At 36.2% G+C, this 72089-nt stretch overlaps 1 protein-coding gene across 1 annotated transcript; it reads left to right on the top strand.

Moving 5' to 3' along the window:
- Nucleotides 1-42054: 42054 nt before the first annotated feature.
- Nucleotides 42055-42982, top strand: LOC131051902 (disease resistance response protein 206). The gene has a single exon (XM_057986499.2). The coding sequence runs from the start codon at nt 42076-42078 to the stop codon at nt 42649-42651; it is 576 nt and encodes a 191-aa protein (XP_057842482.2). The 5' UTR covers nt 42055-42075; the 3' UTR covers nt 42652-42982.
- The last annotated feature ends 29107 nt before the right edge of the window (nt 42983-72089 follow it).

Genomic DNA, 72089 nt, shown 5'->3' on the forward strand with positions numbered 1-72089 from the left:
CTCGTCATCACCTTCTTTCTTCTCTCGGTCCAGCTCCGCAATCATCAACCTTATTGTCTCTTGCTTATGAGACAATAATGACAAGATCTGGATGTACTTTTCCCTTGTAGGATTTACCTTATTTTCAACAAGGACATCTATTTTGAAGTCCTCTATTTTTCTCCAAAAGGTAGTACTTTTCTCAACTTCCTCAATCTCCTGTGATTATGAAGTTTTGAGTCCTTGCATCTGACTCTGGATTACTTTAAAACACACCAATAGTCCCACTATTGAACTTAGAAGATGAGAGCCTTCTGACCTTAGCCGTGAAATCCACTCATCCATCACTTGGCCTTTAGCTCCTACCTGTTCAATCTTCTTTAGAGCTTCAGTGTCCATTGAGGATCCTATGGGCTCAATTTCTTGAGAAGATTGTGTGACCTTCAGAAGAACATTGGTTAGTTGTTCACACTTCTACTTCAATTCATTTTTCTCATCCCTCTCCTAGTCAAATTTTATCAACAAAGAATCAAAGGCTGTCTGAGAATCCAATTTAACACTCTCATGTGTTTCCACCCCAAGCTCTACGATTTGCATGGTGTAATCCTCAGATCATATGTTGCCTTTGTCCTTATCAGATGATGGCACCATGACCTCAACATACTTTCTCTTAGAAGCCAGGTCTACTAACACCCGAGATACCATCTTTGGCTTCTTTGTTCCCTTAGGCTTTGGAGGAACCAACTGCTCAAAGTCAAACTCATCTAGAGAAATTACTTGTTTTTCCTCTTAGGGGCCACTACTTTCATTCGAGGGGGTAATTCTAGATTGGCCGATGGAGTAGTATCTCCTTGTTGATTTTCAGTTAAATTTTTAGGAGTAGGCTGACTGGAGTTCGAAGCAGTTATGAGTGTTATTGATGGCACCAATGTTGAAGTATCTAGTGGAACACTTGTCGATGTTGTGATATTTGCTGCTGTTGACACCTCTTCAGTTATTGATAGGAGGGTTGAAGGCGCCGTGGATGCAACTTCAACACTTACCAATGGTGGGATTTCTATTGTGATTGTAGTAATAGGTAAGTTCATTGTAGATTGTTCTTCAAATGCCCCTTCCAAGGCTTCATTAAAATCTAGCATCATAGATTTTGTTAGGTTTGACTTGGAAAGCTAATGTACTGAGAGGGGAGGGGTGAATTAGTACTTCAAAACTTTTCTTGAAAATTTTTTTTACCGATAAACACAAACTAAGTATTGTTGATCTCATAAATATATAATACTGAAACATAATCATAGAAATAACATACATCAAAATTTCACTCCATAACTCAAAGATTTTTGGTCACGCAGAAACTCTTGGTTAGAGAGAAAAACTGCGGTGGGGATGGCACCCACAACTTTACTACTGCAATAATCAAGATTTCTTGGTTAGAGCTACATGTTTAGCTGTTTCTGATAGCTTACCTTGTTAGGAGTATAAATATCTTTAGATCTACCTTGCTAAAGGATTTTACAAACACTTTTACAAAATGTTGTACCTGGTTAAAGGCTTTACAATTTATAGACTTTATTAGAGTCTTGTACCTTGTTAAAGGTTTCTAACACAACTTAAATAATTCAATCAAAATCTTTACAAAATATCTGCAACTTCACATCTGAAATGTTATAGCAAACTCTATGTGCTCAATATGAAATTACCTTGCTCATAGCATTCCTCGGTAATTGATAAATCAACTCGGTAACCACTTCTGTATACTCTGTCCCTTATACTGTTCTCTGAAACCTTCTCAATAACCTCTGAATATCTTTGTCAATCTTCTTTCTTAACTATATCATCACATCGTGTCTTCTCTCATGATTTTCCATTTCCATTTCATATCCTCTTTTTAGATACTCAAATCATTCTGTTTATATAGATCTCTGAGATGATGATCTGTTCATGCTTTGATCATACAAACATGTTTTATTGAATGAATAAACATAGAAATTATTTCATTGGATATTCTTCCTCAAAATCATACAAAATCTTTAAATGCAATTTCCTATGTAATAACAGTTTCATCTTCTCGAATCTTGTAACACGTTTCACATGTGTGTCCAGGTTCATTGAATCTGGTAACACGTTTCCACTTGGTTCATATTAACTCGGTATATCTTCTTTGTTGCTCGGTAGACATATTAACTCGGTTCATAGCTCGGTGTATATCATCTCGGTGACTTGTCTCTCTTTTGTAACCGACGCCGCTAGCCTTGGTATTTACCGACTGGACTTTTCGGTAGTATTAATCGACTAGAGTATATAGGATGACTTTGGGCATAAAACTAATGACAAATTAGTAAATAGCAACAATCTCCCCTTTTAACATTAGTTTGGTATGTTTGACAAAAGTCCTTTCAAAGTCATAACACAAAATCTATATGGATGGCAACATCTTTATTGATGGTAGCTTCAGGTATCATGTTTGTCAATAATGTTTTGACCTTCTGAAGTACTCAGTTCTTCTGCTGAATAGCTATCTGTCTTTCCTGCTTTGCTTTGGCTTTACAAATCTCACCAAATTCTATCAGTGCTTGCCCTTTCAATTTTATAAGGTCAACATTCGGCAACACCATAGGCTTTGATAGATCTATCTTAAAACTGTGTCTCTTTGCTTTCTTCTCCTTTGATGATGATGCCTTCACTGGTTGAATGGGCACAATGGCTTTTGAGACTTGTCCTTCCTCGATATGTTGCTCGATAGAGGCAACACTTTTGTCAGTTCCTGTAGCCTCTGTTGTATCCTTCAGTGTTTCCTTGCTCAGGGTTTCAATGGCTACTATATCGATGCTTTATGGTACTTGGAAAGTTTGCTCGCCGGTGGCCTGAGAGGTAGATTCATCTTGTTTAACCTTTTGATCCTCTATACCTTGATTTGTGTCCTGAAGTTTCTCGGCTGAAACTTGTTGGGTTATTGGAGGATAGGACTTAATTTGTTCCACAACTGATTCACTTGATATCAGTTTGGCATAGGAGCTCCCTTCTATCATTTCTCCTTCATGTGCTTCAGTGTCCTTTACATCCTCATCTAACTGGATAGTGGAAGTAGGATCTTGCTCGGTGATGTCAACTATTTCTACTTCACCTTTTTGGTTCTTCAGCTTGAATCCTGAATATTTCCTTCCATTTTTCTTTAGTTTCATTCTCAACTTCAAGATATAGGCCATTCATCATTTTCAAGCCCCTTTGCTTTACTTGAAAATTTGTCTGGTAGTTTTTCAAATGATCTCTTATATCATCTACCGACATATCTAGAAAGAGATGAACCAAAACTCTTTCTCCTATCTACTTCTTGGAGTCCATAGCATATTTCCATCTATTATCAATATGTGAGTACAATGCTTTTGGAAGAAAACCAACCACTTCCAATGGAACTACTCAGAACTTGAGAAGTGTACAAATTACAGTCTCTTCTATTTGCCTCTTCTCTTCATCTGTTCTTGAGTCATATTTTACATATCTAAATGACCCAAATCCACCATATTCCTTTAGTTTTGCATAAAAGTTGTCAACACTATGTATATCTTCCTTTGTGCTTTTCAGAACCTGAAACTTATTTACATCTTCTGACTCTGTGTCACTTTCCTCTTTATCCAAAATTAGTCTTTTGGTCTTCTTTCTATAAGTTTTTGTAACCTTAGGCATTTAAACATTTTTCTGCTTCTTACCGGGTGACACAACAAATGATCTAGTGTTCGATCGCTTTACTAGCGGGGTCGGTGACACCTTGATTGTATCTTGTTTCTTTCTTTTCAAAACTTTTCCCTTTGGCAACTCGGTGCTCAATGTAATTGCTGCTTCTTGAGCTTCAGATTCTTCCTTGATTGAAAGTTGATCACTCTTTGTTCTTGCTGGCTTAGTAGGTGTGGAGGTATAACTTTCTCCAAATTTTTCAGTTAAATCCTTGATCATTCTGGTGGCTTTTCTGGCAGCCTTCGATACTACAATGCTCATTTTTACTTTTTCTTTAACCTCTTCATAGGTGCCATATCTGATCTCGGTAGCATGCCTTGGAAGTGCTAAAAAGGCATCTATCTGCTGTTGAGAAATGTCAAAATATATCTCATAACCCATAGGCGGTAATGATTGAGTCCTGGGTCCTACTGCATTGACATAACAGTAGTCAATATCCACTTCAAAACATATAGTATCCTTGTACTTTTCCACTAGCTGAGGTGGAATCTTGTACCTGCTATGCATATTTTCTTGAAATCCGTTGAAGTAATCATCCATTATCATATTAAAATTATCACCTAACTGATTGATGAAATCATTTATTTGATGGGTGATAGGTCGGTGTAAATCCCAAACGATGTTACCAATTGATGGAAAGAATTTCTAAAAATAGAAGAACATACACACTAAGAGTGACCCAAACTTTAGTGTGTTAGTAGTATTATTCTTCTTCGGTTTCCTTATTGTATTGAGATTTTCAAAAAGATTCTTCAATAACACTTCACATAAATCAATTTGCATACCCTTTTTAACAATTTTATAAGCCAAATCTACAGCTGCACACGATACACTATTTTCTCTTGCAAACTGGAAGAAACAATAACCAATAACTCTAATAGCAAAATTGAGTTCTGCATCAGTCACATTGTTCAACTTAAGACCTCTGCAATTAGACTCAACTCCTGTCAATGTTATCAATTCCTTCTGTGAAATCATCTTCTGTGCTCGGGCATGGTCAAATATAGGGTATCTAGTTATTATGTGAATAATCTCCTTGGTGATCTTGAAAGGTTGATCCTCCAACCACATAAAATCGTCATGCACACAACTCAAGACAAATTTGACCCATTGGGGTTTGAAGACTCAAGGATAGGTTAGGGCTTTAGTCAATCCCTTAACTTTGATATGCTCAAACTTGCTATCTAGGTTTCCACTGGTGCACATTCTGTCATACATATCCTTAATCTCAATATGACCTAGCTCTTCAACTTGGCACTTGGTATAAAATCTAACATCTTCGATCAACAAAACCCTATCCGGAATAAGAGAGAATGCAGTTTTCTCATCGGGTTTGGATGCCACTTTGGGAGGTAAGGTGTATTTCAGTGTAGGCTTCTCAATGCTCTCTACTACAATGGGTTTCTGTACCTTGGGAGCCATTTCAAACTTGAAATTCTACTTACGAAATAGCTTAGGGTTTCAAATAACTAGAAAATGCTTCCAACTTAGTAAATACTATGCGAATATTCACAACTGATTTTGATCGGTTAACTGCTGAAAATGCGTTTTAGATTATGCTAAATACCTTGAATTCGCTCTTGGAAATATTTGATCACCTTTGATTTGCTTTGCTCTGCTCTTTGAAAACTGGTAAGTGAAAAATGACCGTGCAAAGTACTTTAAATACTTCCTTTTGACCTTATCAGGCTTCGTGTAGTTAGGTATAATAGGCATTAAATGCACTCGGTTCCCCTAAAACAACTATCTCCCTTATAAGCTTTTACCGACTAGATAGGTTTAAAACTTTTACCTACTTCTCTGGTAATTCAAAAGACTAGATAATATTTCAAACTTGCTATTGCATCGTAGCTATGCAGATTTTGGAATTATGTACATGATTATATAGGAACTGTTAAGATCTAACCTTGTGAGAATGCAATCCCTCCATAACTTTATTGATCAATTCGAAGTAGATGCACCTAACTCGGTAGGTAAGGTGCTTCCTTCATTAGTTGACACATTTTCCTTCTTTTTCCAAATTTTTTGTAATTTTCTTCTTATTTCCTTAGTATCTCCTTTGGGTTGATCTCTGTAGTCTTTAGCCAAGTGTCCAACTTTGTGACAATGAAAACATGCCATTCTGGGATTTCTCCATGATCTCCGGTTGTTCATTCCAAACCTTATCATAAAATTTGCACTTATATGACCGTATCTTCCACAACATTCACACCATATTCTTGTGTTGTAATCCCATGGTACTGAAGTATATTGTCGATTGAGATCTGTGTGAGTTCAGTAGCTTCTAGTGTTTGCTTAGTGTGGAGTCCACATATAGTTTTTCTGCTTAAACCAACATTTCTCGGTATTGTGTCCATATCTATTGCAATTTTTGCAAAACCCCTTGAATTTTGCCTTCTGATAATTGTTAATAGACTTTGTCCTACATTGCTTAGATGTGTGACCATACTTATTGCAATTGTAACAATAACCATCAAACCTAGTAACATTCGGTTGCTTACCTTTTCTGATCCGGTAAACGTTGGCAGTATGTCCTTGTTTCCCATAGTAGTTGCAAATAGGCTTCTTGTCCTTCATGTTATCTTTGTTTCCAGTTTTCTTTGATGATTATCCTTTCTTGGTGGTGTTGATCCCTTTTTTGGTAGAGTTGTTTCCTTTGTAACCGACTCCTGCAGCTTTGTTGGCTGTTCTCATATTTAGTTGCTCATCCAACATTCTTGACACTTCATAACTTTTCTTTAGTGTTTCTTTTGACTTCTTTTCTGCTTCTAGTTCATCGGTCAATCTTGATAATTCAAGTTTCAATGCTTGGATCTCATTTTCCTTTAGAGTAGCTTCATGATGTGCATAATCTAATTGATCAGACAGATTATGTTGAACTTCAGTTATCCTTGATATTTCATCATTCTTTTCAGACACCATTGCTTCTAGCTGTTGTTTTTCTTTTTCTATATTTCGCATATTATCTTCAACTGTTCTCAATGCATCAAGATTTTCAGTCAACTGTGTGCTAAAATACTCATGTTCCCTTCTCATTGCTTTTAGTTGTTCATTCAGTGCTTTGTTCTTTTCTTTCAGTTTTGCAATCATTTCTTCAGATTCTTCTGATACGCTGTTCTCAGATGATGTCTCAATTTGTTCCACCAACTCTTGTGAGTCCTGTAAATCATCAGACAACCTTCTTCTCACTTTCAGTGATCTTTGCATTTGCCTCTGCATATCTGCAATCATTTGATTAACATGATCCAATTCTTCTTGAAGATTCACAATCCTGCGTGATTGTTTATAGCCTTCCATTGATAGGATCTTTCTCTTTAGGCTGTTAGACCCTTTACCAAGAATTAAGCTCTGATACCAATTGATGCCCTCCTAAATGGCACAATGTTAGTTTTTGATCAAACAACACAAAACACACAAGATGTTAGAGTTAATCAATCAAAACTAAACATGAAGGCATTCCAAAAGAGACACTAAAAGAGACATGCTAAATATATCTAATAAATAGAACAAATGATCATGAGACATCTCCAACTGCCTCTTAGCATGGCCTTAGCTTCTTCTCCCTTGTTCCTCTCCTCTCCAAGTTCCAAAATAGTGTAGCTCTCAGCAGCTTTTTGCACTATGGATGCTTATGGAGGATTGAGATTTCTAGAATAGCTCCAAATATGAAATGAAAAGCTATTTTTAATGCTAAAATGATTGATTTTACCAAAAAGACAAGATTTAGTTATGCTATGCTAAATGCTCTCTAAAATGGCTATAGTCTAAATGCTTACAAGTTTTCAGGATCTGGATTATGAAGGAATGGGCTCTATTTATAGGAAAAATGGAGCAATGGATGGTTGAGATTGAAAGGTTTAATCAAGGGTCAAGCTTGAAAGTTGGGGATCCATGTGCACAATTGGCACCAATAAAATAGTGACAAGTGTCAACACAGGATTGGGTTGAGAGAAGAGGTTGGAGGCATTAAAGGCCTGAGAAGACCTCATGGTTATCTAAAGACTAAGGGTCAAGCCTAAATTAGGATTACCCACTGGATTAGGAGTTAATGCAAGGATAAACCTTTGTGCAAATGATTAAGAGATAATCATGGTCAAAGCATTAATGACCTGATGAGACCCTTGGGTTGGGTAGAGGTTGAGTCAAAACAAATGTTTTAACCATGTGGGAGGGTTGAATTAACCATTAATGGTTATTGGAGACTTTGGAGAATTAAGTGGTTGAAAGTTTGGAAGCCTTTAATGGTTTTCAAAGACTTTGGGGTTTTTGGTGGTTGAAGGTTGAAAACCTTCAATGGTTATCCAAGACTTTGGGCCATTTGAGAAGTGACTCCATTTTGCTTAGGAATGTGACAATATTTAGGAAATGGTTTAGGCTAATTAGGAAGGGTTTAGAAGAATCTAGAAGGGGATTAGATTTTGCAAGTGGATTTGGTGGGTGAGGGAAAATAGGATTTTATTGAAATAAAAATTCATTTATTTCAAATATGTGTGCAAGTTGCATTTGTAGGAAAATGCAAGTGGGGTGGGGATAATGATTTAAATAAATGTTAATTTATTTAAAAGAGGAAAAGGGGGATTTAATTAAATAAATTGATTTTATTTATTTAATTGATTTGAATTGGATTTAATGAATTAATTAAAATAAATTGAATAATTTATTTAATTAATAGAAGAATGTTTGGGGATGAATTAATTAAATATTAATTTAATTAACTGGTGGCTAGTGGATTTTTAATCAAATAAATACGAAATATTCATTTAATTAAAATGGACAGATTTATGTGACTACACCAATTGTTAGGTTCGACTTGGAAAACTAATGTACTGAGAGGGGAGGGGTGAATCAGTACTTCAAAACTTTTCTTGAAAAACAATTTTACTGATAAACACAAACTAAGTATTGCTGATCTCATAAATATATAATACTGAAACATAATCATAGAAATAACATACATCAAAATTTCACTCCATAACTCAAAGATTTTTGGTCACGCAGAAACTCTTGGTTAGAGAGAAAAACTGCGATGGGGATGGCACCCACAACTTCACTACTGTAGTAATCAAGATTGCTCGGTTAGAGCTACATGTTTAGCTATTTTTGATAGCTTACCTTGTTAGGAGTATAAAGATCTTTAGATCTACCTTGCTAAAGGATTTTACAAACACTTTTACAAATTGTTGTACCTGGTTGAAGGCTTTACAATTTATAGACGTTATTAGAGTCTTGTACCATGTTAAAGGTTTCTAACACAACTTAAATAATTCAATCAAAATCTTTACAAAATATCTGCAACTTCACATCTGAAATGTTATAGCAGACTCTATGTGCTCAATATGAAATTACCTTGCTCATAGCATTCCTCGGTAATTGATAAATCAACTCGGTAACCACTTTTGTATACTCTGTCCCTTATATTATTCTCTGAAACCTTCTCGGTAACCTCTAAATATCTCTATCAATCTTCTTTCTTAACTATATCATCACATCATGTCTTCTCTCATGATTTTCCATTTCCATCTCATATCCTCTTTTTAGATACTCAAATCATTCTGTTTATATAGATCTCTGAGATGATGATCTATTCATGCTTCGATCATACAAACATGTTTTATTGAATGAATAAACATAGAAATTATTTTATTAGATATTCTTCCTCAAAATCATACAAAATCTTTAAATGCAATTTCCTATGTAATAACGGTTTCATCTTCTCGAATCTTGTAACACATTTCACATGTGTGTCTAGGTTCATTGAATCTGGTAACATGTTTCCACTTGGTTTAGATTAACTCGGTATACCTTCTTTTCTTCTTGGTAGACATATTAACTCGGTTCATAGCTCGGTGTATATCATCTCGGTGACTTGTCTCTTTTCTGTAACCGACACCGGTAGCCTTGGTATTTACCGACTAGACTTTTCGGTAGTATTAACCGACTAGAGTATATAGGATGATTTTGGGCATAAAACTAATGACAACTTAGTAAATAGCAACAAGATTTAATGGTGGATGAAGTAAAATCATCCAAATTTGAGAAATTGGTTAGTGTGAAAAACTGTTGAGCAGCCTTTGACTCCTCCATGCCCATACTTAGATCCCCATCTTAAAAATCCTCATCCTCTTGATCAGAGTCAGAATCAATAGAGTGGATGATTACCTGTGATGTGATCGGGGCATCAACTCCAGCTGGGTGTGATTTTTCTTCAGCCTGTACTTCCTCTTGTTGAGGAATTTCACCTTCTTCAACCCCCTTCTCTTTTTCAACTTCACTGGCAGGTGGTTGTTCTGGTTCTTTTGCCATTGCTTCCTGTAGATGGAGGAAATGGGAAACTAAACCATGGATTTAGCTTCTTCCAACATCCAACAATGAAGTACCTACAAAACACACACATGCAAAGCCAAAATAAACAAAGAAACACACATGCATGCTACATAATCTAGTCCACTGCACTCCTTAAACCAAGATCTTATGTAGATAATATTGCTCTCAGAAGCACACACAAGAAGCTATGGTTTTTTGGAGATTCAAGATGATTAATGCAAAGGAAGCTAAAGAAAATGAAATGCAAAGATGATGAAGAATGCAAACTGACATAAGTTCGATGCATAAAGATGAGATGCCCAAATAAGAGAGGGGGCTTTGTTTAAATAGATTTTCTTCGGGCGAGTTCATGTTGTGGGATGAATATGGGATAATACAAGATGAGTGGTATAGGGAAGATGAGTGGTAAATGGTAATGGTAAGTGGGAAATGGTAAGTGGTAGGAGGGGATATTTAAGGGTTTTATTAAATAAATAGAGAAATGTGTATAACATGAATGCATGAAGGTGTATGCATGATATAATGTTTTATTTAATAAATTTAATGGATAAATGGTAATATATTAATAATAATATAATAAAATTTGGAAATTATGAATAATGAATTATGGAGAAATAATAGTGTAATAATAAGGACTCGCCCGATGTTCGGAGAAATTTGAAATTAAATGAGGACAAATTAATGAAATTTTTTATGTGTCTACATTTTGCCCCTCTTTGAGACAATGCAGCCTGTCGCGTTGTTTCAAAGAAAATGATCAACTAATATATGCCCCAGAGGTGTCTTGGTAAGGGTGATGATTGATTGGTTATGCCCCCTTGAGAGATTGATCAAACAGATTGATGGAGATTGGTCTCTCGATAGATCGTGGAGAGAAAGATTGGATGATTGATAGTGCGCAAGTAATTAGATTGAGATGTACATTTGATGGAAATGCACAATTGATGAGGCGTAACTGAACAATTGATGGAAATGAACAGTATAGCCAGGTTGATAAGCTGATTGAGTTGATTAAGCTGATAGCGATTGACGCTAGCGCAAGATAAGGTGATCCAATGATTGATTGATTGATTGACTCCAAGGGCATTGAGATTGCACGAAGCAAGTTGGTTGAAAAAGAGATTAAAGATTCAAAGACATGCATCGGTTGGATAAAGTGTTTGATCGATATCACTGCAATAAGAAGAATGAAGAAGATGATAAAAGAAATGATGAAAAAGATAGATGAAAAGGAGGATGAGAAGAGAAAAGTGATGATTATGATGAATGATGAGAAATAGGATATGAAAGGTGATGAGAATTCTTGTGCTTTTTAAGTGCCTGTATCATCATCAAGCTTATTATAGCAAAAGGCAAAAAATATTTGGATATTGATTAGATCCAAATGAATCAGTCACACCAATTGCGTGAAAAAAAACATATCAGACAGTAAAGGAATGCCTTAGTGTGTATCAGACCAATATGTCCTCAATGATCTTAGGTGATCATGTCCTAAGACGTGTCGTCATATTCCTAAGGAACATCCCGCAAGCAACAAACAAGTGAACATGCCCCATCCTCGCCTTTCTAGTTAAAGACATCCTGGAGATAAAATCTCTAGTTAGAGACATCCCGGAAAAGCTAAAAGACATGTCACCAAAAAGGAAAATAAAAAACAATAAAGAGAAAATAAGCAAACAATATGTTTCATGTTGAATGATTTTTTTGTTCACAGTTGATGGGTTCGGGTGTATAAGTTGATCAGATGTTGTTCTGTTTGCTCACTCAATTTAAGTCTCGTCCTGTCATGAGTCTGTTGATGTTCCAAAGTTGCATGCTTGTTCGAAGTGTTTGTGTCATTGCAATGTTTATTGCATGTGTTTTGGAGTTTTATGATTTTTAGGGTTTTATGAATGTTTTAGTTTTTAGGGTTTTTTCAGGAGATTTTAGAATTTTTTAAATTTTTTTCAGGACATTTTATGATTTTAAAGATTTTTTCAGGACATTTTATGATTTTAAAGATTTTTTTCAGGACTTTTTATGATTTTTAAGATTTGTTCAGGACTTTTTATGATTTTTTAAGATTTTTTCAAGACATTTTATGATTTTTAATTTTTTTTCAGGACATTTTATGATTTTTAAGATTTGTTCAAGACTTTTTATGATTTTAAAGATTTTTTTCAGGACATTTTATGATTTTTAAGATTTTTTTTAGGACATTTTATGATTTTTAAGAAATTTTCAGGACATTTTATGATTTTTAATGATTTTTTCAGAACATTTTATGATTTTTAATGATTTTTTCAGAACATTTTATGATTTTTAATGACATTTTATGATTTTTTAGGACATTTTAGGTTTTTTTAATGATTGTTTCACCGCATTTTATGTTTTTATGATTTTTTTAGGACTTTTTATGATTTTTATGATTTTTTCAAGACTTTTTTATGATTTTAAAGATTTTTTTAGGACATTTTATGATTTTTAAGATTTTTTCAAGACATTTTATGATTTTTAAGATTTTTTCAAGACATTTTATGATTTTAAAGATTTTTTCAGGACATTTTATGATTTTGAAGATTTTGTCATGTTTGCCCCTTGTGTCTAGCAAAGTAAAAGGGATTGTGAGCGAGTGAATGAACGAATGGATAAGCGAATGATGGAGAAAGCTTATGTGATTGTCAAGGACTATCTCAGAATAGGGTAGCATGTTAATCCAAGCTCAAGGACCAGATATAGCAATATAAAGCAAGGGTATGGTGTAACTAATGTCATATGGTCCAAAGAAATGACCATGTCAAGAGGTTTGTTACATTTTATGTCCATAGTTCGAATCAAGATCAAGGGATAGATTTGGCTAGGATGTAGATAGGATACACAATTCGAAGGGTGATAATGAAGGATAGGAGCTGAAGGGTGTGGATCAAGTACAATAAATATGACACACAAAGCCTGCAAAGGTCCTTAACCTTGTCAAGATCAAAGGTGGAAAAGGGATAATGGAGGATGGGGGATAATAGATGGATGCACACAGATGTAACTTGCCCCTAGTGAATAGTGCAAGAAGATAATGGATTACGCATGACACCTGTTTGCCAGGTTTTCATCATGGTACTTACCCAAGGTGCCTGTTTGCCAGGTTTTCACCTATGGATGAATTTTTTCTCTTTACTTTTTCTGATTTTTCACTTTTTTTCTTTTCTTTTTTTTTCTTCTTTTTCTCTTTTTTTCCATTTTTTTTTTTTTTTCATTTTGACTTCTTTCTTTCATGTTTTTTTTTTTTTTTTTTTTTTTTTCTCATTTTGACTTCTTTCTTTCATTTTTTTGACATTTTTAGAACTATTGGAAGATGATGGATACTTGATAGGAGATATGACTCAAGAATCAAGTTGTTCTCTGGATAATATCCCTGAAAGGTGTTCTATAATGATCCATGGCTATTGAAGGTATGCTCAAAGATGTCAATAGGATGATGGTAAAGGGAGATGAAATGGATGATAAGATGGAAAGGTTATACGGATTTATGCAAAGGATTGGATAAGAGGGATGGGAGGATATAACATAGGTGTTGGATAATGGATGGGATGTTGGAAGAATTGTGCATGGCTAGATGGAAATGATGGCAAGATCAACATTGGCACGCACCTTGAGGGGTGGTGGACTAGTGGAGGAATAGTGGATTTTGGAGTTTGTGATTTTGATGGAAAGGTTGAGGTGGATTTTAGGACACAAGGAGCCAAAATGGATGTAGGAGGTGAAATAGGTTTTAGGATAGTGGATGTGGGAGAAGCCGGGGTAGCAAACTTGAATGCCAATTTTGATTTTTCTTTAGTGTGCAAGTCTTGTACGAGTGACTTGGGAATCCACATGGTTCTTAAATTTTCATTCTTTTGTGATACTTTAGAATGCATTTTCACGATGTAAGACTTGGGAAGCCATACACATTTTGAATTTTCTTCTTTCTTTGTGGACCTTTGTGGCCTTTTGGAAATTTCTTTCTTTTGTAGTCCCTTGGAATGCATTGCTTCTACAAGCACCTTAGGGATCCATATGGTTTTTGAAATTTCTTTCTTTTGCTCAATGGGCCTTTGTGGCCTTTTGTATATCTCTTTTTCTTTTTGGATCACATTTTTCTTTGTTTTTACATGTCGATTAGATGGGACATGTTGATCCTTAAATGCATGTGGATTGTTTGACTCGTGACTTGTATTCTTGGCATTCAAATTGCTTGGAGAAGGAAAAGATTACGTAGATGGATAGGAATGATATGAAGGTATTTTGGATGGATGGAAGGTGCTAAAAAATGTGTGTCTTTGTTGATCTCGAATAAGGGCTGGAGGGATATAGGGACCTAAAATAGATGGAAGGGGTGAAGGGGAAGGTGTGTATTTGGATTTACCTAGAAAAATGTAGGATTTATGAGGGATACCAACATCTTGAGAGTGAGAAATGTAGCCAATACAATCAAGATTTTCTTTTATATTAGGGGGTTCTAATATACCATGTTCATGGATGTCTAACCCTTTTCTTCGATAATGCATGCTTTGGAAGATCTTTTTAACAAAGGGTTTCTTCTTACTTTTGATGCTAGAGGCAAGTCCATTTTGAGGTGGAGGTGGCTTGCAAGGGCTGATAGGATCATGAAAGGACTTTATGGGCATGATGGACTCTTTAGGAAGACATGGAGAATTATGACAAAGGAATAACGAGATACTTTGATCTTGACATGGAAGAGGACCATTGGATAAAGTAGGAAGGGTGTTTGACTCTTCATTTTGAATAGGTTCATTTGAAAAGGTAGAAGAGGCATCATGATCTTGCTTAGGAAGTGGATTAGGAATGGGATTCGGAAGGATGCTTTTCTCTTGAGATGGAAGGGGGTCATCTTGGAAGAAAAGGAAAGGTATAAGGGGATCATCATGGGATTCTAGGGAGGTAGGATCTTTTTTAACCATTGGATGGGATTGGAGAGTTTTGGTGTCTTGATCTTGATTTATGATAGGGTTTGTTTCTTCATTCTTCAAATTATCCTCTTGACATGAAGCCACTTCTAAGGAAGGGGTAGTGTTTTCGATATGCATGGGGGATTCTTGGAAGGTGTTCATGCTTTTGCATGATGGGGAATAATTTTGGATGGGGCCTTCTAGAGTGGGTATGATTGGAATTAGAGTGCATGATGGCATAGGATCTAAGACATTTGAATCGTATAGAGGATTTGTATAAAAGAATGGATTGGCTTGGATTTGTACCATGGATAGACCTTCAGGGTCAACATGAGAAGTTTCACCATTAGGTTCATTGTTTGAAGGAGATGGTATGGATTGTTGTTGAGAAGTTTTAGGAGATGAAGGCATCATGGAAGAGATGGAGGCTACATATGAAGCCTTGCTAGACATAGGTGTATTATTTTGATCATGCTTAGGAGTAGTGCCTTGTTTCTCTATAGATGAGTCATTAGGATCTTCAATTTCAATGATACCATTATCAAGAAGGTCTTGAATCTTAAGTTTTAATTCCATGCAATCCGAAGTCTTATGTTTGTTATATCTATGATATGCACAATAATTCCTCAAAAATTCACATCCCCATGTAGTCTTGTTAGGCAATATGATAAGATTGTGCTCAAGAAGCTCTTTCAAATATGATTCAATAGATTGCCCCAAAGGTGTAAACTGTCTATCTAAGGGATATTTGGAAGAAATGTCTTGTTTTCTTGGTGAAGGACTCATGTGATCTTTCTTGAGATTTGACTTTTGATTTTTAATTATTTGTTGTTCCACCTTATATAGTCATTTTAGCATTCCTTGAAGTTTGTCACTCTTGATATCATGAATTTGTTTCTCAAAAGGGGTCATTGATTCATTTTTTTGAACTTGAATGCCATATATTTCTCTCTTGAGATCTTGAATTTGTTGGGCCAAGGTAGCCATGGAGATTCACGATAGTTCTGATCTTTGACCTAGGACAATGTATGAGACTCTAGATATGATGCAAACCCTAAAGTGCAAAGGGGGGACTATATGATATGAGTGAGATTAGGATGTGATAAGGATCATTGTAAAAATGTAATCTATGTGACATGGTTGAGATGGGAATGTGCTAAAGGATTGATGCAAAATATGATCTATATGATAGGAAATTTATGTGCAACTAAACCCTAAATGAGATATGGGGATGTTTGATGCAAGGAATAAGGATACTCTAGGTCTGAAAAATATTTGCAACGTGAGGTTTGAGTTGTGATATGATGGATAGACACAAGGATAAGTTATCAAAGATAGGGCATGCTATAATAGGAGATGATGAACTCCAAGCAGAATACCAACTCAAGGACATTGATAGATTCCCTAACTCAAGGAAGATGCCCATGAAGTGATAAGGGGGATTGATGCAAGCAATATGTTTTTTTTTTTTTTTTTGTTATTGGATTTTTGATTTTTTTTTGGATTTTGATATGCAAATAATAATGAAATGCTAGGACCAATGATGAAATGACCTAAAGCACTTATGGAAGGTTTAAGGTTATGTCCTAAAGAAATGATGGAAGGCTATGCAAAGATTATGGGTATGATCTAAGGGGATTATGCATGGGTTTGATCTAGGGGGGATATGAAAAGACTAGGTATGATTAAATAAGATATGCAAGGATGAAAGGTGCAACTAGGTGAAGACTATGCAAGGATCGAAAAGGGTATGGAAAGCTAAAATGATGTGACTATGTGGGAACCTAAAAGATCAGAACTTCAAAAGCGATGTCTCAAGAGATTTGAAATGATTGTTTTGAGAACACAAATTCAACGTTTCAAGGAAAATGTTGTTTTACAATGTGGATGGATACTTCAAAGCTTAGACCAAGGTTTTTGTAAAGTGTTTCAATTTCAAGTGTGGTGTTGATTGTGAAATGTTCCAGGACAATAGTTGTTGAATCTCACTTGGGGGGTTACCCCGAGCTATGCAATTCAGAGCGGATACTTAGATGCTTGACCCCACTGGCTCCACCATCGGCACTCACTTCTCCGGGGCAGCCAAGCATCAGTCCCCACGAAAACTCCTCGTGGTGAACTTTGTATCTCTACTAAGAACCGTAAGAATGTGAGTCGCTTCAGACGTCCGACCTCCTGCGTCAACAACTAGAAGGTTTTTGGCTTCTAACACAAAAGGTGTTTAGTAAGGGCATCCGTTCGAGTGGCCATACATGCAGCGGCGTACGCTCCATTAAGGAAGGCTCCCAGCCTATAGAGGTTGTGCTCTATAGGGTTTATGGGGAGACATGCCGTCAGTATGAACTAATCAACACTCGTTGCTTGCAACTTTCGTGACAAACACATTTATTTATAGTGGTTTGGAAGAGCTTGGCTTTAGCCCGTTACCACTTGGGTCGTTTCCTCTCACCGAGCCTTAAGGGCTTCTCGGGAGGCAGGCCCTCTAAAAGGTAAACACAAAAGAGCCTAATGCTCAAAACACGAAAGACACTGGTTAATTTTAAAGCACCAATTCAAAATGTGATCTAAGCTAAAAAATCAGACAATCTGTTTCAAATCACCATTTCTTCGACATGCATCCTGCACCAAATGACATTAGTAGTTTCAAGAGATTATCTTCGACACACGAGATTAGATGTCATAAGAGAGAACCTACACAAGCACACAAAGTAACAAAGATTAGTTCATAAAAAGAAATCAAAACACATTGACACAAAACTAAACATTAATCTAAAAAAAATAAATTAAAAGTTTAATCTACTTAACAAAAAATAAAAATCTAAACTAACTAACAAATTAAAAATCTAATTTCTATCTAAAATTAAAATCTAATCTAAATTAAAATTAAAATCTAATCTACATTAAAATTAAAAATCTAACCTAATAATAAAATCTAAATTAAATTTACTTAAAAGCTAAATCTAAAATCTTAAAAAAATTAATTTAAAACTAATTCTTAAAAAAAGTGGATAAAAACTAATTTAAAAAAAAAACTAACATAAAACTAATAAAACTTATGTAAAACTAATTTAAGAAAAACCTTTTTCTAAAACCAATTTAAAAAAACAAAAAAACAAAAGACTAATTTACAAAACTTAAACTAAAACTAACTTAAAAGTAAAATGTAAAAGAACAAGCCTCACGTGGGCTATGAAATGGTTATCTGTGGGCTATAAAATAACTCACATGAGCTGTTAAATAACTCCACGTAGCCCTACAAGCTTTTAAAAAGAAATGCAGACTTCTGATAAAAATGAAATGAGGACAGGCTGTTTGACAGAAATGTGGTCACACGGTCTAAATAAGGTGAAAAAACAGAAACTGATCCAAAACAAAAACTCAATCAATAAGGAGAACAATGAATACAGGCACAAAAAAAAAACGTTATAGCTGGAGGATAGCCATGCTTGCAAGGTATATTTAAAATGGACTGATTTTCAACCTCCACGCTCATGGTATGGTTGCATGTGCTTTTCTGTAGGTTGCATGGGCTGAAAGAACAACCGCATAGGAGCATAAGTAAAGTAGAGAAACAAGGCAATGATGACAGAATATGCTCAAAATAGATGTGCTAAAACAGTTCTCTCAATAGAAAAAAGTTTCAAAAACTTTCAACCAAATACAATCGGTTATAAGCGAGGCTGAATTCCAAAATATTTGCTAGTAAATTTCACACCTTTGTTAAAGATAAAAGCTTTGGAATAGCGAATATAAAGAACAATGATAAACGTGATCCACTTTGGAACAGTGAATAGACATGCATTGAAACATAATGTAATCTTTGTCCAAAGTTACAGTTAGAAACGAGGAGAAGCAAGGAAAATGCATAGACAAAGCATATCAAAGCTCTTCAAAGTGAACATATAGATAAAGCATACGGATCAGCTTTTTTTTTATAGATGCCTGTAGCAAAACAAATCTCATAAACCGTTCTATAGAATGCAAGACCTGAAAACAAGAACAAGATTCATAAAAGGACAAGGGATGTCCCACTGGGCGTGCCAATTGTAGATGGAGGAAATGGGAAACTAAATCATGGATTTAGCTTCTTCCAACATCTAACAATGAAGTACCTGCAAAACACACACATGCAAAGCCAAAATAAACAAAGAAACACACATGCATGTTACATAATCTACTCCATTGCACTCCTTAAACCAAGATCTTATGTAGATAATATTGCTCTCAGAAGCACACACAAGAAGCTATGGTTTTTGGGAGATTCAAGATGATTAATGCAAAGGAAGCTAAAGAAAATGAAATGTAAAGATGATGAAGAATGCAAACTGACATAAGTTCAATGCATAAAGATGAGATGCCCAAATAAGAGAGGGGGCTTTGTTTAAATAGATTTTCTCCGGGCGAGTTCATGTTGTGGGATGAATATGGGATAATACAAGATGAGTGGTATAGGGAAGATGAGTGGTAAATGGTAAATGGTAAGTGGTAAGTGGTAGGAGGGGATATTTAAGGGTTTTATTAAATAAATAGAGAAATGTGTATAACATGAATGCATGAAGGTGTATGCATGATATAATGTTTTATTTAATAAATTTAATGGATAAATGGTAATATATTAATAATAATATAATAAAATTTGGAAATTATGAATAATGAATTATGGAGAAATAATAGTGTAATAATAAGGACTCACCCGATGTTCGGAGAAATTTGAAATTAAATGAGGACAAATTAATGGAAATTTTTATGTGTCTACACTTCCTGTACTGCCGATGATGATTCACCCTTCTTGGACCCTTTAACCATGAATTTAATTTTGGGCCCTTTCCCCTTAGATTGTACCACATGAGCTGAAGATAGTGCTTGTGGATCTGCCTTGCTCTTTGTTCTTGTCTCAGTTGTAGCCATCTTGCCGACCGGGCCATCACTATTATCATCATCCCTTGAACTAGAAGGAAACTATTTCATGCTAAGATTTTTCTTTATCAACCAAGCATTGGTGTTTGCCAGGATGGGATCAATCCTTTTAGTGATAGATTTGCTTTCCTTCTTTGACCATTGCAAAGGAGGAAGCGAAGAATTAGAAATCTTCTTCTCATAATAGACAGGGTATATTATGTCATCTGTGTCTTCCATGGTCATTGGGATCTTTGCTAAATGCAAGTTTTCAATTTGTTCCAAGGTAAGACGGTTGAAATCCATCCTTCTTATATCCTCCTCATTCTGATAGTCTGCCCAAACATCTTCAAACCTGTAAACATGTGTATAACTCCTCTTGAGTTTGTTCTTGATGCCACAAAAGTCAAAATTGTTTCGTGCCTTAAATCTTCTCATGGTATTCCACTGTATTTCTTCCTCCATGTTCTTGGCCTTGGGGTTGGTTAGTACTGAGTACCTGCTGATTGATTCCAGAAACTTCAAACTAGTCTTATGTGCTTGTGATTGTTTTTCATGCACATAAATTAGTTGTCTACACAACTCCATGAGAATGATCTTGTTAGAAGGAAATCTTGGTAGAATAAAAGGCTCACCTGAGAAACATCCAATTCAGATGTAAGTGAAAATTGGAAATTGAAGGAAAATACATCCAAAATGAGATACCCTGTTATAAGCAGCCTCTGATAATCTCTGCTTCTACAGGCCCTTATCAAATATGCACTTCCATACAACAAAGAAGGCATCATTAACTCTTCTGTAGTGGCTACCTTGATTCTTGATGGTAAGTCGATCATAATATTCCCAGACAGGCACCAATCTTCTATCACCCTTGGTAGACAAACATGGATATTACCTAATAGAAGCAGCTGCATAAACCAGGTATGAGGTCATGTAGAATTTTAGTGTTACTTTGACCTCCTTGAATTGAGCACAGAGGGCATCACTGATCTGTTCACCCTAGTCAATTCTTGCAGCCCCTTTCTTGATTATATTCATGTAGTAACACATCCAGGTTTGAAAGTAATGAGAGTCCTTTAACCCCTTCACTCTCGATAGCATAGTGACCATGTCGTTGTGATCCTCATTGAAGTCACTTCTGTGGAAGAACTTGGGCCATTGTGAGGTAGTAGAATGTCTGGCAGCAGAGAGGTACACAGTATTGACCACTTTCTTGCATTTAACTTCATTTTTCTCATGGTACTCTTGAGTATTTTCCTGAGAAATGTCAGCCACCTCTTCAACTGGAGAACCTTTGAAGACACTATTGAAAAATACACCATCCAGAGACATGATGACATTCTGATCTACATCCTTCACCTGTCTTTTATTCAGATCAATGTGATCCGCTATTGCAAGTGCAAATTCTAGATCATGAGCAACAACTGGGAAGGATGCATATCTATGCAACTCAGATTTGATCAAATTGGTTAGGCGAGCAGGAGCTTTCTCAATTCGGTCAATGAATTCCTGCATACTGATGTGTCCAATCTTAGTATCTTTGATCTCCTTGATATTCGAGTGCACTGAACTCTCTGGGTACATATTCAAGTACTTGTCATACTTGTACTTCATCTTTTTTGTTGATGTTTTACCCGGAGAAGATTCCAATTGACTTGTGGAAGGCTCGAGTTTATCTTGAGGGAGCTTTGACATTCGTGATGACTGTATTCAACACCGAGGATTAGCTCTTTTAATAGTAATCATCATCATCAAAATCAAATTTTCTCAATTGGATTGAAAAACCGGACTCAAAACAGGCTTAGGAGTAAAACTGCCAAAAATAACAGGTCGGGGAAAAAGTCCGACATGCTCTTTGGAAAACAAAATTTGCACATCAGATTTTAAAGTCCGATGTGTAGGGATAAACATCTTAATTAGCACATCGGACTTTCAAGTCCGATGTGCGAACTCAGGGCAAGTTATCAACACATCGGACTTTAAAGTCCGATGTGCAAACCGGGGAAGATCAATAACACATCGGACTTTAAAGTCCAATGCACTCAAGGGAAAAAAAATTGATTGAATTGTTGGGTTTTAAAACCCGACATGTCAATCAAATCCTCAATTCTTCGCATATCGGACTTTATAGTCCGATATGCGGAGGTTATCATCCCGCATATCGGACCTTAAAGTCCGATATGTGGAAGTTTCCATCCAGCTGCAGATCGGGTTTCAAACACCGTCATGCAGTTGGAGAAGGATAAGACTTAGGAGGGCAATAGGAGTTTTAAGTCCGATTTCCCTCTCGACATACCAAGCAAAAACAGAAAAAATAAAACAAGGAAGAAGAACAATCAGGAAAAAAATGCAAAACAGGAAAAAAACCCCTAAATGAACATACAAAAACCCTACCTTCTTTGCCACAAATGATTTGGAAAAATCCAATGGTGATGTGATCAAATCCACAAGATGATGAGCGAAAATGGAGGAAGAAGCGCGCAGAGAGAGAAAAATCATAAACGATAATGAATAAATGAACCCCAAAATTAATAAATAAACCCCAAAAATTAGCAATAAATGTGAAATTAATGACTAACACGCAGTGCATGTCAGACTTTAAAGTCCGACATGCAGGCTAAAAACCCTTGCAAGTTGGACTTTAAAGTTTGATCTGTAGGCTAAAAACCAAACATGTGCACATCAGACTTTAAAGTCCGATGTGCAGAAAACTTTGCAAAGAAAGACCTTGCGGGTTAGACTTTAAAGCCCGACCTATAGACAAAACTGCAGACTTTGAATAACTTAGAAAACATAAAAAAAGAAAAACAAGAAGCTAAATGAGCTAATCGATGGAGTTGATCAAGCTTTCCTAGAGGTCGTAAGGTACAAAATGGACCAGTTTCCTAGGGTTGCCTCATGATTTTAGCCATGCTGAAATCGAGGACACCAATAATGCTATGTGGTGATCTGATCAAGTTATGTGGTCCAGTATGTGGACTGGTTTTTCAGTATTTTGTGTTGCAAAGTTATGGTATTTGATCCATATTGCTCTGAAATGATCATATCTTGAGTTGCGGATTTTGGAGAGTATTTGGGATGTTCATGTGTGTCCTTTGATCGAATGGTTCATGATTTGAAACTTCACAAGCGTATCTTTCAGTTTGTCAGTTGGTGTTCTTGAGCTTCGGTGATGTAGTAATTGTTAGAAATTGACACTCATCCGGTGGATACCATTGCATGGATAATGGATTAGGATTTTCATTTATGAAAAATCTCCTTGGAAATTCTATCTGGTAGTTATGGATTTTGGTAACCGATAGAGGGAGTGATCCAATAATTTGTCACCGGTATCTTAGGGTAGCAGAGCACTTTTGGTCTGAAATATTTGCGGTGATTCGAGTGGATAGATTCATGCATGGGATGATAGGGCCAACATGTAGAAATAATCATTTGGTTGATCCACATATGTTTTAGAGATCCAGTCTAAGCCAACACCTGGTTACACGTTACATTGCATATTATGGATGGCCAACTTGACGAATGTTTTATTTTGTGATTATGAATATATATGATCGATGTAGGAGATATTTTTGAGGTATGGTATGAGCGAGTAGTGATTGAGAAACCCATTTGGCATAGTTTCACATGCACATTATTGATCCGGTAGCTAACTGAGGAGCAGAACAGGGCAAAGTTGCAGAGGTGTTACAGTCAAACTTTTTGCACTTAACCGGAACTCATCTAGGCATCATTTGATACTATTTTGGAGTTCAATCATTTTAGTTATCATTGTAAATGATCTGTAAGTCAGTGAGACTTCCATATTGTAATTGAACCTTTGGTTTTAGGCAGTGTGCTTGAGTACATGTGCATTCCCCTTTTGTAATATTTATGTCCTCTTGATCACAGTATATGAATATTGTGGGTTCCAATCCCACCGTGGTTTTTCCCTTTCTGAGTTTCCACGTAAAAATCCCCGTGTTATGATTTTTTGGTTGATTATCTTGTGTTTCTACATTTTACTTTCTTACATTTGCTTCCGGTGGTCTAAGAATAAGTTTGAAAATTCATTTACCAGTAGAACGCTGATTCACCCCCCTTTCAGTGTTCCTTGATTCCAATTGTAATGAAAAATCTTATTATCCGAGTTGTTGTGGTGATTGTAGTGGAATTCACGTTGCTTGTTGATGTTCTTTGATCATGTCCTATGAGTTTTGGTGGTCCGCGTTGATCGTGGTGCATGTTAATGAATATCTTATTGGTCTGGTGGCATTCTTAGAGTTATGCGACATATTTGGTGGTGTAGCATGTTGCAGATGATCTTGATGAATTATTTGGTGGTGTTGCATATTCGAGGATTTGATTTGGGTCCATGCTATGTCTTTGATGACATTGTATTGGTCCGGTTATGAATTTATGTATCGTGTGATGTAATTTTGTAATTAGGTCTTATGTGTTGAGTTGACCTTAAGGGTAAGGTTGGCGAATTGTATAAATAGGTGATGCAATCATGTTAGTTGAGTGTTTGTGGTTGTTTTTATGCTCTAAGAGTATATTGTATGTGTGAGCAAGAGAATTTATCATTCTGAAGTGTGGTAGAGTAGAGAAGTGTTGTTGTGCAGATAGTGTGCTTAATTGGAATTGTTATCAGGCATTTGGAGATGCTATTCTTTCAGTTCATGTAATATGGATTATTGTCTAATCTTTGTAAGGCAGTGAGACTTCCCAGGGTTGTAGCCCTTCTTGTTTTTGAGCAGTGAGCTCTAGGCAGTGTGCCTGAATGCATGTGCATTCCTCATTGTAATATTTACACATACTACTGTAGAGTATCATCTTATTGTGGGTAGGTTCCCACCGTGATTTTTCCCTTATCCGGGTTTTCCATGAAAAAATCCTTGTGTTATGTGTGTTGTTGATGTGGTATTTATCTTTGTTGTTACTGTTTTTAATCAAATCTAAAGTTACTGTTAATTTGGTTGAGTTTGGTGAAAACTGATTCACCCCCCCTCTCAGTTTTCCTGCTGCCCTACTATCAACAATACATTTGTGAGTATGTTTGATAAGACCCTCCTTGAACTAATTCCAAGTGAATCTCTTAACCCTTGAACCTTACAAGTTTTGTTAGAGCTAGAGTGTCCTACTATGAGTGTATCACGCAATGCCTTCAATATCTTTGATTTCATCTTGGAATTAAATTCATGAGATATTTTGTTGTTAAAATATCTCATGAAAATAACTCCAAATTTGAGAAACGATTTTGTGGGGAAAAAAGTCCCACTTTTAAAAGTTATGGCATCAAAATTATTCATTAATAACATTATGACATGTTTTGCGGCATTGTGGAGAGAACAAAAATTATGGTGAGGATATTGAGGATCAAGGGTTTGAGATACCAAAAGAATCATGTACTATAGGTCTAAAAGTATAACAAATACAACACGAGGAGGAAGGATAGAAGACATGATAGGGTGAAGAAGTTAAAAAGTCTAATGGCGGCCGATGAAAGGTTGGACTTAGATGGAAAACCATTCTTGAATGAAAAATATAAAACTCTAATAATTTACAAATACTTAGAAAATTGAGCATTCCTTCAAACTCAAATACTTTAGGGGCCTTATATAAACACTCTAGGGAAATAATAGAAAGAAAAAAATACATAGAATCAAACTAGGGGTGATGCAAAAAACAGGAAATGAAAAAAGTGGTACATAACCTATATATTTTAAAAAAAGGAACATTATAAGTCCATCTTTCTCAAAATTTATTTCCCTCATGTGATACAAATTTAAGTGTTCTATAAATATTTATTTTTCCTAAAAAAAACACCCTCTGTATATAGGTTCTTCCCATGAACTAATTGGTCTGTGATGGCTCCACATCCCAAAATTTCCATCCTTGTGACAATGATGGTACCTATTACCCATATTAGAAAAACTCTAGATTACTTTCTCATAGGTAAAACTATTAAGTCCTTGTTGATTTATTTTTTGAAACATTCTCCTTAAAAATTAAAGCTACCTACTTATTCACTGTTTTCATTTGTCTCATAGCTTGTAGCGAATATCTTGTTCTAGGGATGAGTTTGAAAACTATCAAATGAGATAATCCTTTCTCTTAGGTGGAATTGATAAATTTTCTCTCTATGATTGGAATTATTTCTAGGCAACCCATGTATCCTAATCACTCCTTGTAAAATTATTTTTTCCTAATAATATGTGTTGAATTTAGAGTACGCATACTCATTTATCTTATTCATGAGAATACAAACTTAATATTTACCATGTAACTTGGGAATAGGATTTATGGAGTTTGTGAACATGATTTGACAATCTTGATGGGAAATTAAAAAAGGTTCTAGCAGTCTTGGAGGAAAGACATGTTTTCATTTAATTTTTTTGGTAGGTAATACAATACATTTGTGAGTATGTTTGATAAGAACCTCCTTGAATTAATTCCAAGTGAATCTCTTTACCCTTGAACATTACAAGTTTTATTAGAGCTAGAGTGTCCTACTATGAGTGTATCATGCAATGCCTTCAAAACCTTTAATTTCATCTTGGAATTAAATTCATGATATATTTTGTTGTTATATTATCTAAGACCATTTAATGTCATCTACTTATCATCTCTCCCTTCAATTTAGGGTGTTAACTAAAAATATACTCTTGGTATTTTCTACTTTGATAAAATCCATATCCTCAGCATAAATGATATAGAAAAAAGAGGGAGTTATGAAAAAGGGATACACAAATAAGTTCCTTTTTCCCTAAATATTAAAGTCATCATTTGGGGTTTTCCTTACCCAAATTGATTTTGAAAATTTGCAATCCCCTAGTTTCAATCTTCATTGCAATGTTGCTAATCTTCTACTATGCTATTGTAATATTAAAACAAGCGAGGAAACCCAAATTAAAGGATATCCCTACATTCATATTAGAAAGTGAGCTTTTAGCCACCAAATAGAAATTAGAAAGAGATTAAATTTTTTTTTGGTTTCCTTTCTAAACCATTCTCCATGAGCTACTCTAAATTCATGTAGTTATTCTTTGAAATCATTTTTTTTGATTCCTATTCAATCATGTCAACCTTTTTTTTGCTTTGTTAATTGATTTTTGATTCCTTGTTTGATTTTCCAAAAAAAGCCCAAATTTGTACTTACAATTTTTTTTTTATATTACTTGGCACTATCTAGATAAAATTCCTATAGGGGTATGTGCACAAAGATGGTGGTCAGAAAAGTGGACACCACCCCAAAAAAACATGGAAAAACAAGCAGCGCATACACGGTTCTAAAATTTGAATTCATCGCATACGCGCTTAGGTTTGTTGTTCCTGAGCCTAGAGAAGATAGCGCATACACGCTGCTTTTAGGGAAATTAGCACGTACGTGCTAACTCTAGAAAAATGAGCGCGTACGTGCTACTTATAGGAAAATGAGTGTGTATGCGCTAATAATCCCAAAAGAACTACGTACGCGGTGCTTGTCAAAAAAGTTTTTAAAAAAAAATTGGGTCTTATTTTCCCGTGAATAGCTCCTTTTTAGTTTGATTTTTCTTCATTTTCTCTCCTAAACCACGAATGAGGTGCTAGATTTCTCCTTCAGACTAAGGATCAAGGTTAGTTTTTGTTTATTTTTGTCTTTCTTCCTGTTTGTTCAATTTGTTTTACATTTTGAATTTAATTTCATTAATTTTGATTAGGTTTTTTCATTTTTTGTTTCAAAAACCAGATTCTTCTAATCCACAACAAGAACAACCAAATGCACCTCTTGAAAACCCATAAGAACAACCAAATGCACCTCCTAAAAACCCACAAGATACACCCCAATTCCTCCTTTTGACCGCACACCCGAAACATAGGAGCAATTAATTAATCAATTAGGACAAAATACGTCTAAAATCAATAGACTGATTGTTAAATTGAAAACATCCAAATGTGAGCATCATCAATCCCTCGCCATTAGCCTAGAAACATTAGCTAGTGGTGCAATAACTGTTTCCACACAAATTACCAAATGGGGAAGCTTTAGGGATAGGTGTCGTCAATTCTATGTCGATGGGCTATCATACGAGGGAGTAAAAAACAAAAATATTAGTAAACAACAAATATGTGCCCTTTTCGTTGATCCCAAAACTGGTCAGTGATTACCTTTTAATGCAAAGAGGTTTCCCATACATTGGTGTACCAATGTGCAGATGAAGAATCTTTTTTGGCAGAGGTGGTGGGTGGTCTTTGATGATCCACCTTGTAATAATTATGAAGTGCCATTATATTTTTTGAGAAAAGTATATTGTGAGTTTGTGCTCAATGTGCACCCAAACTGTTTTGACATGAGAGAGTTCCATAGTAGAGGTGGTGGCTCTGCCCAAGATAGACCTGGAGCTCGTAGGCGATTACCCGCGGAGAGTCTCCGCCCCCTAGCACCCAAACCCAAGGTGCATCAAGTTGTCCTAGTAGAGCTGAAAGAGTAGATGGAGCTACAGACTCTTCAGATGGCCACACCATTGACTGGTACCATCATCCAACATAGGACATCGTTAGCACACCCTATTGTATTGGATGATGAGCCATTAGTTGCTCCAGGCGGCAACAGAGAGCCCATCCAACATATGTGTGTCAGTTGCTCGGGGATATGCTTGGGGATAGATGATGCAGTCGGTGCAGATGGATCCTCATCTTATCTGTGCACGATTTGTGGGAGTAGATGTTAGGCCCGCACGATTGAGTATTTCATGCTGACATATGAGTTGATGGACATGGTGTTTGCCCATGAGCGATAGACACAGGTGTGTTGATTTGAATTCATAGCATTTTATTTATTAGTCACTTTAAATTTGTAATTATATAAATGAATTTTCATTTATACATCGATTTAAATTGAGACAAATAATATGCATTTCAGGATGCAGCAGCGGTATCCCATACTCCTCCCCATGTTACTATAGCTACAACTTTGATGCCTGAGGTATAAATTTTGTAACATGTTAAAATAGAATAGTACACTTTGAATTCAAAAAATATAAGATATACTAACTATCTTTAATGCTTGGTCCAATTTTTGGTTTGTAGGTGTTGATAGTGGACCAAATGTCGCAGATTGATGACATCACGCTCTCAGTGATCGATTTTGGCCTACAAGGCTATACAGTATCATATTTTGTACAACCCTTTTTATGTATTGTTTTGATGGAATATGCAAGTCATTTCATTTTAGATTTTTAAAATTATGTTTAATTTATTATCTATACTAATATCTCATGTTAATTTTGTTTTTTTAGGGTACCCCCTCTGCATCTAGGGCTCGTCCTAAGAAAAAGAATTCCACGAAGATGCCAAAACATGGGAAGAAGGTAATCGAACACATTTTTAGTTGTACAATTGTTTGAAACTATTGAAATCAAGTATTAGTTGGGGTTTGTAGATTGATTAGTGTTTTTTGTCTATTTTACATGTACAACAACCATTGAGCTATGTGGATTTGTTGAATGCACCTGATTCGCCCGTGGATCAAGAGAGGGCGGAGGTATTATCTCTACTTTATTTTCTTGATTTCATGATTATATGCACGTGTACATGTGAACTTGTGATATATTATAATCTTATAATTTTTTCATACAGGAAATATCCATACCTATTTCATCAATGGCAAACCCTCCTCTATGCATTGGAGAAGCATCTTAGGATCCAGTACACTTTTGTTTGATATGTAAAATTAATTATTTTTAACCTACAATACTTATCATTATATTAATTGTATTTAATCTTTGAACATTTTTTGTATAGGTAACAACGACAGTTTCTCCATCGATGGTGAGCCATCCTCAGTCCATTGGAGAAGCATCTTAGGCACAGGTACGTCATTGTTCTCTATATTATAGCTTTTAAGTGTTTTTGATATATTCATGTTAGTACATTGTATTAATTGTACATTTAGTCTACAATAGACCCCTTTGCGGTACAGCCATAACGTGGATCCATTTAAGTATGTCTTCAAGAAAAATCCTAAGAGTGACAAGGAGAGGAGAGTGAAGACATTAGCTCCTAGATTAGCCGATGAGGTAATCTACATTTCCATTGCAAAGGAATTATAGTTAAATGCATAGTTATGTTGTTAATTGTGAACTATTTTCTACAAAAGAATTCTAACTTGGCTTTTGAATTGTGGTTTTGCAGCCATCTATAGATCCACATACTCCATCGAAGAGGCTTGATTTTGATGATCCACCACAAGTTTATGATCATATAGTGTTAATTTTGGTCATAGAATGACCAATACATGTAGATATATTATACATTTTTATTCTATATCGATTTGGACATGGCATATGCCACATTTTTGTAATACTTGTATTGACTTGGCAGACATGCCTTATATATATATGTCGATATTCGAGCTAATAAATGTGTACTGAGTTCATTATTTTGTATTCATTGTATTTTGTGGTTGTCCTTTTATAAATTTAATTGATCATTTGCCTATGTAATCAACAATATGAATATAAACAACAAAAAATATATGATATAAAACATTGCAATCGTGGAGTATGATTTGATAAAATTTCTAAAATGTTGAATTAACCCTACAAAACTCCTTGTATTTAGTTCATTATTGTGTATTAGCTATATTTGGTGGTTTCCCTTTTATAAATTTAAATGAATATTTGCATATGTAATCAACAATATGAATATAAACAACAAAAATTGACAATATGAATAAAACAACAATACGTGTTTGGTGCGAGAGAACCCTCATGCTCACAATGGTCAATTTTTGTTCGTCATGTGCACAAACTAACATCATGAGCACATCCGGGTGGGCAAGTTTATGCTAGGCATGCCCCTGTCGTGCATCCCAAAGCACCAGAATGTCAAGAGTCATACCATACCAGTGCAATCTCTTAAGTGCCCTGAGTCCAAAAAACTGTCAAAATTTGACGGACTGTTTCTTCAAATCCAGGACACATATGGTCAATCAGTTTGAACCCGTGGAGTTGCGTGAGGCTCCTCTATAATGTCCTATCTCATTTTTTGACAACTCAGAGCCATTTTCAATTGGTAGCATTTTTCGCCTGTTGCAAAAATCGTCAGTTGCATGCAATGCAAAGTTGCAAGATTGGCTCGAATTGATTCAGTTCATCGTGTGCACAAAATGATGTCATGAGAACGTCTGGGTGGGTAGGTTTACGCTAGGCATGCCCCTCTCATGCATCCCAAAGTGCTAGAACGTCGAGAGTCATACCATACCAGTGCAATCTCTCAAGTGCCCCGAGTCCAAAAAATTGTCAAAATTTAATGAACTATTTATTCAAATCCAAGACACATATGGTCAATCCGTTTGAACTCACAAAGTTGTGTGAGTCTCCCTTACAATGGCCTATCTAGGTTTTTGACGACTCTGAGCCATTTTCAATTGGTAGTATTTTTTTGACTGCTGCAAAAACCGTCAGTTGCATGCAATGCAAAGTTGCAAGATTGGCTAGAATTGATTCGGTTCGTCGTGTGCACAATTCGACATCACAAGCTTGTCCGAGTGGGAAATTTTAAGCGAGGCATGCCCCTTTCATGCATCCCAAAGTGCTGGAACATCGAGAGTCATACTGTACCGGGGCGATCTCTCAAGTGCCATGAGTCTAAAAAATTGTCAAAATTTGACGGATTGTTTCTTCCAATCTAAGACACATATGGTCGATCCGTTTGAACTCGTGGGGTTACGTGAGGCTCCTCTACAATGGCCTATCTCATTTTTTGATGACTCGAAGCCATTCTCAATTGGTAGCATTTTTTTGCCTGCTGCAAAAACCGCTAGTTGCATGCAATGAAAAGTTGCAAGATTGGCTAGAATTGATTCAGTTCGTCGTGTGCACAAACCAACGTCATGATCCTATCTAGGTGGGAAATTTTACACTAGGCATGCCCCTCTCGTGCATCCAAAAGCGCTAAAACATCGAGAGTCATACAGTACTGGGGCGATCTCTCAAGTGCCATGGGTCCAAAAAATTATCAAAATTTGACGGACTGTTTCTTCAAATCCAGGACAAATATGGTCGATCCGTTTGAACTTGTGGGGTTGCGTGAGGCTCATATACAATGGACTATCTCAGTTTTTGATGACTCGGAGCCATTTTCAATTGGTAGCATTTTTTCGCCTGCTGCAAAAACCATAAGTTGCATGCAATGCAAAGTTGCAGGATTGGCTACAATTGATTTGGTTTGTCATGTGCACAATCCGACGTCACGAGAACGTCTGGGTGGGTAGGTTTATGCTATGCATGCTCCTCTCATGCATCCAAAAGCTCTAGAACATCGAGAGTCATACCATACCTAGGCGATCTCTCAAGTGCCCTGAGTTCAAAAAATTGTCAAAATTTGACGGATTGTTTCTTCAAATCTAGGACACATATGGTCAATCCGTTTGAACATGTGGGGTCGTGTGAGGATCCTCTATAATGTCCTATCTCAGTTTTTGACGACTCAGAGCCATTTTCAATTGGTAGCATTTTTTCACCTACTGCAAAAGCTGTCAGTTGCATGCAATGCAAAGTTGCAGGATTGGCTAGAATTGATTCGGTTCGTCGTGTCCACAAACTGACGTCACGAGCGCATATGGGTGGGCATTTTTACACTAGGCATGCCCCTTTCATGCATCCCAAAGTGCCAGAACGTCGAGAGTTATACCCCACCGATGCAATGTAGAAGTTGCTTGACAACTTTTTTGACAGTTTTTTTGACAACAATGACAATTTTTGCTCAAATTGTATCTAGTCTCAATCTATGACCCCTATGACCCGATAATGACTCAAATAATTCTCTATGATTATACAAGAATCAAGAATGCTCATGATTGACCAGGGACACATCACATATACTCAAAACATAGTCACAAAACATTGACACACAAAATAGTCACAAAGTAGTCACAAAATATTGTCACATATTATTCAAAAAATTGCCTCTGAATATGGTCAAATCAGCTCTTGGCTATTTGATTATACAAAAAAATGTCTTACAAATAATCTCATGGGCTTTTATACAAAATTTGGCATTACAATATGTGCGATTTAGCTCATCGCCATTTTAATATACAAATCATCTCATGGGCTTTTATACAAAATTTGGCATCACAATATGTGCGATTCAGCTCATCGCCATTTTAATATACAAAATTTGGCATGTACATATGTACAAATCAACTCATTGCCATTTAAATATACAAAATTCTGCCCCTAAACATGTAAAAATCAGCTCATGGGCATTTACATATACAAAAAATGAATATAGAACAATTCGTCGACAATTTATACAAAATTATCAAAATCATTCTACTTTGAACCATAGAATCAATCAATTGAGCCTTCAGGATCGGCTCTAACCCATATTGTGTCAATTATTGCCTCGTGGTTAGATTCATAAACTTTCCATAAAATCTTGTTATGAGGTCTACCACGATACTTCATCAAATGAATATTTGTTGCAACAACAAGGTTAGAGAAATGAAGAATATGTTTGTGTGTTTCAAAGTCCTCGAACAACCAAACATCAGAATTCTTGATAGGGTATCTTCGAAGCCATGTTCCTGTCATGACAACAAACCCTATTGGGTACTCAATACCCTCTCCGTCAATGATTGTGGTTGTCAACTTTTTTTTTGGCTCAACACAACGACACAAATAGTAATCTGTTCCTTCTTCATTGTTCTCTTCTGCAACAACTGCATACACATGGCCTGCATTTTATAAAGTGTTAATTAATACCAAAAATAAAGTATGATGTACAACAAAATGAACCAAAAAGAATACTTGCAAAAAAATTAACTCAAAAAATTACCTGAATCCACTAGGTCAGATACATGGTCAAAATCCATTGATGTCTCCATTTGGCTCAATTGTAGTGCTTTGGAAATTTGATATGAATTAATGGGAACCAATGGTCTACAAGACCATTTGTCAACCCACTCTTGTGATTCACATTCTTCCCACAAACAATACATGCATGAAGAGCAAAAACATACCATCTGTCTCATATAAATTACCAGTGAACTTGAATTTGAACTCATAAATGAGTGCATGTCACTCGATCTTGCAACTGTACAACAATCTAGATAGTTTTCAATGTTAGATTCAGTGATCAACCCAAAATATCTATGAACCATTGATGTACCTAGATTACCTGGACCCATCGTAGACTTACACCATCGCATAATTATTTCTGCATCTATCAACTCAGCACCACCTTCGTACTTCAATTCTTCTCTAGCTAGGGCTCTTTTCACACATGCTCCTACACCATCGTGCTCTCCCTTACCATGTCCAGCCTCAGTGAAATTCCAAAAATGTTGTACATCGCTTGTCATATTCATCCTTGTCAACCAATAAAACATCCTTACATTCTTGAATTGTGCGGTGTAGTTATCTGACCATATTAAGTGTCGGTTGTATCGTATGTTCCTTTCCCTTAAACTATCATAAAAAATTTAAAGCATCCTTGTACAAACTCCGATGAATGAGTACGATTATTACTTATGTAGAAGTGATACTCTCTTACAACCTTTCTATCCTCCCTTGTGCTATCATCTGGATGCATGAATGCTATGTGTACAAAAATAGAAACTTGTGTAGAGTGATAATACATAGATTGCACTTCATTTTGAGGTTGTAGTGTATAATTTTCAGCGAAATAAATGATAGAGACAATGGTGCCAAGAGGAAATGTGTCCTTACATAACTTGAATTTCTCATCTAACCATCGAGCTCTATGTGTATGCATTATGTACTCTTAAACTAGTTTCTCTTGAAATATTTTCATAAATTCAGCTACACATATCATTTTTCACTAGCTCACATCTCTTCAAATCTTTTCTATCTTTAACTCCATATGTGACTGTCTTGTATTTTCCAAAAGAAACTAGTTTCATACCAATTTCATGTGTGCTCTCCAAATGTACGCATCTTGGTAAACATTGCAAACCACCACATATAGCACAAGAACCTTCCAATCAAGGCATCTTATAATAAATGCAACCATCATGTCTATTACATAGCACACTTGAAATAAATTCTCTTACCAACTTAGGAGGTGCTTGTATATTGCATTCCTGCAAAACATCGTTAGTGTGCAAAGTAGAACAAATATGACGAAAAATATCATAGTGCATGGAAAATTCAATATGCATCCTACAACATGTGGTGCATACATGGTTAATCTTAATATAAAAAGGTTTTGTCATTTCAAAAAATATTTGAGAAATTCTTATTTGAGGAAACTTTTGAAGGAATCTTTCATAAAATTTAGTTTGAGTCATATCCAAATAGTGTTTGGCATGTGGCTCACAATTTTTAGACCCAATTTGCCTTCTAACAACATCTCTTTGGTTGAGTGAAACTCTTGTGTTGTCATGCCAAAATTTTTCAATTAATGTTCTTAGTGCATCAACAACAACCTTGTCTTTGCGTGGTATTCTACCCGAGAATGCCCAAAGAGATTTATTGTTAGGTTCCTCTATTTTTTCCCGCCTCTTTAATGCTTTACTTAATGTTGTTCTACTAATGTTTAATGACTTTCTTGTTTTGCTTATCAAATGATATTTTTTTATTTTTTTGCTCATTATGGTTGATGTAATGACACGTCGATTAGCATTAGAATCTTTAGTACATGATTTTGAACCAATAGCTTGATATGCATCAAATAGATTTCTCACAATAGTTCTTTCACTGTTACTTTTAGATGATCTTAGGCCTATAATTTTCATTGTCTCTCTAAAATTCAAATTTTTAATCATTTGAACAAATAATTGACATCTTGCAGTTTGATTTAAGTTTTCAAAATTGTTTTACCATATTCTTTTAACCATTCTCCTACAAGTTCGTTCATTCATTTTATTGGGCATTGGCTTCAATATATTCTCATCAATGTCAATTAGATACTTTGGTTTCCTACAAATGATTCTAGGAGGTGTTAACATCGGTGCATTATGTACATTCAATTCATCAAATAGAGAAGGTGTATGTTCATCATTTAATTCATTATTCAATGCGGTATCTTCTTCAGTTGTATTAGGTTCATACGGTAAATCAAATGTCTCTTCTTCAATTGCATTAGGTGCATTATGTTCGTTTGGTAAATAAAATTGAGATGTTGAGGATGACATACCTTCTTCTCCCATTGTTCTTATATCACGTAATTTCTTCATACGCTGCCTTTGTCTTTCCTTTTCAACCTCTCGTTGTTCCATCATTCCTCACTTGTTCTTTCCCATGGTTGATATCAGTTTTCCTAAATAGAATCATATTAAATATATATGTAAACAAAAGTTCATAAACAAACAAATAACCATAAATATGCATCTTATCACTATTTTTTGAAATCAAACTATTAAACAATCACAATACTATTGACAAAACTAATAAGAACAACAATTCAATTATTTGAAATCATGCAAAAACAAAAAAATCACTTACTTCTATGTATAAAATAGTGATAGAAGTGCAGACACAGTTCCAGTGGGGCCTTCAACGACCTCAAAAACTTCTTTTGAGGCTGTTGAGGCTCTTGGGAAACTAAAACTATGTCTATGTACCGTGTACATGCTACATTAATAATCGCATACGCGTTGTTAGTCCATAAAATGTTGGCAAGCCCAACGATATTTTTTTTACGCATTCTGTACTAATAAGTAGTGCGTACGCACTCCTAAGCCTAAAAATGTTATCGCAGGGTAGCGAATAATGGGCTTAGTACCCTGTACGCACTTATAAGTAATAAGTACCGCATACACGCTCCTACGCCTTAAAAACATTAGGGTAGGGTAGTGAACTAATAGGTTCAGTACCCTGTATGCGCTATTGGTAGTAGAAAAAATGTGAATGAAAAGGGAGGGAGGGAGAGAGAGAGAGGGAGAGGGGGAGAGTAGAGGGGAGGGAGAGAGGAGGGGGGGCAGAAGGGAAGGAGGGAGAGAGGGAGAGAAGAAGGAGGGGGGAGGGAGAGGGAGAGAGAAAGGAGGGGAGGAGGGAGAGGAAGAGAGAGAGAGAGGGAAGGAGGGAGAGGAAGAGAGAGAGAGAGGGAAGGAGGGAGAGGGAGAGAGAAAGGAGGGGAGGAGGGAGAGGAAGAGAGAGGGAGAGAGAGGGAGAGAGAGAGAGAGGGAGAGAGAGAGAGAGAGAGAGAGAGAGAGAGAGAGAGAGAGAGAGAGAGAGAGAGAAGAGGGGGGATGGTGGGAGAGAAGAAGGGGTATGGAGGAAGGGATAGGAAGAGTAGGGGGAAGGGAGAGAGAGAGAGAGAGAGAGAGAGAGAGAGAGAGAGAGAGAGAGAGAGAGAGAGAGAGAGAGAGAGAGAGAGAGAGAGAGAGAGAGAGAGAGAGAGAGAGAGAGAGAGGAGGGAGGGAGAGAAGAAGGGAGGGACCTATAACAACACCAAATAGTGTCCTAAGGGGTCATAGAACACCATATGACCCTCTAGAACACCATATGGTGTTGTTATGGGTCATTGGTGTCCTGAGGGGTCATATGGTGTCCTAAGGGGTCACATGACACCATATGACCTCTTAGGAAACAATACGACCTCTAATGACACCTAAGGGGTCATATGGTGGGCTAATAAAATGATATATTAAATTTAAAGTTATGAATAGAACATAATACAATAGAACATCAATAGTTTAGTTTTGATATAGCTAAGTTAGACCATTGTCAACATAAGAGAGATTCCAAGCGAACAAACAACGAGGCTTCACTAAAAAGTAAGTGTAAGAGCTTGACCTAACCCTAAGAGTACTGCCTAAGTTCTAAAACATATGATATTATTAAATTTGCAAGGTTATAGGAATGATCTCGATTGTGACTATAGGAATTACAGAAGAAGAGAAAGAGGGAGGGAGAGAAGAAGAGAAAGAGGGATGGGTATGGAGGAAGGGAGAAGGGGGAGAGAGCGAGAGAGAGAGGGATGGGGTATGGAGGAAGGGAGAAGGGGAGAGAGAGAGAGAGAGGGAGAGGGAGAGAGGGAGAGAAGAAGGAGGGGGAGGGAGAGGAAGAAAGATCAAATCCAGGACACAATATGACCCTTAAAACACAATATGACCCCTAACAACATCTAAGGGGTCATAGGGTGTCCTAAGGGGTCATATGACACTATATTATCCCTTAGAACACCATAGGACCTATAACGACACCAAATAGTGTCCTAAGGGGTCATATGGTGGAACACCATATGGTGTTGTTATGGGTCATTGGTGTCCCGAGGGGTCATATGGCATCCTATGACCCCTTAGACACCATATGATGTTGTTATGGGTTGTATGGTGTCTTAAGGGGTCATATGGTGTCCTAAGGGGTCACAGGACACCATATGACCTCTTAGAAAACAATACGACCTCTAATGACACCTAAGGGGTCATATGGTGGGCTAATAAAATGATATATTAAATTTAAAGTTATGGATAAAACATCATACAATAGAACATAAGTAGTTTAGTTTTGATATAGCTAAGTTAGACCATTGTCAGCATAAGAGAGACTCCAAGAGAACAAACAATGAGGCTTCACTAAAAAGCAAGTGTAAGAGCTTGACCTAACCCTAAGAGTACTGCCTAAGTTCTAAAACATATGATGCTATTAAATTTGCAAGGTTATAGGACTAATTTGGATTGTGACTATAGGAATTACACACTTGATTTCTTTCATGGGTATGTACCTTTCCAAGCTGTTTGACAAGTGATGATCATCATATACCACCACTGCCATGCATACAACAAACTTTAATTTCTTTAGATGACAGGCATTGTGTAACAACATGGGAACTCTCACATACCCACCACTATCATTCTCCAGGACATCATATGTGTTACTCTCCCTCTTTCTCTTCCTACTGGTTGTTTCCTTCTAAAAAACATATTGCAGGTACCCTGACTCATCATGTTGCTTTGTTGACACTATTTTCCACATTTGCTCTGCTCATTACAAACACATTTGAGAAGAATATTGCTACAGGTTTCCTTGTTTGTCACGGTAATGTACCCATGGTTCAATTTCAAACCCTATTCCTCCTATTCAATATACACACACAAATCCATCAGTCAATTTTCTTAGGAGAGCATACATGATAAAAATCAAAGAGGAAGTTGCACACAAAAAATAAATTCACTTACTTCTATAGAAGTGCAGACACAGTTGCAGTGGGGTATGGAGAGAGGAGAAAGAGAAGAAGAGAAAGAGGGATAGGGTATGGAGGAAGGGAGAAGGGGAGAGAGCAAGAGAGAGAGGGATGGGGTATAGAGAGAGAGAGAGAGAGAGAGAGAGAGAGAGAGAGAGAGAGAGAGAGAGAGCTTGTATGCATTTGAGAGGGGGAGACAATACACTTATATGTGTATATATATACTTAATATATTATATACTACTACACACACACACACACACATATTATACAATAGCGTGTACGTGCTATTTATAGTAAAAAGAGCGCTTATGCGCTTCTTATACCATAAGTACCCCGTATGCGCTTTTTATACCATAAGTACCCGGTATGCACTTTTGACTATTTAGGCTTGGAAATAGGCATGGATGACAAAGCTACGGTTTGGAAGTTTGATTTCCCTCCATTTCTCTCATTTTTGACGTGTTTTATTTTATCAACTTGGTTTATCGACTTTGTCATCATCAGGTTTACACTTCATCAAGTGGGTATTTCTAAAATTGCAACCATATTTTCACCCATCTTCTGAGCTTTCTAACCATATAATTTTTTTTCAATTTGAACAACAATAACATATTATTATTGAATTTCTTTTACCAGTGTCTCCATAGTTCTCATAGACATAGGTGCACCATTTTTTAAATAACTTTTGATATACTTATCCAAATTTAATTTTTTTTATATATTATTGTAGTGCACTTGATTCTTTACAATTTTAAAAAAAATTGTATTTTCAATTTTTTTAATGCAACTTATGCTTCACGCATGAACAAGTACCTAATTTTCAAGATGTGCTCGATTGGAAAAATCATAAAAAAAAATACTAAATCTAACTATGACTTTTTTGATGCGCACGTCAGACACTATGTTATGTTTTTTCAGAAAAAATCAGGGTTTGTTTTTTGTGCGCGAAGGATTTGACCCCCTTAATCTTATCTAATTGTGAAAAAGTTGAGTAGTTTGGAAACTAGATTCAGAGTACTACGATATCTGTTCTTTGATTATCTTCATATCTTGAGTGGACGACTTTCAAATTTTGCCTCCAAGTTTAGGTTCACCTGATTTTAGAAAAAAAGTGTCCACTTATACCCCCCTTTTGGACCACCATCTTTGTGCACTTACCCATAGGAGCATATTAAGCTATTTGATCGCCTTTTTAATTATTCAACCATTGCTTCATTTTCTTGTTCCATGGCATTTGTTGCTATCTCAAATAGTTCTTCTACCTCCAAGAGTGTTCTTTAGGTATTTTCTAAGGCATACTTGGTTTCTTCAAACTCAAAGGGGAGTTCATCAACCCTTTCCTCATTTTCCTTCTATACATTTAGAGCTATCTTTGGAATTCTAATGACCGTATCTTGACTTGTAATTAGTTATAGATATTTTGATCTCATATGTTCTAGGATATTTTTCACTTCTTGTAGATCTGCAAGAGTGATTGTATGTTTATTCCCAACAATATTTACTTCATTCACCATCTGGGGCTCTCCACAACTTAGATTTATCTCTTCAGTGAGCCTTTTCATGCTATCAAACTTAGTTAGAAAATGCATCTCTCTCCCTACCTTTACCTGGAAAAATTTCTCAATCCATTCATGTAACTTTATAAGACTTTGTGCAACATTGGTAAGTTGATAATTCGTGTTTCCTCTTGTCTATGCATAGTGAATAAATGGTCACTTGGTCTCATTGGGTGAATGCATTTAATATTTTTTGAGGTCTTGCAAATTAAAATTATCATTGTAAAAGCATTACATATTGTGGTTCACTTGATGTATTCGATATTTTTACTTGGCGCATTAAATATTGGAAGCAAAGTGGCCAGGAAGCTTCTTTCAAGCTTGTTTCTCATTGTTTTTTATTGCCCACAAATAGAGGGCTTGGATAGGTGGTTATTCACATCATCTTGTGCTTGATTTTTCCTTAGTAGTAGATGTTAGATTTCTTCGAAGAACTTGAAACCTAAAAATGTATTGTAATCTTTTCAATTGTTGAATAGTATATTATATTAGAACATTGAAGACTAAGTTTTTCTATTTTTTTCCCTAAATATATCGATATCTCACACTCTTATATATATACTATAGTGTAATCTTTCATTCTTCATATTTATTTAAATAGGATAACTTATTATGCTGAAGGCATATTACACTCAAATCTGGATGCAAAAACATCCATCAATAAAAACTGGAAGCATTTAATTTGACTTGTTTGTGACAATGCATGAAAAACATAAATCATTTTATTATTATTTTTCATAATTTTATATTATTTATGTTACAAGATTAGTGCGTTAATATTATGTGTGTGTGTACACACACACACACACACACATATATTTTTCTATATTATTTTAAATACATAATATAATAATAGATTATAAATTATATTATTAATTATGGGGGATTGAAAGTGTTTGTATATAAAATGCACAACAACAATAGTCCAAAAGATGTTTGAATTTTGATGGCCACAACAACACCACCATCACTTAACCTACATACTATAAAAGAAATCTAAATTATATTTTAATATTAATTATAATATAATAATATACTAATCTGTAAAACAGAATGAGATACTTTATCTATATTCCTCATAATATACTATAATTTTTTTTCCTCAAAATCCATGTGTCTTCAATGGATTGAACACCATACCCACTGCCAACCCACGAACCGCTGCACTGTCCATATCATCTTTATACAACCATGCAAAGCTTGCGTGTGATCTCAAGATCCATCAAATAAACCAGAACAGATTGTACGTTACGCCATTTCATATATAGCATTAAAATAAGACTACCATAACCTGCGTGAAATTCGCAAGCTGAGCCTTGAAGGCCAAGCAATCCACTACAAGGGGGGATGGTCCATTAATTAGATGGCCTGGCCCCATCAATCACCCAACACATGAATTAGTTAACAAAATGCGAAAAATAATTATGATTCCATGTGCGTTTTATTAATTCAAACAACCCAACTCATGATTACTATGAATCTCACCACCATATATAGACCTCAAATGAAACTTTTGTTGTGCATTTGTGGAGAACAATTATTGAACAATGGCGATTAGGGTTGTTAGAATTGTGCATTTGTGCTTAGCATGGCTTCTAATGTCTTCCATTCTGCTCAAAACTGCAGATTGCCTTGGGTGGAAGAAAAGACTTCCAAAGCCCTGCAAAAATATGGTATTGTATTTTCATGATATCATCTACAATGGTGAAAATAGTGATAATGCAACTTCTGCATTGATAGCAGCTCCTCAAGGCTCTAATCTCACCATTTTGAGAGAACAAAACCATTTTGGAGATTTGGCTGTGTTTAATGACCCAATTACTTTGGACAATAATCTGCATTCTCCTCCCGTGGGAAGAGCTCAGGGATTTTATCTTTATGACATGAAAAATTTCTTCAGTGCATGGCTTGGTTTTACATTTGTTCTGAATTGCACAGATTATAGAGGGACTATGACATTTGCTGGTTCAGATCCTGCACTTAAGCACAGAGATATTTCTGTGGTTGGAGGGACGGGTGATTTCTTAATGGCCAGAGGAATTGCCACCCTTTCTACTGATGCTCTCGAGGACAGCGTTTATTTTCGCCTGCGAGTGAATATTACACTCTATGATTGTTACTGAAACTCGTTACGTAACTTTGCATTGCATGTTTGCATGTTTGCATGATTTGTGTGCGTTTGACTAATAATTTTTTGGGTTCGTGTAACTCCAGTCACAAGATTTGGAGATGATGAATTAGGGAGGGAAGGATTATTGATTTTGGGTCTTTCCAATAACAAGATCTGAAGATTAGATAATAATGGCCGCCCAATGTACTTCACAGATGTGCAGAAGGGAGCTTGAGTTTTTTCTAACTCTCCTCGTTTGATCTTATGGATTTCATTAAAAAAAATTGTTTGAATGTTCAAATTTCTGTAACTTTTAAGAGACTATATTTTTTAGTCCGTTTTAACTTTTTGTTTTCATAAATTGTTTGTAAATTGTTTGGTCTCATGAACACTATTAAATTTTTTTTTGTTTGAATGTTCAAATTTACAGAAATTGGTGAGTTTTCAATTACAAAATTTATGATCTTAAATATTTGAGAGATGCTTTAAATGATTAAGACACATTATAATTGTTTGAGAGATGCTTTAAATGATTAAGACACATTATAATGGTAAAGTGATGTAAACAAATACATCAGTAAGATTTTTTCTCATGTAAATAATACAAGAAATGAATGTGAAATAGACAAGAAGGATATATGTACTTTGGGAAACCTTTTCAAAAAATCTTATTCTTTTGTACAACTTAATGTATTGTCAAATAAAAATGGTTATAATACATCCATGGAGTTTCTTCATGCAATGCTTCAATGACATTAACACTCCTACTCTTTTGATAGAAACTTGACAACAATACCTTACAAAATACTTTTGTAATGACATTAACACTTCTACCCCTTTGATAGAAATTTGACAACAATACCTTACAAAATACTTTTGTTGTATAGACTTAATGAGACTTATAAAACCACCAAATGATAATACTAAGGGTCTATTCAACGTCCCACTCCCCCATGAAACATTTATTACATCTTACACCCATTTTAAATTTTAAAATGGATTATGACCTTATAATTCTACTATGTAATCCCTTCATCAACGTCTTATTAAACCAATATTTAAAAAGTCTTAGATAATAATAAAATTATTACTTATGTCCTCACCCCAACATAGGCATCTCATTTTACCCACTTCATGATTGTTGAAAATATATAAATTATTTATCCATATGCAAACTATTAAGTTATAAAATAGCCTAAGATATGCAAGGCGAAAAAACGTACCTAGTGTAAACAATCCCCCACTTGATATTCATATAAAAAATGTATAAGGAGATCCAACAAAATAATATAATCTCCAAGGGTATAAGTATGCTACAATAATTGAATTCTCTATGCTCATGGACACACCAAAGTATTTGCAACGTCCACCAAATGACAACTATGTCAACTACAAAAATCCCATCCTCCATTATGCCCCAACATGAAAGATGAAAAATAAAAGCCAAGAACACTCCAAATATCATGCTTCAACCCCACCAAATACATCAAAGTTCATCTCGTTTAGATTGAACACAATAGATAGAATAAAAATCATAAAATATGAACTGAACACATCCAACTAACAATAACTCAAAATAGGGTAAACACAACATAAGTATACATTATAGTATCAATATGTCCACAATTGTAAGTCTTTATATATTTATTATCCAATACAAAGTATATCTTTATTGGTAGTGAATATATAACCATGAAAAAGTACCTCTACACCTTTATATTATAGTCTAATGATACATATAGCTTCTTAGGACTCCACTTAGAGAGTAATATGTAGTCTAAAACTTGAATAAGCATCCAAAAGTGGCTACTCTATCATATAGTGTCAAATAATATACAAAGATACACAAAATTAAAAACCAAATTGTGGTAAGACTCTCTCTTCCCTGATTACTCAACTCTCCCAAGTTCTTCACAACACATAAAAATAGAGATGGAAGAGCCATTTAGTAATGTATAGTATTACTAAAAGGTAACAAAGTTATTTAACGATTACCAATATGTTAAAAATAAAACAAAGTGATTTGATTGAGCTCTAGAAAAATCCCAACTCTAATGTAAAATGAACCAAACCTTAAAGATAGATAAATAGAACGTATAGAGAAAACCTAAAAATAAAACAATATTTTTTTTCCAATATCAGATGCTCAAGTTCTTGAAGGAGCACAATTAGTTCACTGAGAGGGGGAGGGGGGCTGAATCAGTGAATCTTTAAATTTTTTACACCACATTGTGCATACACTAATGAAGCAAAGAGATTAAAGCACATACACACAAAGACACATCAAACAACACAAGATATACGAGGAAAACCCACAGTGGGAAAAACCTTAGTGAGAATAGCTGCTAGCGTCTACTGCTCCAATCTAGCCTCACAGTGAATAATGATTACACCATTTACATGAGGGATTTACTTAGTGAACCTGGGTTATAGCACGTGAGTTCACAACATACTAAATAATCCCCCTATTTTTAAAAAGTATTGCCCTAAACTCCTTTTGTCACCCCCTCCCAATTACACAACCTGAATTAAAAGCCCCCTTATTTTTGCCAAATATCATATTTTTCATAGCTCAAATTAAAACCCCCCTATTTTCACCGATAGGTAATATATTGTACCCTCATTTTTGGGATACTAAACCCCCCAATATGAATGCACGTAATAAAATATTGCCTAGATAGTGAAGCCCCCATGAACATTTATGGGCACCAACCCAAAGGAGCACCTACCCAAAGGAGAACCAACCTATTATGCCTTGCATATCTATCCCTCATTAGTTTCCTTGTGTTGCAATATAGGTCCCCTATTGTTGCTTTCTTTTGCTTTGTTCTTTTTATTTTTTATTTTTTTACCTTGGAATTCCAGAGTCCCGAGGTCTCTTTTTGTTCTTTTGCTTTCACCAACCCTGGAACCCTGGACCCCCGGAGTCCCGAGGTTGGTCTCCTTTTTCTCTGTTTTGTGTTCTTTACCTCAGAATTCCTGTGTATCAGAGTCCCGAGGTATGTTTTTGTTTCTTTCACCTCAGAACTCCGGAGTCCCGAAATCCCGAGGTCTCTTTTTCCTTGTTTCTTTGCTTTGGCCACCTCAAAACCCCAGACTTCTAGAGTCTCGAGGTTGGTTTCTTTGTCAATCCAGAGTCCTGGAGTCCCGAGGTGTGTGTTTGAGTTCTTTACTTCGGAACTCCGGAGTCCCGAGGTGTGTTGTGTCTGATCCACCCCGGAACTCCGGAACCCCAGAGTCCTAAGGTGGATCCTTGCTTACTTGCCTTCCTAGCCCAGAACCTCGAAACCCTGGAGTCTTGAGGTGGGATGTTTTGTTTTGTGTTTTTGTCGTCGAGCTTGGAACCCTGGAGTCCCGAGGTCCTGTTTAAAGCACTCGTACGGACAGGTTCGGGAGGGGGTATAAATATGAATAATAAACTTTTAAAGTTCATTTGTGCATTTAGAGATCCTTCTTCCTTGCCTCCTAACCACGAGCCTCCGAACTACCGAGTTTCCTTTTGCGTTCTTGGGCATTTTGATTCACTAGGTAGGTGATTTTTCTTGCTCTTTTGGTCGTTTGTAGGTTAGATCTTTTTTTCTCTTTGTCGTGGGTTTTTTTTTTTTTTTTTTTCTTTTCTCATATTTTGTGTTTTCTTGCGTGTCCCTGCGTGCCCTAGTTCCTACCCCAGAACCCCGGACCCCCGGAGTTCCGGGTTATTTGCTCTTCCCTACCCTGGAACCTCGGAGTTCCAAGATTTTGTTGAGCTTTCCTTTGATGACCCCAGAACCCCGGAGTTTCGGATTATTTCTTATCCTGAGATGAGCCCAAATTACTTACCCTGGAACCCCGAAGTTCTAGGGTCATTTGTTATCTACCTAGCCCGGAATTCCGAAGTTCCAAACTTCATCCATGAGTACCTAGCCTGGAACCTTGGTGTCTTGAACCCTGTTTTTAAAAGAAAAATTCCCTACCCTAGGAATCCAGAACCCCGAAGTCCCGAAGTGAGTGAAATTTTAATGTTTTTGATAAGGAACTGATCCTTGTTTTCTTCTTACAGGTTCAAGTAGTTAGATGGACTCATCTTCTAGCAAAAGAAGCAAAGATGTCGACAAACTTCCAGCTACCATGAAATACCACTATCAAGGACAAACTTCTACTCCTCAAAGTTGGAAAATCAAGTCAAATGGGTCACTGACATGAAAATTGGCCATATCAAAATTGAAGATATCAAAACCCAGATAGATAAGCGAAGATTAGAGGCCCTACATAGGAGAATCAAAATATCAGGCCTAGTGGAGACAACTATCTTTCTACAATTAGTGCAAGCACCAAAATTTATAATGACAATTGCTCAGTTCTACGACTCGGATACTAGAAAGTGCACTGACGCACACGGAAAGACAGTTATAGACTTGTCTCCTGACATGCTGGGATTCATGTTCGGTACCCCAACTAGAGAGGAGATATTCCTCTGAACTGAAGAGGAGGCCTTAAAGGTATGGAATGACAAGGTTGCAGCAAATAAAAGGCAAATGAATGAAAACTGGTTGGAGGAAGAGAGAAAAACAATCCTCAAGGAAACAGAGATCCTGAGGGCAGACTTCAAGGAGCCCCAAAGAGACTTGATTATTATGCTGAGCAGGGCCTTTGGAAAGCCTGATTGTAAGCATTTCCATCCATGGATGTTCTAGTTTATGACCACTATCCTAATAGGCAAACAATATTTTTATTGGTCGCAGATCCTCTCTGACAACATCTGCAAACAAATGAAGGAAGTCCACCAGACCCAAAAATTCTTGTTCACATCTTATGTCATCTGGGTGGCTGCTAGAGCTGGAAAGTTTTTGGGACTACAAGTAGAGGGTTAGTTAGGGGATGAGGAAGGATAGAAGAAGGTATGGGAATATTATTCCCAACTCCCCCTAGTCAATGCAAAGGCTCATTTCAAAAGAATTAATGATGCCTTTTTTTTTGGTAATAATTAAATTAATAGGAGACATAGGATACCGGATTAGCCTGGAGGCCATGGCTATTATCCGAGAGTGGGCATGTTGGTTTATCCAAAACCCACACTCTACTTACATTAGGGTTAGCAGATTCACAGAGAACCCAATGTTGCTTCCTAGATACTGCAATGATAGAGTAATTTTGTTGGAATATGTAAGGCAACTATTGGGCCTCCAATCTCTCTTATCATCAAAACATAAAACAAGCATTGATTTTTCAGTATCTATTGGGTACTTCTCATGCTTGAAGATACAGGTTGCAAAGCTAGTAGAGCCAGAGATTCAAGATTTGAACTTGAAAGAAAATGATTATGCTAGGGAACTTTATGATCCCTACGAGAAGCTCAAACAAGATATGCCCAAGGCATATGAGGGACACAAGCTGAGACTGGAGGATTTTTGGGCCAACCTCCAGGACAGTTTTGAGGTTAGAGAGAAAAACTATAATAGGTTATCTATGCCACAGATAAGAGATTTTGAAATTGATACCAATCTCCCTAAAGACCTCGGGGATGATGGAGACCTGCTCGATGTGGCTTATAAAGGATTAGAAATTGATAAGAAGCCCCTCTCCCCAATAAAGTGGTCTGCGAATGAGGACGTGGATATAGAAAAGATTTCTCAAGTGGTCATCAATAGGACCAAGTAATGGCTAAGCCAAAGGATAAGGCCGAGTGCCTCAAAGGGAAAATAGAAGGAGTCTGCCTCAGGGGTACCCCAATCAAGGGGTTATAAGGAGTAAGCTTAGAAGATGAGATCAAGCTCATCACAGAATACGTCCACCGATCCTGATGAGGAGGAGAAACCTCAAGAAAGAACTGAGGACTTATTGAAGAAACTCCAAGAGAAGATGAGGGAGTCTGAGTTGTTGAAGAAGGCAACAGACCTTGGAGTGACAAATGGATTAGGAGCAGTACCACTAGCTAAAGTCCTCCCACCCAGGACAGCTATAGGGAAGACTGCAGGAGAGGGTACCCAAGAGCAGGAGGAAGAAATAGAAATTACTAAAGATATACCTACTCAACCACCTTCAATATATGCCACACAGAATCCAATACCAATGCCCCTGCACCACCACCAGTTAACATACCCGTAGGGTAGCCTGGAGTGTAAGGTTTCAGGTCTAGAACCAAATGAATAAGAGTTAGGAACATTGAATCTGATTTAGATAAGGAGGAAGATGATCTCGAGCAAAATCAGTCGCTAGGAGGCAAGAAAGAAGGGGATGAGGTGAAGGACCTATTAAGTGAAAGATTAGTTCTAACCCCTCAAGATCAAGAGGACCTCATCAAAGACATAGCAACAAGACAAGATGAGGTGGGGATGGACGATGAAGAAAATATGTTTGGAGAAGAGGTCAGTGGCAAATTGGGAGAATTACACAGTAAGTAGGCTCTCCAAGACAATCTAGCCCGCCAAGTTACCTCACCTCAAGATCCCGGGCAAACAGAGGTAGAGGAAAGAGATGAATCAAAGGAGCAGGCGGAGGTCCATGTTATAACTGCAAATATAGTGTCACATCAAGGTGACAAGGATGAAGATATACTGCAATGGATCGAGTTCACTTTTGAAAAGAAAAAGAGAAAAGCAGAGCTGTGAGGCCCTACCCCGACTCATCCTGACATTTCTGTTATTTTCATATTGAGACTATTATGGATGCTTTATTTTATGCATTATGGATTTAGAACTTATATGATTCCATGATTTGGATCACATTGATGTATATTGATGCTTCATTTTATGCATTATGATTATGAAACTTTATATGTTGCTAGAATAGAATTATTTTGAAATGATGTATGTCAATATTGGATTAGCAGGACTTCATTTTGATGGTAGAAATAGGATGCTTATTATATGAATGGTTCAATTTTGAGGATTATGATAATTGATTATGTGAAATTGAATTGGAATATATGAGATATTGATTTATTATTGTCAATGTATGAGTGTTTGATGTGTAATGGATTTCATGTGTTTAATTATATATATATTTGTGATTATTTGGAATTACTAATGTGTTAATTGAGATGTGCAGGAAAATTATCCATGTGACCATGGAAATAATATGGAGGACCAAACCTAGACCTATGTACGTTTGTTAAGCTAGGGGTTGTCTATTTGGAGAAACAACACCTCGTTTGTATTGTATTTTATTTGTGAAAGTAAATGATGCATGTGTGTTAAATTGATTTTATTTAATTGTGTAAACCTACAAGAGACAAATTCTATGTGTGATTTTTATATTGTATTTTATTGTGTCACTTGACACATGTGCTGATTAGTGTCATTGATTTTGACTTGTCTCTTGGAGGGAGTTTTGTTTTTACCAAAGCCATTCAAACATTTGAGTGTGGTCCCAAATTTGCCTTGGGTAGGGAGTCTTGGGAGTGGTCAACTTAGGTTTGACCCGTAGGTTAACTTCAGTTGGGTTTCTAAGGGGTCAAATGGACTCCTAGGGTCAGTTTTAGGGTTTTTCCAAAGGTCCAAAGGGTATACCTATGAGTTAGGGGTATTTTTAAACATGTGACTACTCCCATGTGACTGTTTAGTCACCTCAAAAAGTGGTTTTCTCAAGGTGAGCGAAAATTCAACTTAGAAGGTTCCTCCTAGGATAGACAACCTTTCCCATTTGGTGTCAAACTCTCTTCCCCATCCTCTCTTACCTTTTCCCTTTCCAGTTTTAGCAACATGTAAGAGGTTGGGAAGAACAACCAATGGGATCTCTCACTTTACCCAAGGGGTTGGGAAGAGTGAGAGAGGCCTTCTTAGGCAAGGATTAGAGACTTAGTGAGTAATCACCCACTCTCCATTGTTGGAGATTATGCAATTTTTGAAAATAGTTGTAGGATAGAATTTTTTGGTGAAGTGTTGGTGAAGAGTTTGTGTGGATTTGGGCTGCTCATTCCCAACTAAGTCTATCATACCTTTTGGCAGATTAAGGTTGGTTTTACTTCCTTTTAGTTATGTTGTTTATGTTGTTTTGAAAAGAAAGAAATGCTTGTATGAGAAGATGTGTATATGTAAATTGCTTTGTAGGAGAAAGATGTAATTTTTCCTTCCCTTGTTCTTTTTATGTGTTCTTGTTTTGGGAGTATCCAAGGCCTGCTACTCTTGGGAGAGTAGGATGGTCTTGGGGTGGAAGAAGTATGACAACCTTGGGTGAGAGGCTCTCCTTATGGAGAGTGATCTCAAGGGTGTTCTTTGTGACCCTTGCTGCATAGCCTTGTGTATGCATTTGGGGGTCATAAGGGGAGAAGAGATGGCTTTTATTCCTTTGGGGGGCATAAGGGTGTGGAGATGTATTTGTTGTATTTTGATTTGCCATGAGGTGGTTTGAGTGGTATTATGCTTGCAATCTCCCCAATGGTATTTGGTCCACTTCCACCCGTGGAAAGATCATCACAAGTTGTGGTGAGAGTGTAGCTTGGGTTGGGAAAATGTATGTTGAATGTTTGCCCTATGTTGTTGTGATTGTTTGTTTGTGACCCGTCTAGTGCTTGGTTCTCCAAGCTCGAGGGTGGCTTCTAGTAAGCCTAGGATGGGAGGTGAGCTCTCCATGGTCAAGTTTGTATTCAATTTGCAGGTTGCCTGGGATGGGAAAGAAAAGAAGAAGAGATTAGTTGCTGTTTTTATGTTGCAGAAAAGATTAAAAAGAAATTGTATTTATTATTGTAGCTTGTAAAGAAAAAGCTAATGATGTATTTATTTTTCCAAAAATAAAGAAATGTTGTATTTTTTATTCATAGTTCCCACTCAATGGAAAGGAGAATTCTAGTAGGGCTTTCAAACCCATTTGTAATAATATTTACATTGTATTTTAATATGCTTAAAGAAATGTTTCTTTTTCTATTTGTTTATTTTTGCAAAAAAAAAGAAATGAAATATATGAGCTTGTATTAAAGCGTTCATTTACAAAAAGAAAAGATAAATTTGTTTGCATTCATGTTGTTTTTAGTGTAGAGTTCATTTATTTCCTTATGTAAGTAAACTTAAAAAAAAAGAATAGCATGCACATAGACTAAGATGTTAAATGCAACTATAAATTTAGTGGAAATAGTCTTACATTAGATTCTAGTTTTATTTATGCTGCTGTAATTTAATTAAAACTGTTATTTGTTCTTTCATTTAATGCAGAAAATAAACACTATAGTAGTAGCCTATTTTATTAAAAAAAAGGGGGGGGGGTTAGCATCTAGATTTGGTTTTATTGTTTTACCAGAAAAGATTACATTAAAGCTTGCTGTTTTATGTGCATTTTAAAATGTTAGTTACAGAATATAAAACGCATATTTTTTTTAGCTTTTAAAAAAAAGAAGATAATATTTCACCATTATCATGCTGTAAATGATAATGTTAATTTCTGCATGTTAAATAATGTGTGGGGGAAAAAGTGACACTAAGCAAACATGCCCTAATCTCACTTTCAATCACACATTTGTGGAATACGAAAGAGCCTAGAGGTATCACACAATTGGCTACTTCTTTTTGTGGAAGAGAGAGCCACGGGCTACCTATTAGGATTTCTATTCCTTTGTTGCAAATGATAGATAGAATGATGCAAGTTCAATCCCTAACCCCAAAGTGCAAGTATGAACTAATAACAAGATTGCAGAATTGAACTTAAACAATGGAAAGATGTAAACACAAGGACAAGACAAGAATGTAAATGCCTACCTGGTGTTAAAATCTGAGTGAAAATGTTCAAGATGGGGGCGCGGGCGCCACTGTCCTGATTCTGCCCCTGAAACTGCTCCTGAAACTGCTGTTTTGCAACCTGAAAAGCTGTCAAAAATGCTGAAACTTGCTGTCTGACAGAAGGACCAGGGCACCCAGCGCCCCTGTCCCAGGGACCAGGGTGCCTAGCGCCCCTGTCCTGGCAGGACCAGGGTGCCCCACGCCCTTGTCCTGGTCTTTTTCTCTACAATTTGGTGTGTTGTCCCATCTCAGTCTGCTTCTGTCGGATCTGTAACTTGCGGCATCATCCGAATCCGAAACCTGCACTTATATCTGAAAAGGTATGGTGGGCGGCTATATAGGGTTTTGCCTTAGTCAAACCCCCGCTTTGGTGATTTCCACCTCCACAAATAGCCAAGTTGTATTGTAAAAGTAATGTGTGTGCAGACCTTGTGTGTGTGCAAGATCCTAAAATGCAAGTAAGCAAACTAGAGCAACCTAGAAAGTAAACCCTAATTGCTTGCAAATGATAATGTAAATTCTCCAAATCAAGATGCAAAGTGATCTAAAGCATGAATACAAATGATATGATGAAGCTTATGCAAATACATGAAAACAACATGAAATCATACCCAACCCCAAGGGAGGGGTACAAGCCAATCTTCAGTTGGTGATCCCTTATTGTTCTTCAATGCCTTCAAAGCCCTAAATGGATGAATGAATTGATAGATGCTTGATGGATGGATGTTGAAAGTTGTTGAAGTCTTCAAAGATCTGCTCTTTTGCTACGTAGAAGGCCCTTGAAACCAAAAATCTGGATCCTTTCAAATGAAGAAAGAGAGCTCTTATATATGAAACCCTAGGTCTTAATTTCAACTTTAGGCCGACCTAGAGATTGAATCTCCCACCAATTTCTTGGGGTTAAGCTTTATTTTATGATTGGATCACGCTCCTAAAATTTCGAGAAAAATGTCCGAGACCATGTGCACTCCGGGCGCCTGGTCCCGACAACTTTTCACCAAATTTTCAGGGCCGTCGGATATGATGATTTTAGAGTGAATCCTGAAGTTACAGGTGATTTCGAGATGTTTTGACCCCCGAAATCAAGCCCCCAAGTTCAAAATAGGACCTAATTAGGGTTTTTGATTAAATGCTGTATTGGAGGAATAAAATGAAAGGGGCACACTTTAATGAAAAGGGCCTGACTTTATGATGTGGAAGATGATGAAATAGAACCCTAGACCTAATTAATTTAATTAATTAAGTGCTAAAGGGGAAATGCAATGCAAAATGCAAAATGCGCCAAGGCGGGTGCTAAACTAGGTGTGAAATTGTACCACCCTAGCAAGTGCGTACAATTTACGACGCTACATTTAGCCCCCACTTTAGAGGTCATATGAACACTACGTGCATATGCAAGCTAAAGTACATAAAAGTAAACATTATTTGAAAAAGGATATATCCATAAGTCTGTCGAACGAAGCTCCCAGCGGTATCTGCAGTACACAGTTAGGAACCGCACCCTACAAAACACATGTTAGATCACAAAATAACCTAATGGTTACTAAGGAAGGTGATGAAAATTTGAGGGTAGCTATATGCCCCCCCCTGTTTCGGCTTGCTAATTTTAGTGAGTTGAAACAGGGTATCATGTTTACCACTTCGAATTGTTAAAGAATATTGATGACAAATGCTCACAAGAAGATTTGATATGAGATCAAAAACTAATGGAGAATCATTTGGTAAGAAAGAGGACTAAATCTCAATTCCAACACAACAAAGAGTGTGAGGATTTGAGAGTTCTCTCACACAAGATGAAGGATGTGAATGGAAACAAAATGCAAAGAGAAGAAAAGAAAGGAAAAAAGCATGAATACACACATTGGTGATCCATGAAAAGAATAGTGAGAGAGAAAACATGGACTTCTTGCCCCTAGGTCTTGTCTAGGTGATCCATGGGACAAAGGACATGGAAAACTAGCCCCTAGAGTCTGTCTAGGTGATCCATGTAAGGGAGGAGAGTGAGAAAGTCTAGCCTTATGCCGCTAGTTCCACTCAACCTCGTGCATGTGTGTGTAAGGGAGGTTAGAAGCACCTCATAGGAGTCTATGCCCGAGTATGCTACAACCTGTATATGTATAGTACAAAAGCGTGACATCTCGCTCTAAGAGTCTGTGCTCTGGTTCCGAGAATAATCACCTTGCATAAAAGAAAAATGGAGACATCTCGCTCTAAGAGTCTGTGCTCTGGTTCCGAGAATGACCCATTGCTCAAAAAGTGTAATGTTTATGTCATAAGAAAAGTAGAACAAGGATACCTACCTTCATCACAAAAGAAGATACCCCAAAAATGCAACAATATCATAGATCCAAGCAAGAGAGTTTTGCACTCTTTAAGCAAGGATAAGATAGTTGAAAAGGGATATCTTGTAGTATGTGTAAAGGAGATCCTTTAGAGGAGAAGAGATCTTTGTACAAAAGACACCTATCCGCAAGAGGAATTATCTTAGACAAATATAACATCTTCTAGAATAAGACAAAGAAGAGAATAAGAATGCAATACTTACTTCTTTTGCGAGGTGAAAGTGATTCTTAATGAAGGATGACGCTCTTTTTAACCCAATTGGGAGAGTGAATTCATTATGGATGTATTTTACCAAGTGCAAAAGAGGTTGTGGTCAAGGACTTACACCTCTTGTAAGAGAGAATCCTTGAACAAACAACAACAAATGCATACAAGGAATAACATCAAGTAATAAAGTTCACACCATCCACGAAATAGGAAAAAGTGGATCCTTAGATAAAAATAAGGAAAGATCATTGCCTCCCAGGGATAAGGACAATGAGAAGGACTTACACAATCTTCTAGGGAGAGATTTAGACTTAAGCAAAATGCAAGCAAGACATTAGTGTATGTACAATGCTCCTCACAAGAAGTGGGTAGGATAAGAAAGAGAATACACATCTTCTCCCATATCTGGGAAAAGAGTATTCTAAAGAAAAGATGATCAATATTTCCACACTATTACCCCCAAAGGGAAATTTTAACCATAAAAGGAAGAGATGTATGAAATCACTCTTGTCCCCATAGGAACAAGAGATAACATAGAAAAATTAGGCTATTATGTTGCTTCAAAAAATATGATTGCACTTGAAATTGTACCATCATGAATGACAATGAGCCCCCAGTAACTGAGCTACCAATGTCACATAATGATGAGCAACATAATAGCCATTAATGTTATTTAAAGACATGATAGATTGAATGAGGTATTTGAATATGACATGCTGAATGCTCAACTATAAGTGAGATAAAAAACATGTAGAAAATGATAAAAATTGAAGAAGGAAAGTTATGAGAAATCTTAGAAGAGAGATGAGTGTAATTTATTAGAGCCTTATCCCTGGAGGAAAGGACTTTACGATGAATAGGAGATAAAGATTCATAAGTGGATTTAGAAATTTGAGGGGATTCATAAAGAGATTTGTTCATCGCCAAGATTTCCTTATGAGGGGAATGAGAGTTGATAGAAGTAGAAGATGATTTAGTTGAAGTGAGATCATCATCACTACTAAATATAGCATTACATTGAGAGATGGTCTTTTAGATGCTTTGGTGGGCTTAGAAAGATTATATCCAAGTCCAAATGAATATTCATGCATGTTATGTTCTAAAGGAACTTTAATTCCTTGTTCATTTGTGCCACAACCATTTCCACTATAGCCACTCTTAGCCAAAATATGAAAACCATGACCATAACGATTAGCCATTTCAGAAAGAGAAGGTGGTTTTTCATAAGACAAAGAATCAAATCTTTCAGAATTAGAGGTGTGAGGAGAAGAAGTTTGAGAAGTAGCCACAAAATTATTGTTCATAGGTTCAGGTAAGATTGATTGATTTCTAGTTTCTTCCTTCTTTTTAACTTTAAGCTCTCTAGGAGGAACCCTATACTCACCTACAAAGGTGGGATTGAAATCAAGAGATCCCCAATCATCTTCTGCGAGAACCTTCTCAGGATCAAAAGCCTTTTCATGTGTAGATTCAAGTTGAGAAGAATCTTCTTCAGGAACTTTAGACTCATCCAAAGAATTTTGATTATCAGAGGGTGATGATTCATCCATAGGTATCTTGTTTAACGAGTCATCACTAGAAGAGGAAGGCTTAGAAGAACTCCCTTTGGAAGTAGATGTTTGCAAACAAGCTTGAAAATTAGTATCACCTATCAAGGTATATGTCTTATTATTATAAATAAATTTAACTTGTCTATGCAATGTAGAGGGGACAACTTGCATATTGTGAATCCAAGGTCTCCCTAATAACAAGTTGTATGTTAGATTTCCTGACATAACATGGATAGGAGTAGGCAAAGTAACAGGTCCCACTGTGATGGGTAAGGTGATAATACCTAATGAAGACTTAGCCACATTATCAAAGCCTCGAATGGGACGAGAGTCAGGCTCAATAAGGGATGTATCCACATTCATCTTATGCAATAGATTAATGCTACACACATTAAGGCCAGAACCATTATCTACCAGTGTTCGTCTTATAGCAGTGTCATTTATGATAACCACAATCATCAAGGGATCATATTGATGTTGAATTTCACTAGTAGGCAACTCATCTTGAGTAAACACAATTTGAGCTTTAGAATTCATCATAGAGTTAACCAAAGACACTATATTACTAGATGTATTAGGTGGAGGAACATTCAAATCTTTCAAGGCATCTTGTAACATTCCATGATGAGCGGAAGAAGTTTGGATCAAATCCCAAAGGGATATCTTAGTAGGGGTAGCTTTAAGTTGTTCTATGAGATCATATTCCTTACCAAGAACTTGTGAAATACGTGGAGCTTGCGGAAGAATTGGTTGAGGATTAGGAAGAGAAACTGGAGTAACAGGAGGAGGATTAGGTTGCCTATTGTTTCTTGTGTTATAAGTATGGGCAACCGCATGATAAATCTCTCTAGTCAGTTGCTTAGCATACTCATAAGGGCTCTTAGTAGAATAACCTCCTTGCACAGTAATAATAGGTTTCTTAGGAGTGCAAAAAGAATCATTAGCATAACCACCTTGAACCACTAAGATAGGCTTATTTAAAGGTTGAGAATTTTGAGAAGGACAAGCACCTTGGACAGTGAAGAGAGGTTTGTCAGGTGTTTCATTCACATGTATCAAATTGATTGAGGATGGTTTAGAGGAATGGACAAAAGTGTTGGAAGAATTATTGATAGTCTTCTCTTGCACTGAAATCTTATCACGGATTAAATCAATTTTAGGAGAGAGACAAGGGGTAGGCATTGATGTTCCAGTAGGAAGAGTAATACTAGGAAAGGTCATATCATCCTCTATCATCAAAGGATCTACATGGGGAATAAACTCTCTAGGAGAAGGATCAACATTACTCTCTAAAGTCTCACTTTTGAGATGGAGATATTTGAAAGAGATGTTAACCATCTTGCTTTGAACTAGGGTATCCTTATGAGTAGAACCAAGTTGAAGAGAGGGAGATGCTTTATTTTTAGAGGGAGAATAATTGAGATTCAAGGAAGGTGAGAAACTATCAAGGGAGTTTTCAATCTTGATTTCATCCCCTTTGGCTAGGGTTCTCTCATGGGGTATAGAATAGTCTACACCTTCTTCTAATGGTTCATCCCAAATAGTGAAGTTGTTGAAAGGAATGTTTGGAGTATTGTCAATTTCGGGAGAGGAGATAACATTGTTTATTAATTCCTCATCCTTAGGAGGGAGAGCATCAATAGATGTGTTAAACTCATCCTTTTTCCTCAAAATATGTTCAATATGATCTTTAGGGGAGAGAGAATTAAGGAAATTGCTTATTATTTCATCTTCTTTCTCTAAGGGATGCTTATGGGTAAGACAAACTTTAGGAGAAGGGTAAGCATTTATCATTAATTCATCATCTCTAGTGGGAATTTTGTTGGAAAAGGAAATGCCATCACTAGGAAATGTAGGGATAATGTCATCTTCTTGCACAAAAGAATCCTCATGAAGGGAGTGTTTTTTAGGAGGAACATGAACATATTTCTCCAAAGATTCATGCTTAGGAAGGAGATCTTTGAAAGAAGTGTTCATAACCTCTTGTTGCACTAACATGCCCCCATTGAAAGGACAAACTTTAGGAGAAAATAAGTCAATGTCCATCAATACCTTTTCACTTAGAGAGGCATCATGTAGGGAAGGTGAAGTAACATTAAGAAAGGTGTTTATGATATCATTCTCTTCCTCTAGGATAGCTAAATAGGAAGGGCACATTTTAGGAGAATTGCCAAGATCGCTCTTAAAGTCTTCATCCTTAGAGAATGGGAGAGTCTCAAAGGGATTGGTAGCAACTCTTTTAGGCACTAAAATTTTGTTATAGATGGGGGGAGGTTCTTTAGGAGAAGGAAAAATTGAAACAAGGGAAGCTAACCCATTATCACATCTATGAAATGAATGCATCATGACAACAATTTTCCTCTTTCAAATGATAACACATGCAAAATAGAAGGAAATGTTTAATTTTAACCAATGCAAGCACTTAGAATGTAGATTTAGAAAATGAAATTTATGATTAAAATGAGTTCCTAAATCAGATTTGAAATTAGTGATCCCAATTAAGCTATCCACAAGTTCAACTTTGAATTGAAAAATTAGGGTTTTAGCAAAAATTTCCTCTAGATTTTTGAATCTTGCAAGAAATTAAAACTTGTAAATACAAATTTGATTTTGAAATAGCATAAACACTCAAATTTGAAAACATAAATCACAATTAGAGAAGATTGGAATTCACATCAGGTTCACCAAAATGTGTGGGCGAAAAAGTGACACTAAGCAAACATGCCCTAATCTCACTTTCAATCACACATTTGTGGAATACGAAAGAGCCTAGAGGTATCACACAATTGGCTACTTATTTTTGTGGAAGAGAGAGCCACGAGCTACCTATTAGGATTTCTATTTCTTTGTTGCAAATGATAGATAGAATGATGCAAGTTCAATCCCTCACCCCAAAGTGCAAGTATGAACTAATAACAAGATTGCAAAATTGAACTTAAACAATGGAAAGCTGTAAACACAAGGACAAGACAAGAATGTAAATGCGTACCTGGTGTTAAAATCTGAGTGAAAATGTTCAGGACGGGGGCGCAGGCGCCACTGTCCTGATTCTGCTCCTGAAACTGCTCCTGAAACTGCTGTTTTGCAACCTGAAAAGCTGTCAAAAATGCTGAAACTTGCTGTCTGACAGAAGGACCAGGGCGCCCAGTGCCCCTGTCCTGGTCTTTTGCTCTGCAATTTGGTGTGTTGTCCCGTCTCAGTCTGCTTCTATCGGATCTGCAACTTGCGGCGTCGTCCAAATCCGAAACCTGCACTTATATCTGAAAAGGTATGGTGGGCGACTATATAGGGTTTTGCCTTAGTGAAACCCCCGCTTTGGTGATTTCCACCTCCACGAATAGCCAAGTTGTATTATAAAAGTAATGTGTGTGCAGACCTTGTGTGTGTGCAAGATCCTAAAATGCAAGTAAGCAAACTAGAGCAACCTAGAAAGTAAACCCTAATTGCTTGCAAATGATAATGTAAATGCTCCAAATCAAGATGCAAAGTGATCTAAAGCATGAATACAAATGATATGATGAAGCTTATGCAAGGATATGAAAACAACATGAAATCATACCCAACCCCAAGGGAGGGGTACAAGCCAATCTTCAGTCGGTGATCCCTTATTGTTCTTCAATGCCTTCAAAGCCCTAAATGGATGAATGAATTGATAGATGCTTGATGGATGGATGTTGAATGTTGTTGAAGTCTTCAAAGATCTGCTCTTTCGCTACGTAGAAGGCCCTTGAAACCAAAAATCTGGATCCTTTCAAATGAAGAAAGAGAGCTCTTATATATGAAACCCTAGGTCTTAATTTCAACTTTAGGCCGACCTAGAGATTGAATCTCCCACCAATTTCTTGGGGTTAAGCTTTATTTTATGATTGGATCGCGCTCCTAAAATTTTGGGAAAAATGTCCGGGACCATGTGCACTCCGGGCGCCATGGTCTCGACAACTTTTCACCAAATTTTCAGGGTCGTCGGATATGATGATTTTAGAGCGAATCCCGAAGTTACAGGTGATTTTGAGATGTTTTGACCCCCGAAATCAAGCCCCCAAGTTCAAAATAGGACCTAATTAGGGTTTTTGATTAAATGATGTATTGGAGGAATAAAATGAAAGGGGCACACTTTAATGAAAAGGGTCCGACTTTATGATGTGGAAGACGATGAAATAGAACCCTAGACCTAATTAATTAAATTAATTAAGTGCTAAAGGGGAAATGCAATGCAAAATGCAAAATGCGCCAAGGCAGGTGCTAAACTAGGTGTGAAATTGTACCACCCTAGCAAGTGCGTACAATTTACGACGCTACAAATAAAAAAAAAAAAATTAATCAGAAAGGAAACTTACAGTTTGGCTAAGTGTATTATTGAATTTTTATATATACCTATATTTATGTATAAATATATATTAACATATATATATATATATATATATATATATATATATATATATATATATATATATATATATATATATATATATATATATATATATAAACATTTTGACATTATATGCTGGAAGACCTTATATAATTAAAAAAAAATAGATATATATATATATATATATGATAAATGTTTTTTTTTTAAAAATAAAATAAGAAAAAATGCAAATGCAAAATTTTTTTTACCAGCGGGTTTGGAAAAGGCCGAACCCCTGTGCTTGTGCACAAAGGATGACGCGGCCCGTGCCGCCACTATGGCTACCCACAGTGGACGGCTCGGCGCCACCACTGTGGGCAACCACAGTGGTCGGTATCGGGTCCCCCACAGTGGTAGGGGCTCCCGACCGCCACTGTGTTTACCCACAGTGGGTGGCGCTTGGCTGCACTTTGGTTAAACACAATGACACCTAGGGAAAACCCCGCCCGTCATACACCGCTCCGTCATCACCCTCCTCCGCCTCTCCCCCTTCAGCTCCGCCAAGCGATGAAACCCAGGCCGTCGCTCCCACTACCTGCACACACACACACACACACAACACTCACAATTTTTTTTTTTTATCACACACATGCCCTAACCCAATTTTCGGGTTAGGGCAAAATACAAATAGGAAGAAAAAAAAATATGTGTGAGATAAAGAAAAAAGACTAGGGTTAGTGCAAAAGTTTTTATAACTTTTCTTAAAAAAAAAAAAAAAAGATTAAAGGAAATAAAAATAAGTGGGGGGAAATACCCATTCAAATCTTGAATAGGGTTTTCCCCACCCAACTTAGTATTATATAATGTTTTTTTTTTTATAAAAAAATATAGAACTTAGCAACCTTCAAATATATATAAATATATATGCTAGGTGCATATTTACCCATAGTCATATATATTTATATGTGTTTTTTGCTCCTATATATTTATATGAACTATTAATGTCTAATTTTTAGATTATTATATTTAAGTGCATATTTTTATTGGATGCATTAAAATTAGATTCTAGGAGATTGACCCCTGGGAGAATAGTGACCTAATTGTAAGTCAAGATGCCCCTTTAAATTTTAATTTTATAAGACATTTTAATTAATGGTAATTTTGCTTAATAGGTTTATTTAATCTAAGAGCTAGTGCAAATTAATTTAGATCCTTGGTAATTAAAGGGCTATATGAGATTATTAATATCCCCTATCAATTAATTTTGAGATTATTTGTTAAGTGAGTTTAATTATTTATTAATGGGAGATAATATTAATTCTTTTGGAGAATTATAATCCCGCTTTTAACTTAGATGGTTTTTCACCAAATTGGCTTAGTTGTTAGATTCAATCAAACATAGTAAGACTAAACTTGTTTTTCGTTATTCTATGAAGTTAGTTATACTAGGTTAAGTATTTTTAAAAAAAAAAAATTATTCCATTTGTGCCCAAAAGTTTGGGCATGACAAGAGCTTCCTAAGGTCACTTCGCAACAAGTAATCACCAAGGAGCCACCGAAGGTTAAGAAGCCAAAAACCATACATCATCTATAAAAAATGGGCTCCAGTGAAGTGATTGTAGATGTGGCAGTTCCACTCCAAGTTGAGGGAAAAACTTCCCCTAAGTATCAAATATCCCAGGTAAATTTAGGTAGACAAACCAAGTGGGGAGAGCTAGATACTTTGGAGTTAGCCACATGTGTTGTCAGGAGGTGTGTAGAGAAAGAACATACTTCAAACATGGAGCTCAAAGTGCAACTAGGGCAATACAAGCAGATGCTGATTGAGATGAGCAAATCTCTAGACTCCTATAGGGATGACAACCTACCTTCAACCTCATCACTGCCAGAGGGAGAAGTGAAGGTACTAGTGGAGGTGAGATGGGTGGTCGCTGTAGCTAAATCATGGGCCCAAGTAAATGCAACTGAGATTAGATTATTTCTGCAAGATACTATGAGGATATACCATGGGGCAGTACAGGCAGGCAGAGCTTTAGCTTCTTGTTATACATAATGGGAATGGAAGCTAAGCATTTTTAATACAGTTCCGAATTTTGAATAAAGTATTGTGGTTAGGGGAAGAGACAATAATGGAGGAGGACCTCTTAGGAGGAGACAGTTGTGAAAACTTGCAGTCCTATGTGTACATTTTGGAGTTGAAGATTGAAATGTTTCAACAATATATGAAGGTCATGGTGGAGATTCAGGTTCCTCTCCTTAGAGAAATTTTGAAATATGAGAATTTTGTAAAACATATGCTTAGAGCCTTCGGTTTAGGATTAACTAATACTAGAATAATGGAGCAACAACAAGTTTTGAATCAGTGGGATGCATATGAGACCCAATATTTAGGACCTTCGGCCCAGTTCGATGTCGCCCTTATGGACAGGTACACATACTTGATCACCCAGTGTTAAGAGGTGGCGAGATAGTAGGGGAGTTAGAGAAAGGAAAGAAGCATACAAATGGAGTTTTGAAGAAGTATAAATTTAGAATTAAACATGTAGCTGATCCTCCTATCCAAGCATTCACATGCATAATTGATAATTATAGAGCTTTCATTAAAAAGCGAATGATGAACATACAGTTGCTAAAGATAGTAGGGTTTTTTACATGACCCCCAATTTTGTATTTTCAGCTACAACTCCAACTTAGGTTCCAATTTTGAGCAAAATTCTGCATGACTACGAAAACGTGACTCACCCAGCATGGTCTTCGTAGTGCTCATGCAACCCCCATTTTGTAGAATTTAATTGGAGTATCAAGGCAGAAACTTACAAGTTAACTGCAACTCATAGTTTGAGTTCTTAATTTAGGTTAGATTTATTTCCTAGATAATAGGGCAGAAAACTTCTATAAATTGAGAATTTAGATTCATTTGTAAGCGTCCCAAATTGATGATTTGTGGCCCACTTAGAGATTTTTAGAGTATTTTGCAAATTGTTAAGAGGTTGAGTTTTTTTTGTTACACATTCATTGAGATTAATATAAGAAGCATCTTGTGGATTGCCTAATCTACTTCTATATTCTATAAAATTGTTGTGTAATCTAGTAATGTCTATTATTTAGAGTTAGCAACATGATTCGATCTTTTCATTTATTACTTTATGAATCATATTGTGCACATCAGTGGTGTATGAGAATTATTGTGATAGGCCGTATTGTTGATGATTTTATTTCCATAAGTCTATGAAATTGATGTTTTGCAGGTTTATTAGAGGTCTGTTGTTGAATGCTAACTTGGATGATATTTGATAATTTCTTGGATTGTAGGGAACTAACTAAGTAGTTCATTAAGTTGTTATTGTATTGGTTTCATTGTTATTTTCTTGTTTCCCTGATCTATCTTTTGCAGTTTATTTTCAGAGAATCCTAAACTTTAAAAAAAAAAAAAGAAGAAGGGAAGTTTGACCATTAATAACCAACGGGATTAGTTTCAACTAGCAGGTTGCTTAACAGGTATAGCTACATCAATCATTGGGCTTCCCATCACCGTCGTGACCCAACTATAGACACCTTGGGGTAGTGAGTTTTCCAAAACTCATTGCTTTTCAAGAGAGGTGGTGACTGTTCACATTGGCTACCTGACTATTAACGGGTGTGTCAAAAACAGTTGTCAACACAACCCCTAAAGTTTATGGGCACCTATCCAAAGGAGCACTTGATAGTTCTGATACTTAAAGATAAGTATAGATGCCAAGCTAATAAGATGAGAGGGGGGGTGAATCATGCAAACTTAATCTTCCATAAAAACTTCAGATTCAACCTCGGTAACATATACTTTAGTAATATAACACAAACTGCTAAACATGCAAACTCAAAAGCAGATAAACATCATAACACTCATAACACCAGATTTAATGTGGAAACCCAAATAGGGAAAAACCACTGTGGGATTTCAGACCCATTAAGAAATATACTCTTCTATAGTATGCTCGGTTAAAAGCAAATCTTGTTAAAGATTACAAACACATTGCTAGATGTGACCCGGTTAAGGGATTTCCCTCAGATCTGTTAGGATCTTCACCTTGTTAGAAGTGACCTTGTTAAAGGATTTCAAACACTCAATCAGAATGTCACCTTGCTAGAGGGTTTTACAAATAAGACTGTTAAGTCCACTCGGTTAAGAGATTTTCTGTCACTTCACAAAATAACAGTAATAAAAATCTATCTGCAACTTCACATCTAAAATGCTAAAGAAAATTCTTATTTGCTCTATACAATATAGACATAGAACTAATCTTGTCTATCTGCTGGGCTCTATACTCTGTTATTCAAAATAGATCTTCAAGCTTCTGTGCTCGGTAATCACTATGTAGCATCCCTATGCATACACTTGCCCGCATCCATTGTTTATCAACAGTTCCCTATTTATAAACAATTCGCCAACCACTTAATCTCCTTGATCACATTTCCCATGATCAATCATAGCCATCAGATCTTCAAACTTTGACCAGGTTCAATGTATCCTTAGATCTGAAAATGTTTTACCCCACCTTGGAACTTGCATATATTTCTTGGAACTTGTGCTAGGGTATTGCGGTTCAATCTGAGCTCTAAATCTTCCTGTCGATTATCCTTTGCCATAGATTCTTTAACAAACTTCATTCACGACATACCAATCATTTAATCATAGCCAGCTCATCAGCTTCCTTCATTAAATAATGCTTTTATTCATTCAATGCATTATGTTATTACTCCGTTGCAACTCGGTAAATACTAAACTTCACTCAGTAGACATTTTTCCTTCATTAACCGATAGCGATAACCTTAGGGTTTATCGACTAGGTTCTTTGCTTGGTAACATAGTATAGTATTAACCTTTCAATCGATAACATATGTAGGATATCAAAACAATCTAATCATCATGATCTCATTATTGTCTAACTCGGTAATAGTTGCCCATTGAATAACTTATTTCTCCCCTTATCCATCATATTCTTTTTGTGTCTTTTACCGACATCTTTATACTCATCAAATCATACTTCTCAAGATATGACAACATCATACTGAATTAGAAAATCAATATCTTAACATCAATGACAAAATAATAATATTAAGACAGTGAACATCCTTAATCCATTTTATCCATAATCATCAACAACCTTCTCAATATTCTTATTGAAATGCCAATAATCTCTCCTTGTCTGTTATAATGCCAAATGCCAACACTCTCCCCCTTTGGCATTGATGGCAAAACCAATTGATTTGACCTAATTGATTCGGATTGCTGTGAGATTCTGAAATGCTGAAATGCTCTCCCCCTTTCATCAGAATTCTCCCCCATACATTAGTCTTCTCCTCTTCTCTTCTGTCTTCTCCCCCTTTGACAACAATGCCAAAAAGTAAAGAACTAAAACATAATTTCTTCCTGTATGAAGTGATTTCCTGCTGTTATGTGTCAACTTAGTCTCGGTCAAAGCATTATGTCTTCAATTCCTGTTCCCTGTATTGTTTCCTGCACACCTTTAGAAAACATCCTAAAGTGTGTAAATCAGCATCAACTCCTAAAAGATATTCTTTAGAGTCATTGAATTGATGCTTTCACCAAACTTGGTTAGTGAGTAGAAGATAGGGGTAGGACCCCTAACTTACTTCTGAGATACTCAAAAGTGTCCCTTGGCAGTGGCTTGGTGAAGATATCTGCTATTTGTTCCTTTGTGCTAACATACTCCAACACCACTTTCTTCTCTTGAGCTTCTTGTCTAAGATAATGATATTTGATAAAGATGTGCTTTGTCTTAGAGTGGATAACAGGTTTCTTTGAAATGTTAATGGCACTAGTATTGTCACAAAATATAGTTACTGGCTCGGTAACTTTCTCATTTATACCTTCCAATAGTTGTTTGATCCATGCTATGTTGGTACAATTCAATGCTGCAGCAACATATTCAGCTTCTATTGTTGACTGTGAAACACATCCTTGTTTCTTGGTAAGCCAACTCACTAGTCTTTCTCCTAAAAAGAAAGCTCCTCCACTTGTGCTTTTTCTGTCATCAATGTTGCCTACCCAATCAGCATCAGTATAAACTTTTAAATCAAAATCATTTCTTTTCTAATATACTAAGCCATAATCCTCAGTGCCTTTTAAGTATCTGAAAATTCTCTTGATTCATGTCCTGTGTGTTTCCTTAGAATCTGCAGAGAATCTTGCAACTATACCTACTGCATGTGTTATGTCTGGCCTGCTATGAACAACATATTGCAACTTTCCAATCATGGATCGGTAAAGTGTCTCATCAACAGATGCAGATTCATCATTCTTTGATAGTTTACAATTGGTAGTCATAGGAGTACTTATAGGTTTTGAATCCTCCATTCCAAATTTCTTTAAGATTTCGTTTATGTACTTGGATTGAGTAATGAAAACCTCATCTTTCATTTGCAGTATCTGTAAACCTATAAAATACTTTATCTCACCGATTAATGACATCTCAAATTCTTTTCTCATTTCATTTCCAAATTTTTTACATTTAGAGTCATTCCCACAAAATATAATATCATCAACAAATATGGCTGAGATCAATATTCCATTTTCATCATTCTTCATGTAAATATTGCTGTTTTCACTTGTTCTTATAAATCAAATCTTGATTAAAATCAGAGTGCAATCTTTCACAAAATGCTCTAGGTGCTTGTTTCAGACCATATAAAGCTTTGTTCAATTTACATACCTGATCTTTATTATTGTCTTCAGCAAATCCTTCAGGTTGTTCAATAAAAACCTATTCTTCTAATACTCCATTCAGAAATGCAGATTTGACATCCATTTGATATACCTTGAAATTCTTGTAAGCAGCATATGCCAACAATGTTCTTACTCCTTCAAGTCTTGCTACAGGTGCAAAAGTCTCACCATAATCAATTCCTTCTTCTTGGGCATAACCTTTGCAAACTAGTCTTGCTTTATTTCGAATGACCTCTCCTTTTTCATTCAGCTTGTTTTTGAAAATCCATTTTGTACCAATTACATTTTTGTCCTTCGATCTTGGGACTAGTGTCCATGTGTCATTCTTCTTGATTTGATCAATCTCTTCTGTCATAGCATTTATCCAACCTTCACCGTTAAATGCCTCTTTCACTATTCTCTGTTCAAATTCAGATATTAGACTTGTGTTCTGTCTCAGTTTGTTCCTTGTCATCACTGGATCATCCTTATCTCCTATAATTTGACTTGGTGCATGATGTCTTCTTACATATTTGGCTAATACAGGCTCGGTAGGCTCTATATGATCTTCTTCATCACTCGATAACTGGATATTCTCTTCATTTCCTTCTATAGTTTTCTCAGTAGGACTTGTCGGTTAAACATAGACAAATTCATCATAATCTTCTGGTTCCTTGGAATTTCCTTCATCATTTCTATTTGCAAATTCATCAATTTTCACATTTGCACTTTCTACTATTTTGTTAGATGATTTGATCAGACATTTAAATGCTTTACTTCTAGAAGAATAACCAAGAAATGTTCCTTCTTCACTTTTCTGATCAAACTTGCCTTTTTTATGATCCTTGTGTACATAGCATCTACTTCCAAAGATTTTAAAATAACTTACATTAGGTTTCATTTCATACCAGATTTCATATGGTGTCTTCAAAGTACCTTTCTTCAGTTGTACTCGGTTCAGGGTGTAAACTGCAGTGCTTATTGCTTCTCTCCAAAATGTTTGTGGCACTTTCTTTTCAATCATCAGGGTTCTGGCACAATCCACAATAGATCTGTTTCTTCTCTCAGCAATTCCATTTTGTTGTGGAGTTCTCGGTGCAGAGACTTGTCTTTTTATACCATGATCATTGCATAATAAGCTAAACTCATCAGATGTGAACTCTCCTCCTCTATCTGATCTAAGACTTTTCAGTTGTCTTCCTATTTCATTTTCAACTCTTTCCTTGTACCATTTAAACATTTGAAAAGCTTTAGATTTTTCTTTTAAAAACATTACTGACATCATCCTTGAGTAATCATCCACAAATAATATGAAATATTTATCACCATAATAACTTTGAACTTTCATAGGACCACAAAGATCAGTGTGCAAAAAGATCTAAAATTCCCTTGGAGGTGTAGGACTTAATTGTAAAGCTTGATCTTGTTATTTTACCCATTTGGCATTAGCATTCTTAGGTTTTTCAAGAACCGGTAGACCTCTTACTCGGTGCTTTTTGCTTATTTTGATCAGATTATAAAAATTTACATGACAAAACCTTTTATGCCATAACCAGGTATCATCTATCTTTGCATACAGACATTTATTCCGAGTTGAGTCAAGGTGAAATGTGTTACCTTTTGTTGTGTCCCAGTAGTAGCTAACTTTGCATGCTTGTCATGAACTTTGACAATTCCTTTTTGAAATTCTATTTGGTATCCTGTATTGTTTAGCTGTGCTACACTCAACAAATTGTATTTCAAACTTTCAACCCAATAAACATCATTGCATCTTGCATTGTCAAGAAGTGTTATGGATCCTTTACCTCTTACTGGACATGGTGCATCTTTACCAAATCTTACATAGCCTCCATCATAGTCTTCTAACATAACAAACTTGTTTTTATAACCTGTCATGTGATGTGAGCATCCACTATCTATGATCCAAGAATCATTGGTATTTATGTGAGATATTAGGGCTTTTTCTTCATAGCTTTCTTCATCTGATCCATCTTTGATAGCCACATAAACTACTTCCTCTATATCAGTTTCATCTGATTTATCATCATTGGATTCCTCATCGGCTATTAAGCATGACTTTCTATCTCTTCTTCTGAAGTCTTGATGTCCTCTGTAATGATTATCTTTCTGTCTATCATCTTGGTAATCTCTCTTTTCAGTAGAATCTTTGTCAGGACAGTTAGAATCCATATGTCCTATCTTATCACAATTGAAACATTTCAAAGGTAGTTTTCCTTTATACTTACCTTTGCCTCTCAGTAACCTTCTAGGTAATAGTGCTTCAAACTCTTCTTGCTTTCTGATTTCCTCATATAGTTTGTGTACTTCCTCCATGTTCTTGCAAAATCTTTCACTTGCTCCACTATGCTCCCCTTTAGTGTACTTACTCATTCTATCATTGTAATCATCAGATTCACCAATATGAAAAGAACTAAATGCAGATTCAACTTTATTTACCGATGACCCATTGTTATCAAAGTTACTTAACTCAAATGCATGTAGCTTACCAATAGTAGCATCTAAAGAAACTGGTATATTAGGTACATATCTTAATTCATTGATTGCAGGGACTTAGATTGCATAATCCAGTAGAAGGGTTCTTAACAACTTGTTATATCCTTTTCTTCAATAGTTCCACCTGCTCCTTTGATTTGATTGACAATCTCCTTTAGTCTTGTACTGTACTAGGTTATGTTCTCACCTTCATTCATCCTCATAGATTCAATTTGTCCTCTTAGACTATCCACTTTTTCTCTTTGAACATGTTCATCTCCACCATACATAGATATGAGCTTGTCCCATATTGCCTTTTCATCATTGCAGCCTTCTAGATCATTAAAGTTTGAATCGGTCAATGTATATGTTCTTTCAATCATTGCTTGGATATGTTCTTGCTTTGCCTTTATTTCTTCTATTGTAAATGGATAGGTGCTCGGTGTGATAAAATCATTCTCTAGATAATTTACAGCATATTCTCCAACTCCTGATAGGTGCAGCTTCATCCTTTTCTGCCATGTAGAGAAACTTGACTTGTTCAGCTTCAGTGCATCCCTCTTATACATCTTTGGATCTTTTCCTCAAGTACCTTTAAACTTTTCCTTCTGGAGTCCAAAGCTCTGATACCAATTGATAGTTCTGATACTTAAAGATAAGTATAGATGCCAACCTAATAAGAAGAGAGGGGGGGGGAGGAGAATCATACAAACTTAATCTTCCATAAAAACATTAGATTCAACCTTGGTAACATATACTTCAGTAATATAACCAAAACTGCTAAACATGCAAACTCAAAAGCATATAAACATCATAACACTCATAACACCAGATTTAACATGGAAACACAAATAGGGAAATACCACTATGGGATTTCAGACCCACTAAGAAATATACTCTTCTAGAGTATGCTCGGTTAAAAGCAAATCCCATTAAAGATTACAAACACATTGTTAGATGTGACCCGGTTAAGGGATTTCCCTCAGATCTGTTAGGATCTTCACCTTGTTAGAAGTGACCTTGTTAAAGGATTTCAAACACTCAATCAGAATGTCACCTTGCTAGAGGGTTTTACAAATAAGACTGCTAAGTCCACTCGATTAAGAGATTTTCTGTCACTTCACAAAATAACAATAATAAAAATCTATCTGCAACTTCACATCTAAAATGCTAAAGAAGATTATTATTTGCGCAATACAATATAGACATAGAACTAATCTTGTCCATCTGCTGGGCTCTATACTCTATTATTCAAAACAGTTCTTCAAGCTTCTATGCTCGATAATCACTATGTAGCATCCTTGTGCATACACTTGCCTGCATCCATTGTTTATCAATAGTTCCCTATTTATAAACAATTCGCCAACCACTTAATCTCCTTGATCACATTTCCCATGATCAATCATAGCCATCAGATCTTCAAAGTTTGTCCAGGTTCAATGTATCCTTAGATCTGAAACATTTTACCCCACCTTGGAACTTGCATATATTTCTTGGAACTTGTGCTAGGGTATTGCGGTTCAATCTGAGCTGTAGATCTTCCTGTCGATTATCCTTTACCATAGATTCTTTAATAAACTTCATTCACGACATACCAATCATTTAATCATAGCCAGCTCATCAGCTTCCTTCATTAAATAATGCTTTTATTCATTCAATGCATTCTGTTATTACTCGGTTGCAACTTGGTAAATACTAAACTTCACTCGGTAGACATTCTGCCTTCATTAACCGATAGCGAGAACCTTAGGGTTTACCAACTAGGTTGTTTGCTCGGTAACATAGTATAGTATTAACCTTTCAATCAATAACATATGTAGGATATCAAAACAATCTAATCATCATGATCTCATCATGATCTCATCATTGTCTAATTCGGTAATAGTTACCCATTGAATAACTTATTTCTCCCCTTATCAATCATATTCTTTCTATGTCTTTTACTGACATCTTTATACTCATCAAATCATACTGAATTAGAAAATCAATTTCTTGACATCAATGACAAAATAATAATATTAAGACAGTAAACATCCTTAATCATTTTTGTCCATAATCATGAACAACCTTCTCAATATTCTTATTGAAATGCCAACAATCTCTCCTTGTCTGTTATAA

This window comes from Cryptomeria japonica, chromosome 2 (assembly GCF_030272615.1).
Source record: "Cryptomeria japonica chromosome 2, Sugi_1.0, whole genome shotgun sequence".
Lineage (NCBI taxonomy): Eukaryota > Viridiplantae > Streptophyta > Pinopsida > Cupressales > Cupressaceae > Cryptomeria > Cryptomeria japonica.

Excerpts from the sequence above, each read along its gene's own strand:
- LOC131051902 (XM_057986499.2), top strand. The coding sequence starts at position 42,076 with ATGGCGATTAGGGTTGTTAGAATTGTGCATTTGTGCTTAGCATGGCTT.